The following is a 72,089-nucleotide window of genomic DNA, read 5'->3' on the forward strand; positions in this document are numbered from 1 at the left end:
GACAGTTTTCTGGCTGGCTGGGGCACTGCTCTCTGCCTGCCCTACAGTCGGACTGTCTGAGGCCTGATATAACTGATCTGCCATCTTGTCCCCCGTGCTGGCCAGCACCTCTTGGGTTGCTTCCAAGATCACCTGGGAGATTATCTGGAAGGCAGCCTGCTCAATCTCCCATTCTTATCCAAGCTCTCCTTTTTGCCTACTTCTGCCGCCATGTCTCTGTCCCAGGTACTGTCATCTTGGACCTCAGATGCCTGCATCTCCTCATCCTTTGCCAGCTCTGCGTGAGCCAACTTGCCAGATTTTCCAACTGCAGACTCTTCTCTCAGAGGGGAGAAGGGGCCACCGCTCCCCTTCTCTCCTCCGCCTCCCGAGGGGGCCAGGCTGAGGGCCTTGCTATTCTCCAATTCTGAGACACACTCCTGGGACAACAAGCCTTCTTCAAGCACGTTTTCCCCCAACATTGCATCACCAGTCCCCTTGGCTCCTCTCTCTTGCCTTCTCCTCAGGGCTATGTTTCTCTGCAGTACAGACAGACTGGCTGGGCCAGCCCCTCCCTGGCGATTTACTGAACACCACCTCTTGCTTACACACCTCTATGGCTTCATGGGGGAACACCACATCCTTGGGAGATGGGAGGGGACACTCAAGAGGAACAGATCTGGCTTTGTCACCCATCAGGGCGAGTTCCACCTTTGTACTGTCATCTTTGTGGGTTCCTGGTTGAGATCTTGTGTTCATGGGGTTAGGGAGGCAGCCTGAGGACTCTGATCTGCAACAGGTTGGGTGTGTGTGCAGCAAGGTTGGGGGCTCCACAGAAGGCTTGCTTGCAGTGGACTGTTCCTTTTCTAGTGGCTGTGTGACATTGCGGGGTGTGGATGCAACTCCAGGACAGGCTTCTTGTATGGGGAGCGATTTCTTGATGTCAGGGCTGGCCCTCAGCACCACAGCACCAGCGTCCATCTTTTTATCATTGCTGCTGACCTGCTCTTTTTTACGAGAGAAAAACCACCACCAGCCGAGGAATGCCAACATTCCAGGCAATGCCAAGGGAAAGAGTGAATGGAAATGGATTGCCATCCTGGAGGCCTGAAGTAGTTATGCCAGTTTCTCTGCGACCGTCAGGGTGTGGAGCCCTGGTGCTGCCACCACCCCCCAGCCCCCGCCTGGCCCCATGGCCCAGCCCTGCAGCTCTGTGCTCGGGCTGCTCCCCCACATGCTTGCCCAGGCCAGTGGAACACAGAGACATTTATAAATTTTTTTTAAAAAAAAGAAAAAATTCAGCTATCATAAAATCCTGATCAGATCTAACAGAATTTGGATGATCTATGGACCAGACTCTGGGTAGCACTGTCCTGTAACCCCAGGCCTTTGCATCAGAGCAGCTTTCCTCTAGTTTCCTGCAAAAGCACTTTTGCACTTTCTCCAGCATCTTTTCCACCCTCATATAAGCAGGGTGCTTGCTCTCCCTACAGTTGAAATCTTGTTGCACTTTCCTTTCCACCTCCCACTCCATGCCTCTTTTCCCCCCTTTAAGCCAGAACTCCTCTGACCAGTTTTCCATATTTTCTTGCCTGATATCTGTCCTCCCATTCTCCAAGTAGACTTTGTCCCACAGTGGTGCCAAGGTTGTCCTTATCAAGTTCACAGCAACTTCCATGTTGCTCAACTTTTTTGGCAGCTTTTGCCGGTGGCGATGACTCTTCCTTCTTCACAAGCTCTCTCCTGACTTCAGGGCAGCACCCTCCTGGTTTTCCTCCTGTCTCACTAGGAGCTCCTGGATCTCCATTGCTGGTCCATCATCTCTCCTACACCTGAAGGCTGGAGGACCCAGGGCTCAGTCTTCTAGTGCTTCCCCTTCTCTCTATCAGTGTTCACTCCTTGGAAAATGTTTCTTGTGCTTTCACTGCCATCCAAGCTAATGACTCCCAACTTTCTTTCTCCTGCCCACATCTGTGCTTTGAACTCCAGGCTCCTGAATCTAGCTGTACTGTCAAGTACAGAGATGTCATCTCTCCACTTGGATATCCGAGTCCATGATCTTATCATAAGTACAGTAAATTCCTGTTGTCTCCCCAAATTTTCTCCTCCTGACTTTTCTCATCTCAACAAATGATAATTCCTTTTTTTTTTTAACAGCTACTCAATCTAAAAATCTTGGAGTCATTCTTGACTTTTTCCTCATATTTGATTCATTCACAAATTCTGTTGTTTCCACCTTACCAGTATATCCTCTTTCTGTCCCTTCTTTACAACTCTTTTCTGACTGGCATGGGTTGTTGTCATAGCTCCTACTTAGTCCCTCTGGTTCTCCTTGCCCACCTTCAGTTTGTTTTGCACATAGCAGCTGGATGATTCTATTAGAGTGAGACTGAAGTGGCACCCCCTTTCTCCACAGAAAACTCTGACTTGGGATTCTAAAGAAATCTTCACTATGGTTGATTTTAGGACTGTCAGCAAAAGAGTCTCTGCAAAAGAGTTCAGTGTAGATAAACTTCCTATTTCATATCGTTCTATCTTACTTGGCCGAGAAGATACCAGCATTCCAGCTGCTGGACACCCCCTTACTAGTTTTTCACAAACATATCCAGTTAGTAGTTTGTATAAATGTGCAACAAGGCCTCTGGCCTTGAGATGGGCTTCACAGATGTCTACATTTTTAAGATATGTTACCAATTGGGCTCCATGGAAACAGCTGGCAGGGGGAGGAAAGAGGGGAGAAGAAGCTTTCCCTCCTCCGGTGTTGTCCTTGAAGGGTTAACTAGCCCAAAACAGTGAAAGAAAAAGCTGCTTTTATGTGAACTTCTGCAGACTGTGAACTTCTGAGCCCTTCCCCTTACAATGCTGGGTATGAAACTCTGAAACTACTTGAACTCGGGGTTCAGGGGATTGATTGATTACAGCAAAAGCTGTGCCCTCTGAACCTGGTTGTAGCCAAATAAAACTGTTTCCTGCTATCTTTGGTGCCTTGCCTCATCTGTTCCTACAATAAGACCAAATCCTTTCCTTTGCTGTGAATCCACTATGGGCTCCCATTCCATTCAGAATGGACATTTCTCACCATAGAAGTGAGGTTCTGTACCTCTGGTTCCCTGCAAGTTCCATCCTCACCCCTACTCTACTCACTCACTCAGCTGCAGTCATGATAGCCTCATAGTTGTATCTGGAACCCACCAGACACACATCTACATACCAGGAATGCTGTCCTCCTAAATATCCATGTGGTTTTCTTCCCCCACCCCACCCCCCTTTTAAAATCACTCTCCTACAAGGAAGCAATTTCTGGAAATGGTCTCTAAAATTTTAGTCTCTCTTGTGTGCTCTTTTTTTTTAAGAATTTAACTTTTATTTTATTTATTTGTTTTTATGTGGTGCCGAAGATCAAATCCAGTGCCTCACACATGCTAGACAAGTGCTCTACACCAGCCCTCCTCTCTATACTATCAATCTCACATCCCTATTTCCCCTTGCTCCCCCATTTATCTTTTCGTTGTCTTCATTAATTATCTATTCCTGCATATGAAATCACTACAAGATTTAGGGACTTCAAAGAGCAAACATTTATCATCTCATATCTTTGTGGTAAGTTAGGAATTTCTGAGCAGCTTGGTAATGTACTTTTGGATTGGGCCTCTTATAGGTCGCAGTGACATTTTCAAACTGTCATCCAGGTCTGCATACATCTGAAGGTGGGACTGGAGCTAGAGGATCTGCTTTCAAGATCAATCCCTCATTGGCTATTGGCAGGAGGTCTCAATTCCTTACCTCTACAGATCTGCTTGAGTTTCCTTACAACATGGTGGCTGGCTTCCCTAGTGTGAGTGATTCAAGAAAAAAGCAAGGTGAAAACCACAACAGTTTCTATGATCTGACCTCAGTCACCACTATTCCTGCAGCTTGTTACATCCGTTAGCCTTTTCACTGAGGAGGAGACAACAGGGGCACAAATAACAGAAAGCCAGAATCATTGGGATTGGCTAACACACTGTCTAATCCGTGAGTGTGTGTGTGTGTGTGTGTGTGTGTGTGTTACTAGGGACTGAACCCAGGATTTGCACATGCTAGGCAAATTTCTAACTTACCACAAAACTAAGCTATACTCCCAGCATCTTTAAAATTTTATTTTGAGACAGTCTCACAACGTTGCCCAAACTAACTGGAATTTATAAGTCTCCTGCCTTTGCTTCCTTTGTGTCTGGGGTTACAGGCACTCTAACTAGTGCCCAGTTCTAACCTACTCTTTTACTTAACTTGTGCATTGTCTGCCTCCTTGACTAGAATGATTCTTTGTAAGCTCTATGAAGGAGAGATCTCCTTTATTTACTGCTGCATTTCCAGCTCCTAAAACAGTGCCAGGCACAGAGTAGGAGCTCAATATATGTTTGTTAAATGAGTCTCAGAAAATCAATCTGACATCATTGTAGAGATTGGTTGGGGACAGAAAGCCTGGGTTAGTGGCAGGTGAGCTAAGAAGGAAGTCAAAGTGGTGGTTCAGACAAAAAAAGATTTGAACTTGAACTCTAGCAGTGGGGAGGGGACGAATAAGAGGGATCGGGTGATAAATCTGTAGCCCTTGGTATCAGGGCATGGAGTTGAAACAACAAGCATGACCTTGGAATCTCCAATTTTTTGGCTTGGCAGTGTGACAGATGGAGGTGCCATGGTAGAGATGGGGATACAGAGTGACTGAAAGGGGAAAATATATAGTCAGATGTTGGTGTAGGTAACATCAGAGGGAGAAAGCCAGGGCACCTTTGGTTTGGAGGGTACCAGAGAGAGCTTGGAAATTGTCAGCATCTCAGGGTTGTAGAAGATAGGAGGAGCTAGGGTTTTTGTTTGATTTTTTTAAACAACTTTATTGATGAATAGATACAATAAAATTCACATTTTGAGTGTATAGTTGGATATATTTTAGAAAATATATCTCTGTAACTATTATCACTACCAGTCAAGACAGAGAATTCTTTTTTTTTTTTTTTTTTGGTGTGTGTGTGGGGGTGTGGTGATGAGGGTTAAACCCAGAGCTTCACACATGCTAGGCAAGAGCTTTATCACTGAGATACACCCCCAACCCTTTAAAATCTTTTATTTTGATACAGGTTCTCATTAAATTGCCCAGGCTGCCCTGGAATTTGTGATTCTCTTGCCTCAGCTTCCCAAGTTTCTGGGATTAAAAGCATACATCACCACTCCTAGCTTGAATTTGTCTATTCTTGATAGTTCATGTAAATATAGTCTTATAATATTTGTTCTTTTGTGCCTGACTTATTTCATGTAGCATTTCAAGGATCTTTTTTTTTGTTGCAACCTATATGATATCTCCATTCCTTTTGATGACAATATTCCATTGTATGTATAAGTCACATTTTGTTAAATGCTTTTACTCTCAAGGATGCAAGGTTGGTTCAATATATGAAAATCAAAAAATGTGATATATCACATCAATAGATTTAAAGACAAGAATCATATGATTATCTCAATAGATGCCGAAAAAGTATTTGAAAAAATACAGCATCTCTTCATGTTCAAAACACTTGAAAACTAGGAATAGTAGAATCATATCTCAAGATTGTAAAAGCTATCTATTCTAAGCCCAAGGCCAACATCATTCTAAACAGAGAAAAATTGAAAGCATTCCCTCTAAAAGCTGGAACAAGACAGGCATGCCCTCTGTCACCATTTCTATTCAACACAGACCTTGAAACTCTAGTCAGAGCAATCAGACAGATGAGAGAAATTAAAGAGATTATGTATAGAAAAGAAGAATTCAAACTTCTGCGACAAGCGACTAAGTCAGTCAGGATCACTCCAGGTAAATTGGGTTGGTGCCAAATAATCACACAGAGACAGAGAAAATATTTTTTCTTGGGGTTCAGTGATGGTTCCTTGTCCCCAGGGAAGCAAGAGAGGCAGAGAAAAAGCGAGAGAGAGCACACCTGAAACCATCCTATTGAGGGGAGCTGTTCGATAGAACATTCCATCCAAAAAAGGTAAGGGGTAGTATTACAAAAGAACAAGAAAGTAGCCCAGTCCCATTGGGTAACGCTCACTCCCATTGCTTCACTCCCCTGCTGAGTGGAGATGGGGATCCACCTGCTTCCACATGCAGCAGAAGCCAGTCTCCACGTTTCCATCACTCAAAGCCAGGGGGCGCTCAGCTCCTATGTAGCAGCTCCAGGCATCAAATTAGTCCTATTTGCTAATGACGATTGTATATTTAGAAGATCCAAAAAATTCACCAGAAAATTTCTACAATTAATAAATGAATTCAGCAAAATATCAGGATATAAAATTAACACCCATAAATCAAATGCATTTATACACACACACACACACACACACACACACACACACAATGAATCTATTGAAAGAGAAATGAGGAAAACTACCCCAATCAAAATAGCCTCAAAAAAGATAAAATACTTGGGAATCAACCTAACAAAAGAGGTGAAAGACCTCTACAATGAAAATTACAGAACACTAAAGAAAGAAATTGAAGATCTTAGAAAATGGAAAGATCTACCATGCTCTTGGATTGGCAGAATTAATGTTGTTAAAATGGCCATACTACTACCAAAACTGTTACATGGATTTAATGCAATTCCTATTAAAATTCCAATGACATTCTTCATAGAATTAGAAAAACAAGTGGTGAAATTCATTTGAAAAAATACGAGACCCAGAATAGCCAAAGTAATCCTTAGCAAGAAAAGTGAAGCAGAAAACATCACAGCATCGAACCTTAAACTATGGTACAGAGCAATAGTAACAAAAACAGCATGATATTGACACCAAAATAGGCATGTAGATCAATGGTACAAAATAGAAGACACACCCAGCAGCTCAGGAGGCTGAGGTAGAGGATCACAAGTTCAATGCCAGCCTCAGCAAAAGTGAGACACTAAACAACTCAGTGAGACGTTGTCTCTAAATAAAATAAAAAATAGGGCTGGGGATGTGGCTAAGTGGTCAAGTTCCTCTGAGTTCAATCCCTGGTACTCCTCCCCCCCCAAAAAAAATTAGAAGACACAAAGACAAACCTACACAAATACAGTTATCTCATATGAGACAAAGGTGTCAAAAACATACATTGGAGAAAGATAGCTTCTTCAAGAAATGGTGCTGGGAAAACTGGAAATCCATATGCAGCAAAATGAAATTAAACCCTTACCTCTCACCATGTACAAAACTCAACTCAAAATGGATCAAGGACCTAGGAATTAGACCAGAGACCCTGCACCTAACAGAAAAAAAAAGTAAGCCCAAATCTTCATCATGTATGATTATATCCCGACTTCCTTAACAAGATTCCTAAAGCACAATAAGTAAAATTAAGAATCAATAAGTGGGATGGATTTAAACTAAAATTTTCTTCTCAGCAAAAGAAACAATCAATAATGTTAAAAGAGAAGACAGAGTGGGAGGAGACCTTTACCACATGCACATCAGATAGAGCAGTAATCTCTAGGATATATAAAGAACTCAAAAAACTTAACACCAAAAAAAAAAAAATCAGCCCAATCAATAAATGGGCTAAGGAACTGAACAGACTCTTCTTAGAAGATATACAAGCAATCAACAAATATATGAAAAAATGTTCAACATCTCTAGCAATTAGAGAAATGCAACTCAAACTAAGATTTCATCTCACTCCAGTCAGAATGGCAGTTATCAAGATTACAAGCAGGGTTGGGGATGTGGCTCAAGCGGTGGCACGCTTGCCTGGCATGTGTGCGGCTCGGGTTTGATCCTCAGCACCACATACAAACAAAGATGCTGTGTCTGCCGAAAACTAAAAAAAATAAAATACAAGCAAGAGGGGCTGGGGCTGGGGCTCAGCGGTAGCACACTTGCCTGGGATGTGAGGTTAGATTCTCAGCACTGCATGTAAATAAATAAAATAGAGGTATATCAACAACTAAAAAATATATTTAGAAAGAATACAAGCAATAATATGTGTGGGCGAGGATGTGGGGGGGAAAGTTGGGACTGCAAAGTGGTGCTACCACTTTGCAAAACAGTATGGAGACTGCTTACAAAAATTAGAATGGAACAACTATTTGACCCAGCAATCCCATTCCTCGGTTTATACCCCAAATTAGCATACTATAGTGACACAGCCATATCAATGTTTATAGCAGCTCAATTCACAATAGTTAGATTGTGGAAACAACCTTGATGCCCATCAATAATGAGTGGATAAATAAACTGTGGTATATATACACAATGGAAGATTGTATACACAGGGTTTCATTGCTCAGCATTAAAAGAGAATAAAATATGGCATTTGCAGGTAAATGAATAAAGTTGGAGAATATCATGCTAAGAGAAGTAAGCCAATCCCAAAAAACCAAAGGCCAAATGTTTTCTTTGATTAGTGAATGCTGATCCATGATGGGGGGTCGGGGACATGGAAAGAATGGAGGAACTTTGGATTGGACAAAGGGGAGGGTGGGGAGGGGTGCAGGTATGTGGTGGGAAAGATGGTGGAATGAGATGAACAACATTACCCTAGGTACATATATGGTTGCATGAATGGTGCATATCAGAGAATTGAAATGTCGCACTCTACTTGTGTACAATGATTTGAAATGCATTCTGCTGTCATGTATAACTTAGTAGAACAAATAAAATAAATAAATAAAATGCTTTTACTGCATTAGTTGTAATGATTGTGTGGTTTTCTTCCTTCATCGCCTTAATATAGGGTATTCCTTTCCTTTTGTATGTAGAACCATCCCTCATTTCCTACTTGGTCATGTGCCTAATCCTTTAAATGTACCATTGAATTTGGTTTGCTAGTAGTTTGTTGACTTTTGTGTGTCTATATTTATAAAGGATATTGGTCTAAAGATTTCTTATAGTATGTCTGATTTAAATATTCAGAGTAATGCTAGCGTTAGAGAATATGTTAAAAAGTGTTCCCTCTTAATATTTTTTTGAAAAGTTTGAGAAAGATTGGTGGCAATTCTTCTTTAAGTGTTTTGTAGAATTCACCATTGAAGCCATCTGGTCATGGGCTTTTCTTTTCTTTTCCTTTTTCTTCCTGCCTTTCTTCTTTCCAGTTTTTCTTTTTGTGGTACTGGTATCGAACCCCGGGTTTCATGCATTTTTAGGTGAGAGCTCTACCACTGTGCTACACTACCAACCTATGGCTTTTGTTTTTTTGGGGGGATATTTCTGATTAATGATTAATGATTTTTGATCACCAGCAGACCTTCCCCCTCCCCCCCCAAAAAAAAGGAAAAAAGAAAGAAATTGAAACTTATTTTAAAATTCCTTTTGCCTAAAATTTTTTTCTCCCAGGTAAATGTTAGAACTTAGTGTTTTAATAAGTCAGTTGTGAAACAGTGTCTACTTAAGTCTTCTTCATTTTTTAAATAGTTTTTCAGTTGTAGGTGAACACCTTTATTTATTTTGTTTTTATGTGGTGCTGAGCATCGAACCCAGTGCCTCCCACATTCTAGGCAAGTGCTGAGCACCACTGAACTACATCCCCCAGCCCCATAGTCTTCTTTATTTAAAAAAAGGTGCCTTGGGAGCTGGGCATGGTGGCACATCCTTGTAATCCCAGCAATTTTGGAGGCTGAGGCAGGAGGATCACAAGTTCAAATCCAGCCTCAGCAAAAGTGAGGTGCTAAGCAACTCAGTGATGCCCTGTCTCTAAATAAAAAAGAAAATAGGGCTAAGGATGTGACTCAGGTTGAGTATCCCTGAGTTAAATCCTGGTTCTCAAAAAAAATAATAATAAATAAATAAAATAAATAGAACAAAAGAAAGTTGTCTTGGATTGTTTCCATTTAACTCTTTAAAAATTTTTTTTTATTTTTTTAGTTGTCAGAGGACCTTTAATTAATTTATTTATTTATTTATATGAGGTGCTGAGAATCAAACCCCACGCTCACATGTGCTAGTCAAGCACTCTACCACTGAGCTATAGCCCCATCACCTTACATTTAACTCTTTAAATTAATTTATTAATATTCAAATCTGATTATCCATATAGGTAGGAATTTTTCAGGTGATTTCTTTTTCATATATTTTTATCTTGTATACTTATCCTGTCCTGAATTATTCTCATTAATTGTAAAACTTTGCTAGTAGGTATTTGCAGGTTTTTCTACTATCAAAATGTCAGGTTGTGGGCTGGGGTTGTGGCTTAGTGGTAGAGCGCTCACCTCGCATGTGCAAGGCCCTAGGTTCGATCCTCAGCACCACATAAAAATAAATAAATAAATAAAGGTATTATGTACAATTACAATTTTTTATTTTATAAAAAAGTAAATTAGGGGCTGGGGATGTGGCTCAAGCGGTAGCGCGCTCGCCTGGCATGCGTGCAGCCCGGGTTCGATCCTCAGCACCACATACCAACAAAGATGTTGTGTCCGCCGAGAACTAAAAAATAAATATTAAAAATTCTCTCTCTTTCTCCTCACTCTCTCTTAAAAAAAATTTTTAAAAAAAAGTAAATTAAAAAAAGTATATCAGGTTGTAACCCAGCATGGTGATGCACACCTGTGATCCCAGCAACTCAGGAGGCTGAGGCAGGAGGATCTCAAATTCAAAGTCAACCTCAGCAACTTAGTGAGGCACTTAGCAACTCAGTGAAATCCTACATAAAATATTTAAAACACGGCTAGAGATGTGGCTCAGTGGTTAAGAACCCCTGGGTTCAATTCCTGTTACCAAAACCACAAAAACAACACCAGGTTGTAAAATATTATTACAAATAAAATAATGACATCCTTAAAAGTTTCAAGTGATTATCTATGGAACAATTCTAAAACCTTAGGTATTTAGGTAGGTTCATCTCTTGTTGCTGGAATTACATTTTAGTTTATACTTGTGGGTTTAACTACATAGGATGAGAGATAGGTATGGCATTTGTTCACACCTTCTCTACTTAATCTGGGAGAGGTTATATTCCTAGCTAGTGAGATGGCTGCTCTATTGTGGTTTGGATTGTCTGGACATCTGCAAGAGCTACTGCAACATGGAGGTAACTGCTACCCTGGTCTGATCTCAGGCTTTCTCGAGTTTGTTTGTTTGGTGATACTGGGGATTGAGTCAAGGAGTACTCTGCCACTGAGCTACATCCCCAGCCCCTTATATTTTTCATTTTAAGACAAGAGCTTACTAAATTGCCCAAGCTGGCCTTAAATCTATAATCCTCCTGGCTCAGGCTCCTGAGTCGCTGGGATTACGGGTGTCCACCACTGAGCTTGGCTGATCTCAAGCTTTCTCTATCAAAGTGGTAGTCCTTGAAAAAGAGCACTTTGGTGAGGATGCCTTGTGATAATGAAACTCATAGCCATGATACTAGGCCCATCCCCATGGCTTCTGCTGCCCTTTGCCCTGTGTAGTGTTTGTTGATCTTCTTTGGTGAGAAGACACCATTTGTGGTGAGATGGGCACTGTTACTTAGAAGGTCTCCATCTCTGGTGAAAAGGATACCTAAGCTCATGGCCTCTGCCATGTCAACTTCTTCTCCTCCTCCTTCTCTTCCTCCTCTTTCTTTTCTGAGGTAGGGCTAGGCAAGAATTCTACCACTGAGCTACAACCCTGGTCTAGGTCCTGGCATTTCTACCTGTAGTGAGATGAGATGGGCACCACTGCCCATAGGTTCTTACCTATGGTAAAGAGAGTTCTACCACCTTGGTCACTTCTGTCTGGGGGGATCTCTACTGTCTCCACTTTTGTGAAAGAAGGCATGTCCGCCTGTACTGAATGATGCTGTTGGCCTTATATTATTCAGTGTCTGCCTCTTTTTTCCCACTCACCCTATTCCAACAATTCAGAGTCAGAATTAGAAGCCAAGACTGGAACCCCATCTCAAAAAAACTATACATATAATTATATAATGCATACATATTATATGATTACATAAAGTATGTGTACATATATAATTACATATGCATATTAGAGAAACCATCAGAAAAGCAGTACAATGAGATACACTCAAAAATACTATACATAAAATCACAATGGAATTGTAAAACTTGTTCAAGTTACCCTCATGAAGGCAGTAAAAAGGCATAGAGAGATGATAGACACAGACAACAAAGAGGAAACAAAAACGGCAGAGTTGGGCTCTAACAATCATATCAAATATAAATCATCTAGACTCACTAATTAAAAGACAGAGATTGCAGAGTGGATGAAAAACATGGCTCAACTATATACTGTCTACGTGAAACTCTGAATAGATAAGCAAGTTGTATGAAAAGTTCAGAAAAAGTCAATTCATAGATAAAGAAAGTAGTTTAGTGACTTTGTAGGGCTGAAATATTTCAGGGAAATGAGTGACTGCTAATAGGTAGGGTATTTGTATTAGATAGCTTTGAGTTACAATAAAATACTTGTAAAAAGAAAAGTTTATTTAGCTCACAGAAGTGGAGATTCAAAGTCCAAACAGCATAATACAAATTTGGTCAGGGTGGCTACTTGATTGCATTACCTCATGGCACAGATGGTAATGGAGGGAATGCATGTCAGAGTGAGTAGTCATATCTTGAGCCAGGGAGCAGAGAAAAAACAAGCAGGGTCTTGCATTTCCTTTGAAGGACATGCCCCAATAATCTAAGATCCTCTCACTAGGCACCATCTCCCAGTTCCCATTGCCTCAGGATAGCACCATCCAGTGGATCAAGGCTTTAATTATAGTGGACCCTTGGAGGCCATTCAAATCAAAAAGAGTGAAACCATAGCAGGTTTCTGGTTGAGCTTATGAAAATGTTCTAAAATCAATGCAATAATGGTTGCACAATTCTATGAATGGACTAAAAGTAACTGTTCATTTTAAAGAAATGAATTGTATGGCATATGTATTATATCTCAAGTTGTAACAAAAAATTTTAAACCTGTGTATGGATGCTTATAGCAGCTTTATTTATATTTACTTTTTGTGGTACCAGGTATTGAACTCAGGGGTGCCCTACCCCTGAGCTACATACTCATCCATATATATATATTTTTTTTTTTTTTTAAATTTGAGACAGGGTCTCACTAAGTTGCTAAAGCTGGCCTTGAACTTTCACTCTTTCTGTAGCAAATTTATTTTTATGTAGTGCTGAGGATTGAAGCCAGTGTCTCACACCTATGAGGCAAGTGTTCTACCACTGAGTTACAACCCCAGCCCTGAAATGTTTGAATTTTTAAATTGAATGTTTACTTACTTATTTTGGAATCTGTCTGATGAAGTTCTTAGACTATTTATATGAAATATGATTTGAGTGAATCAATAGTTCTGTGCTCTTTTTACCACTAGTTTATCATGCCCAAACTTAACACACTTCTCATTCGATATGAACCATGAAAGCCAAGGATTTTATTCTATTATGAACAACAACAGAATCATATTTATTCTAACTGTTGGGAGTCTTAGGCAGTATTGCAGAATTATAAAAGAATCAGTGTTTCCTATGTTTAGTAATAAAAGCAATTATAGTTTAAAATTGAACAAAATAATGATATTGTGCCCATGTATAACTAAAAATATTTTTTAAAAATACAAATATTTCATGGGCTGGGCATGTGATCAGTGATAGGGTGCTTGCTAGCATATGTGAGGCGCTGGGTTCAATTCTTAGCATAGATATAAATAAATACAGTCTATTGACAATTAAACATTTTTTTTAAAAAAATACAAACATCTCAATGTATTAATTAAATTAAAAATGCAGAAAGTGTGATGTCACCACACAGGTGCATTTTCCAGGATTCATTCTGAAATTCAGGGTAACATATATATAATAATAATATTTTAGTTAAGTTATGGCGTTTGATTAAAGTTATACTTCTGGGAAAAGATCACATAGAACATGCTTTTTAAATTTTTTTTTAGTTATACATGGACACAATATCTTTATTTTGTTTATTTTTATGTGGTGCTGAGATAGAACCCAGTGCCTCACATGGGCAAGGCAAGCACTCTGCCACTGAGCCACAATCCCAGCTCTAGAACATGCTTTTTTGAGGAGGATGTATTAGAAAAACTACAATAACTAATATCGTCTTAACATTTCTAAAATCACATAAAATCATCATCTCTGATTGCCATTACAATAAATTTTCATACTAATATATTACTGTCTGCTCACTAGTAATCAAAATGCATAAAATGGACTCAAAACAAAGATTCCAAATCAATTATTTTTCATAAGTGAAACATTTCTGAGATTTTAAGATTTTTGTCTTGAGCTTACAATGCTGGCTACATAAAATAAATAGAAAATTTTTCTGAGAGGAAGCTCAATAATCAGGCTGTATTACATTTAAATATTGAACACTGGCTATATATAGAAGGGAAAATATTCAACAACACTTCATGTTACAGAGCTCACTCTCTTTTTCTTTTTTAATTTTTTTGAAAGTTGTAGATGGACAGCATGCCTTTATTGTATTTGTTTATTATTTGGTGCTGAGGCTTGAACCCAGTGCCTCACATGTGCAAGGCAAGTGCTTTGCCACTGAGCTACAGCCCCAGCCCGAGTTCTCTCTTTTGATATGGTATTCATGAGCATTACATTCTGACATTTAAAATTAACAGGAGTAGAGGGCTGGGACTAAGGCCGGGCACGTGTTAGGCACTGTGTTCTATTCTCAGCATTGCATATAAATAAAAAAGAAAAGAAAAGAAAGGTCTATCAACAACTATATATAGGGGCTGGGGATGTGGCTCAAGCGGTATCTCGCTTGCCTGGCATGCGTGAGGCCCCGGTTAGATCCTCGCACCACATACAAAGATGTTGTGTCCGCCGAAAACTAAAAAATAAACATTAAAAATTCTCTCTCTCTTTAAAAAAAACCATATATATATATATATATATATATATATATATATATATATATATATATATAATATATTTAACAGGAATAGTGAAATTCTTTTATCTTTTGGTTCCCAAGGACAAACAATGCAGTTTCAATGCCTCTGGTTTTAGTTCCTCTTGGATGACATTCATTAGCAGAGAAATCTCTGATGCTTCAGCTGAAGTTTGGCAGCCCAAGAAGTGCACCAGTTGCTCCAAAGTATCTTTGGAGCTTTCAGTTGACCTTTGGACCAATAATTCAGTGCATAGACCAAAAGTTTCATTTAAGAGTAATGACACATAAAAAATTTCTCACAGAGACAACTCTGTTTATTTTCTCATTAACATGTCACTAGTTTATAGTTACCTTTGAAGTGAACTTCTAAATACTGACTCCTGAACCAATGCTGACCACAAGCAGTGAATAGGGATCATCCAGGTTAAAAGGCATCTTTTGGCATTGCTTAGGTTCTGAGGTATTAGCAAAATAATAGCACTCTGTCCATTGAAACTGACAGAATCTATATACAGCAAACCATTTACAAGGTAGTCAAGATCATCCGGTTTGTGCAGGTGGAGGTTTCCAATTGTGCAAAATCTTCTTCAAACTTGTAAAGCACCACATTTTAGAATTGTCTCTCTCTATATATATATATTTCTTAAAGTCTTATAGTTTTTTTAAAGTAATTTTTTTCATGCCTTTAATTTTCCATTGGTCTGTTATTTTAGTTCCAACTGGTATGTGAATTCCATTTCTACCATAGTGATTATATGAGTCAGAAGTGATTAAGCATTTGCCAGGTGTCAGGCACTGAGCTGAGCTCTTGGTGGTTTCAATCACTGGCTCTCATCATAATGCATGGATGAACATGGGCACCATCAACTCTCATCCCATGTTTTTCTCCTACTTCTTCATCTCAATGTTCTGTTATTGCTTTATGGGGTGTTTTTCTTTGTGTGTCTTTATGCAAGTCAAAGTATGCTCAATCTCCTTTTTTTGACCAGAATGATATTTGTTTATTTTTTCACAATTCTGATACCCTGCAACAGAATTTCCAGAATCGGTTGGCCTTTTAGAGAGCCATGTATGGCAAATAGTATTTACCCAGAAGAAAACCCTGACTTAGGAAAATATTCATGAATGTGATGGATTCAAGGAGTTTAGATTGCAATCAAATATTGCTGCTCAGAACAAATTTTCTTCAGGGAAAACAGTTCATAAAAATAACTGCAGTGATAATAGCTTTCACATAACCTAGATCTAAGCAATTTCCAGAGGATCTACACAAATGAAAAGGCTTATCATGTGACAAGTATGGGAATACTGTAGCTTGACTTCAGATCTCACTGAACACCAGAGTGTGCATACTGAAGATAATTCAGACCTTATTAGACATCAGAAATTTGATACTAGGGGAAAGCTCTTCAACTGTGAAAATCATGTGAAATCTTTCAGCAAAGGAACACACCATATACAGAGAAAAATGCTGAGTGTAGTGAATATGGGAAAGTCTTCAGCCAAAGTACATGCCTCACACAGCATCGGAGGATTCAGATGGGAGAGAAACCCTATGAACTTCATCTTTGTGGGAAAGCCTTCAGCCAAAGTTCACATCTTTCTCTACATCAGAAAATTCATACTGGGGAAAAACCCTATGAGTGTAATCAATGTGGCAAAGCATTTGTTCAAAGAATTCAACTCAGTCTACATCTAAGAACACATTTTGGAAAGAAACTTTATGAAAGTACCGAATGTGGTACTTTCATCCCTAATGCAACATAAGAGGATTCACACTGGAGAAAATGCTTTCAATGTAAAGAATGTGAGAAAGCTCTTACCCAGAAGATTCAGGTTTCTTTATATCTGAGAACACATACTAGAGAGAAGCCATATGAAGGTACTGAGAATGGCAAAGCTATAGTCATCAATCATCCCTTATTCAACATTCAAGAATGCATACTGGAGAAAAGCCGTTTCAATATAATGAATGTGGGAAAGCTTTTTGATGGAATACACACCTTACTCAATATCAGGGAATTTATATGGGAAAAAAGCCCTATAAATGCAAAATATGTAACAAATCATTCAGTGGAATAACATGCCTCAATCAATATCAGATAATTCATACTGAAGAAAAACCCTACAAGTGTAATCAGTGTGGGAAAGCCTTTGGTCAGAGTGCATATCTGATTCAACACCACAGGATGCACACTGAAAAAAAAAACCCTTTCAATGTAGGGAATGGGGAAAGGCCTTTACTATAAATGTATACCTTGCTCAACCCCAAAGGATTCATAAGAGAAAGAAGATTTAATAACAAGCCAAGCACAAAGCAATTCAGATTGGAGAGTTATTGAACAAGTACATGGAAAATATGAAAATATGTCAACAGAAACACAGGTGTTCTTCAACATCAACAAATTAATAAAAAAGAGAAATCCTATAAATAAAATTGTGGGAAATATTTCATTTTCAGTATGCTCATGAAGGAAACTATGAAAGCAATAGGTCATGTTTTATAATGGATAATATTATCTATGTTTCTTAAAAGAAATAATATAATATTATCACTTGCCAAAAGTTAAAAAAAAACACTGAGGGGGGAAAGTTATAAGTAATATATTTTTTAAAACATAAATTTTTAAATAAAAATTAATTCTTTTATATTTCAATTTGAGTTTCTAGAAATATTATATAAATCATGTGTTAAATAATGTAAATTAGGAGAGATCCAACATGGCAGCGGGTGCAGAGAGATCAAATCTCTGACCTCTTCAGCTGTGCGGGCATAGGGAGTCGTAAACTGTCTAAATGCTGTTTGCTCAGGATCACTAGGCAATGCAGAGCTGACGTGGATCTGGGGCGAACAGTCCGGGCCTCTCAGAACACACACCGAGCTGGGATCGGCTGCATTCAAGCTCCAGCTCTCGTTAGCCTGCTTCTTGAAGCCAAACCGCTATGACTCAGCACTAACGACCCCGCCGAAACAACTGGTCGGCCCTTCTGATCCTACAGAAGTAAGTGCCAACTGAGCCTGCATAGGCAGTGGCCACAGGATTGAAACGGGGCTTGGGAGAGACAGACAGGATCCACCCGTTGCATTGGTCACCAGGCAAAGGGAACGAACTGTCACCATTTGCATGGGATACCACCATGGCAGAGAACTGATGTCACCAAAACTCAGTGGAGGAGATAAATTCATTGAAACCAGCGGCAACAGGTGTGTAATCCCCTAGCCTTCCCTCTCCACACATCGGGGAAACCTTAAAAGCCCCTCCCCCCTCCCAGCTCTCCCGTGAGCGAGATAGCCAGACCAAGGGAATCAGGAGTGGCTTGGGACTCGCGGCGCAGAACCCCCAGCTACCGCTCCCACCAGTGCTGACAACTGAAGTCCCTTGCACCAGCTACCGGGGGCGTGGCTACCGGAGGGCAAGCAAATTCGCTGGGGGTTCTCAGCCCCAAGCTGTACAAACTTAGGGTCCGAGGGAATGGCAAACAGGGAGAGTGTGCCCAGGCGTTCATGAAAACAGGGCTCCCAGGAGCAGCAGACCTGGCGTGTAGCCAGTATTGTGGTGAGCGTCACCCGTGAGCAGGGCCTGGCTTGAGGAAAAGAGGGGAAGTGTCTAGACACAAGACAAGGCCCTAGGCACCCAGGATTGGAGACCCACCCAGGATTGGAGACCCGCCCAGTTTGGGAGGAAGAGCTGCTGCACAGTGATTGGTTCCCGCCTATTGAGAGGAGAAGCTTGGCCCAGTGGGCACAGCTCCACCTACTGGAAGAGAAGTTAATCAAACTCTAAGACTGCATTTATTAAATTTTTTTAAATTTGTTTTTTTTTTTCATTTTCATTTTTTGTTTTTTTTAAATATTTTTTTAATTTTTTGAATTTATTTTAATTTTTAATTATTTTATTTATTTATTTATTTATGTTTTTTAAATTTGAATTTTCATTTTATTATTATTATTTGTCTTTTCATTTCTTTTCAATTCTCTTATTCTCCCTTCCTTGAATTCTATCTGCTTACTCTCATTCTCTTTAGTGACTTCTTCCCATCCCTTCTAATACCTTTTCTCCCAAGCATCAAATAAATTTATAGGAGTAAACAGTAACTCAGCAGTCAAACAGAACAAGAAGTAACATGAGCAGTATGAAAAAGCAAGGAAGAAAAGGAGTACAAACAATGCAGGACAGCCTAAATATTCAGGAGGACCTAGAGCCATCAGAAAAAATGGTCATATAAGGAACTCAAGGAATACCTTAGACAGATGGAATGGAACCTTAAAGAGGATACGAGACAGCAAATTCAAACAGTGAAAGAATACATTGAAAATGAATTACATAAACAGATAAAAGAAGAAGTTAAGCATCTTTATCAGGAGATAGACATTATAAAAAATAAAACAATAATTCTAGAAATGAAAGAAACTATAAACCAAATTAAAAACTCAAATGAGAGTATCACTAACAGAGTGGAGCAAGTAGAAGCCAGAACGTCAGATAATGAAGACAAAATATATCATCTTGAAAAGAGTCTAGCCAACTCAGAAAGGCTGGTTAAAAATCACGAGGAAAACATCCAAGAGATATGGGATAACATAAAAAAAAACAAATTTAAGAGTCATCGGGATAGAGGAAGGCACAGAGATTCAAACCAAGGGAATGAGTAACCTGCTGAATGAAATAATTACAGAAAACTTTCCAGAAATAAAAAAGGAAACGAATATACAAATTGTAGATGCATACAGGATACTGAGCACACAAAATCACAGTAGACCAACGCCAAGACACATTGTTATGAAGATATCTAATATACAAAACAAAGAGAAAATATTAAAAGCTACAAGAGAAAGGAGGCAGATTACATTCAGGGGTAAACCAATAAGGTGAACAACGGATTTTTTATCACAGACGCTGAAAGCGAGAAGATCCTGGAACAACATATTTCAAACACTGAAAGACAATGGATGCCAACCAAGAATTCTGTATCCAGCAAAATTAAGCTTCAGGTACGACAACAAAATAAAAATCTTTCATGATAAACAAAAGCTAAAAGAATTTGCAGCCAGAAAACCAGCATTGCAAAGCGTCTTGAGCAAAACACTACACGAGGAAGAAATGAAAAACAATAACCAAAACCATCAGTGGGAAGTGCCTCGGTAAAGACAGAGGATGGGGGGAAAGCTAATCATGGAGAAACAAACTAAATTAGAAAAAAAAAGATAAATAATCAAACATGAAAGGAAGTACAAACCATATATCAATAGTAACTCTAAACGTTAATGGCTTAAACTCTCCAATAAAGCGACATAGGCTGGTAACATGGATTAAAAAAACAAATCCAACAATATGCTGCCTCCAGGAGAAACATCTGATTGGAAAAGACATACACAGGCTGAAGGTGAAAGGTTGGGAAAAAATATACCACACATACGGTCCTCGTAAGCAAGCAGGGGTGGCCATCCTCATATCGAATAAAATCGACTTCAAGACTAAGTTAATCAAAAGGGATAAGGAAGGACATTATATACTGTTAAAAGGAACCATTCACCAACAAGATATAACAATTATCAATATTTATGCACCAAATAAGGGTGCTGCTACGTTCATAAACTCGCCTCAAGTTCAAGAATCAAATAGACCACAACACAATAATTATGGGTGACTTCAACACACCTCTCTCACCATTGGACAGATCTCCAAACAAAAGTTGAATAAAGAAACTATAGAACTCAATATCACAATCAATAACCTAGACTTAACTGACATATATAGAATATATCAACCATCATCAAGTGGATATACTTTTTTCTCAGTAGCACATGGATCCTTCTCAAAAACAGACCATATATTATGCCATAGGGCAACCCTCAGTAAATATAAAGGGGTGGAGATAATACCATGCATTTTATCTGATCATAACGGAATGAAACTGGAAATCAATGATAAAAGAAGGACGGAAAAATCCTACATCACATGGAAAATGAACAATATGTTACTGAATGATCAATGGGTTACAGAAGACATAAAGGAGGAAATCAAAAAATTCTTAGAGATAAATGAAAATACAGACACAACATATTGGAATCTATGGGACACAATGAAAGCAGTTTTAAGAGGGAAATTCATCGCCTGGAGGTCATTCCTCAATAAAAGAAAAAACCAACAAATAAATGAGCTCACACTTCATCTCAAAGCCCTAGAAAAGGAAGAGCAAAACAACAGCAAATGTAGCAGAAGGCAAGAAATAATTAAAATCAGAGCAGAAATCAATGAAATTGAAACAAAAGAAACTATTGAAAAAATTGACAAAACTAAAAGTTGGTTCTTGAAAAAATAAATAAGATCGACAGACCCTTAGCCATGCTAACGAAGAGAAGAAGAGAGAGAACTCAAATTACTAACATACGGGATGAAAAAGGCAATATCACAACAGATGCTACAGAAATACAGAAGACAATTAGAAATTATTTTGAAAACCTATATTCCAATAAAATAGAAGATAGTGAAGACATCGATAAATTTCTTAAGTCATATGATTTGCCCAGACTGAGTCAGGAGGATACACACAATTTGAACAGACCAATATCAATGGATGAAACAGAAGAAGCAATCAAAAGACTACCAACCAAGAAAAGCCCAGGACCGGATGGGTATACAGCGGAGTTTTACAAAACCTTTAAAGAAGAATTAATACCAATACTTTTCAAGTTATTTCAGGAAACAGAAAAAGAGGGAGCTCTTCCAAATTCATTCTATGAGGCCAACATCACCCTGATTCCGAAACCAGAAAAAGACACCTCAAAGAAAGAAAACTACAGACCAATATCTCTGATGAACCTAGATGCAAAAATCCTCAATAAAATTCTGGGGAATCGGATACAAAGGCACATCAAAAAAATTGTGCACCATGATCAAGTGGGATTCATCCCTGGGATGCAAGGATGGTTCAATATACAGAAATCAATAAATGTTATTCACCACATCAATAGACTCAAAGATAAGAACCATATGATTATCTCGATAGACGCAGAAAAAGCATTCAACAAAGTACAGTATCCCTTTATGTTCAAAACATTAGAAAAACTAGGGATAACAGGAACTTACCTCGACATTGTAAAAGCTATCTATGCTAAGCCTCAGGCTAGCATCATTCTGAATGGACAAAAATTGAAGGCATTCCCTCTAAAATCTGGAATAAGACAGGGATGCCCTCTATCACCACTTCTATTCAATATAGTTCTCAAAACACTGGCCAGAGCAATTAGACAGATGAAAGAAATTAAAGGCATAAAAATAGGAAAAGAAGAACTTAAATTATCACTATTTGCGGATGACATGATTCTATACCTAGAAGACCCAAAAGGGTCTACAAAAAAACTACTAGAACTAATAAATGAATTCAGCAAAGTGGCAGGATATAAAATCAACACGCATAAATCAAAGGCATTTCTGTATATCAGCGACAAAACTTCTGAAACGGAAATGAGGAAAAACACTCCATTCACAATATCCTCAAAAAAAATAAAATACTTGGGAATCAACCTAACAAAAGAGGTGAAAGATTTATACAATGAAAACTACAGAACCCTAAAGAGAGAAGTAGAAGAAGATCTTAGAAGATGGAAAAATATACACTGTTCATGGATAGGCAGAACTAACATCATCAAAATGGCGATATTACCAAAAGTTCTCTATAGGTTTAATGCAATGCCAATCAAAATCCCAACAGCATTTCTTGTAGAAATAGATAAAGCAATCATGAAATTCATATGGAAAAATAAAAGACCCAGAATAGCAAAAGCAATTCTAAGCAGGAAGTGTGAATCAGGCGGTATAGCGATACCAGATTTCAAACTATATTACAGAGCAATAGTAACAAAAACAGCATGGTACTGGTACCAAAACAGGAGGGTGGACCAATGGTACAGAATAGAGGACACAGAGACTAATCCACAAAGTTACAACTATCTTATATTTGATAAAGGGGCTAAAAGCATGCAATGGAGGAAGGATAGCATCTTCAACAAATGGTGTTGGGAAAACTGGAAATCCATATGCAACAAAATGAAACTGAATCCCCTCCTCTCGCCATGCACAAAAGTTAACTCAAAATGGATCAAGGAGCTTGATATCAAATCAAGAGACTCTGCGTCTGATAGAAGAAAAAGTTGGCTCTGATCTACATATTGTGGGGTCGGGCTCCAAATTCCTTAATAGGACACCCATAGCACAAGAGTTAATAACAAGAATCAACAAATGGGACTTACTTAAACTAAAAAGTTTTTTTCTCAGCAAGAGAAACAATAAGAGAGGTAAATAGGGAGCCTACATCCTGGGAACAAATTTTTACTCCTCACACTTCAGATAGAGCCCTAATATCCAGAGTATACAAAGAACTCAAAAATTAGACAATAAGATAACAAATAACCCGATAAACAAATGGGCCAAGGACCTGAACAGACACTTCACAGAGGAGGACATACAATCAATCAACAAGTACGTGAAAAAATGCTCACCATCTCTAGCAGTCAGAGAAATGCAAATCAAAACCACCTTAAGATATCATCTCACTCCAGTAAGATTGGCAGCCATTATGAAGTCAAACAACAACAAGTGCTGGCAAGGAGGTGGGGAAAAGGGTACTCTTGTACATTGCTGGTGGGACTGCAAATTGGTGCGGCCAATTTGGAAAGCAGTATGGAGATTCCTGGAAAGCTGGGAATGGAACCACCATTTGACCCAGCTATTGCCCTTCTCGGACTATTCCCTGAAGACCTTAAAAGAGCATGCTACAGGGATACTGCCACATCGATGTTCATAGCAGCACAATTCACAATAGCTAGACTGTGGAACCAACCCAGATGCCCTTCAATAGATGAATGGATAAAAAAAAATGTGGCATTTATACACCATGGAGTATTACGCAGCACTAAAAAATGACAAAATCATGGAATTTGCAGGGAAATGGATGCCACTAGAGCAGATTATGCTTAGTGAAGCTAGCCAATCCCTAAAAAACAAATACCAAATGTCTTCTTTGATATAATGAGAGCAACTAAGAACAGAGCAGGGAGGAAGAGCAGGAAGAAAAGATTAACATTAAACAGTGACATGAGATGGGAGGGAAAGGAAGAGAAAAGGGAAATTGCATGGAAATGAAGGGAGACCCTCATTGCTATACAAAATTACATATAAGAGGTTGTGAGGGAAATGGGAAAATAAACAAGGAGAGAAATGAATTACAGTAGATGGGGTAGAGAGAGAAGATGTGCGGGAAGGGGAGGGGGGATAGTAGAGGATAGGAAAGGTAGCATAATACAACAGTTACTAATAGGGCATTATGTAAAATTGTGGATGTGTAACCGACGTGATTCTGCAATCTGCATTTGGGGTAAAAATTGAATCTAATGTATGAAATATGATATGTCAAGAGCTTTGTAATGTTGTGAACAACCAATAAAAAAAAATAAATGCAGAAAGTAACCAAAAAAAATAATAATGTAAATTATTTACAGATAAAGAGAGAGAATCACATTTCAAATCTGGTCCCCCATTTTATAAAGACGTAGCTTTAAGTACCATAGCTCAGCAGTCAACAAACTATGGCTAGGACTTCATAACAAAATACAATAGTGCCGCATTCCGGCTGCACCAAAATAACCTGGGGGTGACGAACAACTTGTGTAGATTGATACAGCAGAAGTAGGACCCGTTTATTGTAGGACAGGAGGGGTATTTATACATTCCACACAGTTTATCTAATTAACATAAACTAGATTCAGCAGTCAACCAATAAGGAATCTCCACACTTAATGGCTCGCTGTCGTTACTTCACAAACCACTCCCTCTGGCAAAATGCCAGGCGCCATCCAGACTTGTTTACAGACTCTAACATTTCCCCCTTGTGTTTAATTTAAATAACGACCATAGTGGTTTTTACACAAACACCATAAATAATCTGCTATAAGCAGAAGGGGAGGATACAAAATGCCACAATACCAAGCCAATTGATAGCTCCATGCAAGAAGCCCTTGAAAAAATTATACCAGCAATGACACCGTTTGCAAAGATACCAAGTTACAATTTGTTGTAGATTACAGTTTGTTGTCTCAGTCCAGGTAAAGCAGTGTCTCAATAGATTAACTCACAGTCCAGGTAAATCACAGTCCAGGTAAGTTCTGCAGGCAGCTAGCTTAAATCACAGTCCAGGTAAGTTCTGCAGGCAGCTAGCTTGATCCGAAGTCTCATCCGGTTCTCAGCAACACTGGAAATTCTTCCACTTTTGTTTTCACCAGCACTGGGATGAAGGCAGGAACTCCTCCGGATGCTGGCTAAATAAAATCCTGTCGTATTCCAGCAGGCACTAAGAAAACAACCTTCTGAACAATTTAATACATTATCTCAAGGTTTTTTACATTTTAAATAAGCCTTAATAGTGCTTATTACTCATTAGCTTCCAGGTATGGGAGAACCATTGTAGTTACTGGCCTTGGAAATGATCAAACTTCAGGGACGCCATGTGCGTCCTCCGCCCGGCTGCAGCAACCTCAGGCAGCCCCAGATGGGGAGTGTCCGGGACTCAAACTGCCATTGAGCATAGGGAGCAAGAGCCTGTTAGACCGTGCCTACGGGTCAGGTCTGGATTTGGGCTCCGGCAGTGGCATCCCATTCCCGGGGACCGGGGAAGAGCTGGCTGCCGTTGCTTGGAAAGTCCTTGCTGCGCTGTGACCGGCTTGTATACGCGGCAGCCTCCATGCAGCTTCATGCACCCTCTGATAATGAAAAATATTTAGTAGTAGCCTTTTGCAATTCCTTTCTTGATAATCCTTCTTCCTCTGAACTTTTTTCTTCTTTCTGACTAGAGTTCCTGGGCTTCTATCAACACATGTCCTAACTATTCTTGGTTCCACTGGGGTGCCTCTTTCCCTTAGTAATTTACTTCTCACCCCTTCCATATTTTCATCACAAAGACAATACAATACACTTAGACAAAACAAGACACAAACATATTGTATCAATCTTCTCCATTTTCTCAAAATGGCCATTTTTCCTCTCTCCCTATCTGCCTAGGGACGAGCAGATTTGCTCCCGTCCTATCTAGAGCCGGGCAGCTTTTCCTCGTCAACTTACCCCCGAGTGTCCCAGGGCTCCCCGAACGGGCCACCAAATGCCGCAGTCTGGCTGGGCACAAATCACGAGCCACTGAAGCAGGAACAAACTTCATTTTTGAACTGCAAGAAAACACTTCACACATGCTCCCGGAGAATTCTCTTGAACGCCAAGCGGCTCGTCCAGGAACCCGCAGCCGGAAATATCTCTCCCGGAAATCCCTCCTCCTGCACTTCCCCAACCAATGGGAATTCTTGGGGAAATCCCCAGGAATCCCCATGAGAACTCCAAAGTAGCGCCCGAGGGGATAGTAATGCCTCACCTGTCAACCAATACTGTTGGCAAAATGCCAGGGGCCATACAGACTCGGCCGTGGCTCTCAGCACAATAGTCTGGGTAGCTTAAACCACTAAGTTTAGTTTTTCACAGTTCTAGAGGCTGTAAATTCAAGATCAAAGTGCTGACAGAATTGTTTTCCTGAGGCCTCTCTCCTTGGCTTGAAGATGGCTGTCTTCTCTCTATGTCCTCCTGTGACCTTTCCTTTGAGTGAATACACCCCTTGTATCTCTTCCTCTTTTTATTATGGTAGCCAGTTCAATCAGAGTAGGTCCACATCTTTCTCTGTCCTTATTTAACCTTAACTACCTTACAAGGTAGGCCCTATTTTCAATTTGTAATGCCACAGGAGTTAGAACTTCAACATTTGAGTTTGGAGAAAAAAGAAGTCAGTCACAACAGGTTTGTCAAGCCTACAATAATATAAAACCTTACAGAAGTTTTTTGAACCCTGTGGATATATATAATCAACTATAATATATCAACATTCTACATGGTATACTGATTTCTAAAATATATAAAACTGTGAAATTACTACCACATAGTCAGAGTGTATTGACATACAGAGAAATTATCTGTTGTGTAATGGATGAATTATTTTGCAAAAACTGATGAATGGAAACTTTTTTTCCCCTGGAAATGGAAAGCCACAACATCATTTGAAGATAATTCTATGGCTTCTCTAATGAGTAATTATTTTGAAGCAAACAGTATTTTGATCACCTGCTATTCATGCTGTCCTTGAGGGAGGAATAGTACAAGATAACTGAACACACGGCATCTGACACTGGCCAGACAATCAACAGAAGTTTATTAGTGGTGCACAGCCCAAAGTTATGTGTGTGTTTGACTCAGAGGGCAAAGGCAGAGTGTGAGGGAGGCAGGCTTTGTAATAGCAATAGCATAAGAATTCTTCCAGTTCCACTGAGAGGATGTGATTGGCTTTTTCATACAAAAGGCAGGTGAAGCCCTTTAGGTTGAGGACTAGATAGATACATTTGGTCCATTCAGTAAGGAAAGCCCAATGCCCAGTGGTGTAGTGGGGCCCAGGGACAGGGGAATTCCCGAATAGGCATTTAAGGGCCTTTGAAGCTCAGAGGCTCAAAAATATAAAATCAGCCTTACAATTTTAGTTCTTACAATACGCATAATAGGCATAAGGAACTAGATCTGGCAGGGAAAGATTCTCTGTTAGTGCTAATCAGAATAGCATTAATGAAGTGCAGACTATAGCTAACTTTCCTTATACTGTCTGCAAACTTACCTTGCAGGTAGCAAATCCTCATTATACCTGCCTTTACACATAGTCACTTATAAACTAAATAATAAAACCCTTAACACCCTTGATCAAATAATGGCCATCTTATTGAATTTTGTGTATAGACAACAATGGAACAGTTTGATGTAAAGAAAATTCTATGTGCTGGGCTGTGGATATAGCTCAGTTGGTAAAGTGCTTTGCCTCCCATGGGCAAGGCCCTGGGTTCAATCCCCAGCACCACAAAAAAAAAAGAAAGAAAAAAAATTCTGTGTGTGCCAATTGGTTTTGATTTGGAGTAACCTAATGGAGCGCTATGTGTTGACTAACTGGCTTGTTTATCTAGGAAGTAGCCATCATTTTCCTCTCACCTAGTGCTTACAATTTATGAACTTTCCTTTTAGTTTTTTTTTAATGGCATTCCCAGTCAGCCACTAGGCTCTGAGAATGTATAAAACACTGAGATGGCTTATGCACCATTTTCTGTGCTTTGCCTACAGGTTAGGAAGCTGAAGAGGCTCAGAAAATCCAGTGCCGAATGCATCTTGGGTGTTAGCACGGTGGGTGTCTCTTGTGAATCCAACTCCAGCTGAGTGCACATGGCCTGACAGAAGCCAAAGCCCAGCTTAACTGGACAGAGCACTCTGCACTGTTTAGCTCAGAGGGCCAAAGTGTACACCTGTGGGCTTAATAGCATGGGCTTAGGCTTCCATGCAGTAGACATTCTGCCATGAACTCAGTAAGTAAAACGTTAAGGAATATTTAGAAGTAAAATTATTAGATTATGAGAGCTGTAACCTAATCCAGTCCATCCCACTTTGATGGACAAGCTGTTTGTTGGTAACTGTAAGCAAGTAGGATGTGGCTGGAGGAGGTAGGTCACTCGGGGCATGTCCTGGAAGAGGTTGTTCTTAATGTAGCCTTTCTCTGTGTTTCCTGATCCCACCATAGGTAAGCAGTTTTTCTCTGCTGGGTCCTTTCCCCTGACAAGTTGCTGCCTCATCTTGGGCACTGAGCAATGGAGTCAGCTGTTTATGGAGTGAAACCTCTGAAACCATGAGCCCCAAATAAACTTTTCCTCCCTACATTGTTCTTGTCAGGCATTTTGGTTACAGCAACATAAAAGCTAACCTTACAAGAAGAAAATTGTGGAAATTTATAACCCCACTATTTTCATTATTTAAGAATCAAATCCAGGTACAGCTGTTCTATATCCATCATGGCTCAAGTTCCAGCAGAGAGGAACTTGGCCACACCAAAACCAACCAGAAATAAGGGATAATGATCCATCCTTGTCAACACTATTTTAATTTGTGTGTTTGTGGGGGTGCGTACTGGGGATAGAACCCAGGGTCTAACATATGGAAGGCAAGTGCTCCACCACTGAGCTAGACTTCCAGCCCTTTTTATTTTATAACTTGCTCAGGCTGGCCTCACACATGCAATACTCCTCAGCCTTCAGAATCGCCGGAATTACAGGCATGCATCACTGTGCCTTGCAATGATTTAAATTTTTTCTGCCCTCTTTAATTTTAATACAATATTTTAATAAGCATAAATTTTACTTATGATGAAGCCCAAATTATCATTTTTTAAAAAAATATTTTGTTAGTTGTAGATGGACACAATACCTTTATTTTATTTATTTATTTTTATGTGGTGCTGAGGATTGAACCGTGTCTCATACATGGTAGGCAAATGCTCTACCACTCAGCCACAACCCCAGCCCTTATCAGTTTTTTTTTTAAATAGTGCCTTTTGAGAATGTGCTTTCTCTCAGGCTGTGAAAATACTGTTTTCTTTGAGAAGCCTTATGGTTCTAGTGTTTATATTAATGTTTATAATCCATCCATGTTTATATTAATGTTTATAATCCAAATTAATTTGGGGGGTATGTTGTGAAATAAAGGAATAAAAGTTCTTTTTATTTTTCTTGTTGACTATACACTCCTTTTATCATGGATATCCATTGGCACCTTTGTGATATATTAACTTATTACATATCTGTGGGTCTTTTTCTAGACTCCATTTTGTTCTATTGGTCTATTTTATGCCAATACCATACTGCTAATTATGGTAGCTTTATAGCAAGTCTTAAATTAGATAGTATAACTCTTTCCACTTTATTCTTCCTCCACATTTTCCCAACTATTTTTGGTCCTTTGTTTTGCTATAAAACTTAAGAATGAACTTCAATTTTTATCCATAAATTATTATTTTATCAAATCATTTCCTATATCTATTGAGAATGTTTATCTCATTTGTTCTACTAATTAGACTAGTTACTTTGATTTGCAAATATTAAACTAACTTTGTGTTGCTTGAATGAACTTCATTTGGTTGTGATATATTATCCCATTAGCTACTGGGCCCCTTCCAGCATCATCAATCTAAAGACTAAGCCTCCAATACATGAAAACTTGGGGGACACACTCAAGCCATAGGAAGTTAAATTCACTTTTTAGTAATGAATTTTACTTGCTAATAAATGCATTTATGTTCTTTTTATATACATTATATGTATATATTTTAGTTGTAGATGAACACAACAGTATCTTTATTTGTTTTTATGTGGTGCTGAGGATTGAATCCAGTGCCTCACACATGTGAGGCAAGCATTTACCACTGAGCTACAGCCCAGCCCTGCATTTATTGTCAGATCAGGTGAGGCAGGCAGCCACCAAAGGAGGCAGATTTAAAAGGGCCGCCAAACGAGACTTTATTGAGATATCACTCCTGAGCAGAACTCGATCAGACCCACAGAGTGGACAGGGGAAGGGTCTGAGGAGCAACCGCGTGGAAGCTCAACTGACTGGACTTTTATGGGGCTTACAGCAGGAAGGGAAGGGCTTGGGACAGGAAAAGGTGTTTTGAGGGTCCCTTGTCCCCTTGGAGTTGGTCAGGGGAGTTGGCTGAACTCCAGGATTGGCCAGGGGGTCCTGCTGATTGACAGGCGTGGTTCAGAAGATCTCGCTGATTGACAGGCATTTCTGTCAGCACCTGATTGATGTTCCTTTCCCTTGTGGGCTGCTTTTCTAAGTTGCCATTAAGTTGCCACCACCAACCTAACATTCCAGCCTTTTTGGTGATACAGGGCCGCGAATTTCGTCTAGCTACTTCCTGCTTGTTTAGGGGCGTTGCGGGGAGGGAGTGGCTTGGGTGTAGGTTCAGTGGGGAGGTGACTGTAGAGGTGTAGGAGCATCTGGTTGTAGGTCACTCTGGCAATTTCACTCACGTGCTTTCAAGCGAACCTGAAGAGGCAGGGAGCAATCATTAATAGAAGTCCTATTACTAATATAGGAGTGAGAATGGGAGTCAGTCACGCAATGAGGGTTGAATTTAGCTAGCCTGGCCAAGGGTCGTTCGATGATTGCTGTTTAAGCCTTTCACCCAAACGACTGAGGGTGTCAACATTCTCTTCGACCAATCCAGTTTCATTGATATAGTAGCAGCATTCTTCTTTCAGGAACAGACAGGTTCCTCCTTTGTCTGTCATCAGAAGATCTAGAGCTCGACGGTTCTGCAATGAGACTTGGGCAAGAGATGTTATTTGTCTTTGTAGGGAAGCGAGAGAAGCGGCTGATGCCTCTACTGCTTCCCGAAGTTGTTGTTCAAGCTTCTGAGTAGCGGTTACTGCATAATCAAGTCCTCCTGCCCCAAGTTCAGAGGCAGCAAGGGAGGAGGCCAGGAAGAGTCCAACTACTACTGGTAGAAAGATGGCCCTTCTTGTCCTGGAAAGGGAGGTAGTAACAAGCCATGTTCATTCAGCCTCACTGTACAAGTTAATTGGGGGACCAAGATGGAAGGAGCACAAAAAGCAAATGGCATGTTGAGGCTTAGATATTTTGTTAGGGTACCATTGCACCAGAAAAAGAACCCAGGTGGAGCAAAGGTTAAGGAAGAAATTCGAACAATCTGGTCACAGGGTGCTGAACCTGAGGAAGTATAGCAGCAAGAGAAATTCCCTGATGAGTTACAAAAAAGAGGTACTTCCTCAAAGGCTGGAGAGGGAGGTCCTTGGGGTCTAGATGAGGTATTGAGCGGAAAATCAATGGGAATCACAGTTAATGGAGTACGATCCAAACCTGCGCAGAAAAACAATCTGAAATGTTATTCACTTTGGACAAATTGAGAAGCTGAAGGCCCTGATGTATTAGGGCCATCCATGAGAAAGGGTCAGCTTTAGGATGGGCAACTGCATCCAGCTGGTGTTGGAGTTCCTTCCCTTGTTCCTGGATGGTTATGTGATTTTGAGGGAACCCTTTTATATAAGTTCTCCATATTCTGATAGAGGCTGAGGGATGCCTGGCAAAACCCCATGAATAAAATTTACCATCAACACTAGAAGCCCATTTTGGGTTCCATGGGTCCCAAATAGTTAATTTGGTGTATGCTCGATTCTCATAGCAAGGCTTATCTAGAAAGCGTTTTTTGCATGAATTATAAGGGCACCTGCCATAGGTGTCAGGCCAGCGCTTACAAGATTCCTCAGTTTGGTCTGATATGAAATGTAGCATTGCTAAACATAAGTGGGATGAGGCGGCTCAGTTGAATCCAGTAACAAGGGTGACCGCCCGGTTACAGCCAGTGAAAGGGCAATCGCCTTGGCCCATAAACTGAGAGCGGGTGGTGCCATCTTGTTGCCATGTCGCTTGGATGTAGAAGCGCCATTTGTGGGTTGGGATAGAAGCTTGAGAGAGATTAATGATTAGTAACAGGAGAGGGTTGGCAAGAAACTTTGAGTTTGGTGGGCCCCAGCATGGTGGAAGTATGACTGTCTGGGGTCCCTGTCCAGCAAGGTTCCAACGACTGAGGATGCAGCTGTCAAAGTGAGACTGCGTCACTCAGTTGAAGAGAGTCCAATTTAGTTCCTGGTTGTGTTGGGACAGAGATAATGGATGGCATAGGAAGACACCGGTCTGCATGTTCCCTTAGGAGTTTGTATAGAAGTGTGAGATTAGGCAGGTAGGACACAAGGGGAGGAGGAGTGATTGGAAAGCTTTGGTTGATTAAGAAAGGGCACCCATGGAGTAGCTCAAAGGGGGCTAAGGCCTGAGGGGACTCTAGGAGTTGCCTGAATTCAGGTGAGGGCCAATGGCAAAAGATTGGGCCAGGACAGTCTGAGTTCAATAGCAAGTTTGGTGAGATGGTCCTTGAGAATGCCATTAGTCCTGTCAACCCTACCTGAGGATTGGGGTCGGTGGGGGATGTGGAGCCTCCAGGTGATGTTGAGGCCTTTGGAGACTAGCTGAAGAACCTGCGAAATGCAGGCTGGACCGTTGTCTGACTGGATGAAGGCAGGAAGTCCGAACTTGGGAATGATCTGCTCAATGAAGATGGAGGCGACAGTGTCAGCAGTTTCCCTGGAGGTAGGGAAGGCTTCTATCCAACTGTGAGAGAGTGCTATCCCCAAGTCACAAGAAGTTAAATCCTGTATCAAGGCCTGACCAAAGAGGTAGGGACTGCCCCTGAAGCTTCGGGGTAGGACTGTCCATGTCAGCTGTTGAGACCTAAAGGAGGTAGGGTCTTCCCATGTGAAGGGAAAGAGGTAATAAGAGCCAAGATGCAGAGGCACTGTAAAGAAGGCAGCTTTAAGATCCAGGACAGTAAAGTGAGTGGTCAAAGGGGGAATATGAGAAACAAGAGTGTGAGGGTTGGGAACCACCAGATAGATGGGAATAACTGCCTCATAAATTAGGCGGAGGTCCTAGACTAAGTGATAGGCTCCTGAGGGTTTGCGTACCAGCAATATGGGAGTGTTGTGGGGGGAGTCTTGAGGATGCGAAGGAAACTTAGTTTAGTGTTTCAGCTGGATATGAACTGGCTTGTGGTGGAATGATATGACCGGCGTAGAGATGTCCCAGACCTGGGGATCAACTAGATCAGGGGGCAATGGCACAGTAGGTTTCGGCACCAAGATGTCAGATCAGGCAGGGTGAGCAGCCACCAAAGAAGGCAGATTTAAAAGGGCCACCAAATGAAGCTTTATTGAGATCTCACTCCCGGGAGAAACTTGATCAGACCCACAGAGTGGACAGGGGAAGGGTCTGAGGAGAAACCGCATGGAAGCTCAACTGACTGGACTTTTATGGGGCTTACAGCAGGAAGGGAAGGGCTTGGGACAGGAAAAGGTGTTTTGAGGGTCCCTTGTCCCCTTGGAGTTGGTCAGGGGAGTTGGCTGAACTCCAGGATTGGCCAGGGGGTCCTGCTGATTGACAGGCATGGTTCAGGAGATCTCGCTGATTGACAGGCATTTCTTTCTTTTTTTTTTATTTAAATAGTATATTTATTTACACTAACCACATAGATATGTTAGAATTAAAAACATTAAATTTAAATACCAGAGGCATACATATTTTGCAACTTCAAAGTTCTTATCCTTTTTATTAAATTAATGTACACTACTAGAGCTAAATTGTGTCTAAAAGATAATTGTGGGAAAATTATGTGAGCTTTAAATCACATTTGCTTCCAAAGATAACTTTTACAAATTTGTAATTTTAAATAAAGATCTTAATACACCCAACTCAGTTTCTTAATTTAGTCAATAAATACTTTAACTTGAATACTGTGTATGAGGGAAAACAATGATCTGCTGTCAATGAACACATAATAGCAAGCCAAGAAAGACAATGAAAAAACATTTTTGATAAAATACTTAAAAATGTTTTTTGGATACTTCCTCTCATCAGAAAGGAAGAGAAGAACCAGCAGAGAGAGATATTGTCCTATAACTTTTTCTTATAAGGGACTTAATGTGAAAAGCCACGCAAACTAAGCAGCATAAAAAATATAGCGTCTTTAAAAGAATATTAATGAAAACTTACAGTTATTCATACTTGTTAACTTTTTAATTCTTTAAATATCCTACAATTGTTTTGAAAATATAACTATCCTGTCCTACCAGTCCTCTCCCCACTCATGGAGAAATTTTTATCTACTTTATCACATCAGTTTCTTTCTTTTTTTTTTTTTTTTTTTGATCTTGACATATCATACATTTGATTCAAATAGGGTATGAATTCTCATTTTTCCACGTGTACAGATTGCAGGATCACATTAGTTATACATCCATGTGTATACATACAGCAATAATAGTGTCAGTTCTGCTGCTCTCCCTATCCCCCCCTCCCTTCCCCTCCCATCACCTCTCTCTACCCAATCTACTGTAACACTTTTCTCTCTCTCTTTTTTCCCTTCCCCCTCACATCATCGCATATGTATTTTGTGTAACAATAAGGGTCTCCTTCCATCTTCCGTGCAATTCCCCTTCTCCCTCCCATTCCCTCCCATCTCTCTTCCTTGTTTAGTGGTAATCTTCTTCTCATGATCTTCCTCCCTACTCTGTTTTGAGTCACCTCCCTTAAATCAGAGAAGACATTCGGCATTTGTTTTTTAGGGATTGGCTAACTTTGCTTAGCATAATCTGCTCTAATGCCATCCATTTCCCTGCAAATGCCATGATCTTGTTATTTTTTAGTGCTGCATAATATTTCATTGTGTATAAATGCCGCATTTTTTAATCCATTCATCTATTAAAGGGCATCTAGGTTGGTTCCACAGTCTAGCTATTATGAATTTTGCTGCTATGAACATTGATGAAGCTGTGTCCCTGTAGTATGCTCTTTTTAGGTCTTTTGGGTATAGTCCAAGAAGGGGAATAGCTGGGTCAAATGGTAGTTCCATCCCCAGCTTTCCAAGAAATCTCCATACTGCCCTTCAAATTGGCTGCACCAATTTGCAGTCCCACCAGCAATGTACAAGTGTACCTTTTCCCCCATATCCTCACCAGCACTTGTTATTGTTTGACTTCATAATGGCTGCCATTCTTACTGGAGTGAGATGGTATCTTAGAGTGGTTTTAATTTGCATTTCTATGATTGCTAGAGATGTTGAGCATTTTTAAATTGAAGGCAGTCCCTCTAAAATCTGGAATAAGACAGGGATGCCCTCTCTCACCACTTCTATTCAACATAGTTCTCGAAACACTGGCCAGAGCAATTAGGCAGACGATAGAAATTAAAGGCATAAAAATAGGAAAAGAAGAACTTAAATTAGCACTATTTTCAGATGACATGATCCTATACCTAGAAGACCAAAATGTTCTACCAAGAAACTTCTAGAACTAGTAAATGAATTCAGCAAAGTGGCAGGATATAAAATCAACATAAATCAAAGGCATTCCTGTATATCAGTGACAAACCCTCTGAAATGGAAATGAGGACAACTACCCCATTCACAATATCCTCAAAAAAATAAAATAAAATACTTGGGAATCAACCTAACAAAAGAGGTGAAAGACCTTTACAACAAAAACTACAGAACCCTAAAGAGAGAAATAGAAGAAGACCTTAGAAGATGGAAAGATATATCTTGTTCATGGATAGGCAGAATTAATATCATTAAAATGGCCATATTACCAAAAGTACTCTATAGGTTTAATGCAATGCCAATCAAATTCCTAATGGCATTCCTCGTAGAAATAGAAAAAGCAATCATGAAATTCATCTGGAGAAATAAAAGACCCAGAATAGCTAAAGCAATTCTAAGCAGGAAGAGTGAAACAGGTGGTACAATGATACCAGATTTTAAACTATACTACAGAGCAATAGTAACAAAAATAGCATGGTACTGGTACCAAAACAGGCGGGTGGACCAATGGTACAGAATAGAGGACACAGAGACCAATCCACAAAATTACAACCATCTTATATTTGATAAAGGTGCTAAAAGCATGCAATGGAGAAAGGATAGCATCTTCAACAAATGGTGCTGGGATAACTGGAAATCCATATGCAACAAAATGAAATTGAATCCCTTTCTCTCGCCATGCACAAAAGTTAACTCAAAATGGATCAAGGAGCTTGATATCAAATCAGAGACTCTGTGTCTGATAGAAGAAAAAGTTGGCTCCGATCTACATATTGTGGGGTCGGGCTCCAAATTCCTTAATAGGATACCTATAGCACAAGAGTTAAAATCAAGAATCAACAAATGGGACATATTCAAACTAAAAAGTTTTTTCTCAGCAAGAGAAATAATAAGTGAGGTAAAAATTTGTTCCTACATCCTGGGAACAAATTTTTACCCCTCACACATCAGATAGAGCTCTAATCTCCAGAGTATACAAGGAACTCAAAAAGTTAAACAACAAAAAAACAAATAACCCAATTAACAAATGGGCCAGGGACCTGAACAGACACTTCTCAGAGGAGGATATACAATTAATCAACAATTGACAGGCATTTCTGCCGGCACCTGATTGATGTTCCTTTCAGCTCCGTCTGCTTTGTTCTAAGTCACCACCAAGTCGCCACCACTGACCTAATATTTATGTTCTTAGATCTGTGTTCTATAATTTTCTTTCCTTGAAATGTCCTTTGCTGTATTGGCATCAGAGTTAGTCAAGCCTCAGGAAATGAGCTAGGCAGTGTTCCTCATCTTTTATTTTTAAATTTAATTAACTTATAAAACAATCTCTGTTTTTTACATAGTTTGTCTAGTCCATTCACTTTAATTTAATTGTTGAAATTATTGGCTCCAAGTCTACATATTTTTTTTTACTTTTATCTCTTTTTTCTCTGTCCCATATCTTTTTTTTTTTTTTTTTACCATTTTGCTTCACCTTTCATACTATATTTGGGATAAATCAGTGGTCTTTAGTATTCACTTTTTCCCCACATTTGCTGGGTTTTTTATTCTAATTTGTTATACATGATGGCAGAATGAAATTTATTTCATATTATATATAGAGAGTACAATTTTTCAAGACACTGATTGTACACAAAGTATTTTGTCAGACTCATTCCACCATCATTCCTGTCCCTTTTTCCTCTCCTTTCCCCTCCCTCCCTTTTGCCCTATCTAAAGTTCCTCCATTCCTCCCACGCTCCCCAGCCAATCGCCATTATGAGTCAAGTTCCTCATATCAAAGAAAACATTCAGCTTTTGTTTTGGGGGGATTGGCTTACTTCACTTACCACTAAATTCTCCAACTTCATCCATTTATCTGCAAATGCCATGATTTTATTCTCTTTTAATGCTGAGTTATTTTCCATTATGTGTATATATCAAAGTTTCCCTGTCCATTCATCTACTGAAGGGCATCTAAGTTGGCTCCATAATTTGCCTATTGTGAATTGTGCTGCTACAAACATTGATATGGCTGTGTCCCTGTAGTATGCTGTTTTTATGTCTTTTGGATATAAACCAGGGAGTGAGAGAGCTAGGTCAAATAATGGTTTCATTCCAAGTTTTCCAAGGAATATTTGAACTGATTTCCAGAATGGCTGCACCAATTTGCAGTCCCACCAGCAATGTATGAGTGTGCCTTTTTCCCTACATCCTTGCCAACACTTATTGTTGTTTGTATTCTTGATAGCTGCCATTCTGACTGTAGTGAGATGAAATCTTAGTTTTGATTTGCATTTCTCTAATTGCTAGAGAAGCTGAACATTTTTTCATATGTTTGTTGATTGATGGTATATCCCAAGTGTCTGTCCAGTTCCTTGGCCCATTTATTGATTAGGTCTTTTTTGATTTTTGAATGCTTTATATATCCTAGAGATTAGTACTCTATCTGATGTGCTTGTGGTAAAGATTTGCTCCCATTCTGTAGGCTCTCTATTCACCTCACTGATTGTTTCTTTTGCTGAGAAGAAGCTTTTTAGTTTGAATCCATCCCACTTATTGATTCTTCACTACAGGAATTTTATTAAGAAAGTTGGGGCCTAATCCAACATGATTGGGCTTACTTTTTCTTCCAAGGTCTCTGGTTTAATTCCTAGGTTCTTGATCCACTTTGAGTTGAGTTTTGTGCATGGTGAGAAATAGACTTAATTTCATTTTGTTACATATGGATTTCCAGTTTTCCCAGTACCATTTGAAGAGGCTATCTTTTCTCCAATGTACATTTTTGGTGCCCTATCTAATATAAGATAACTGAACTTATATGGGTTAGATTCTGGGTCCCCTATTCTGTACCATTGGTCTACATTCTATTTTGGTGCCGATACCATGCTGTTTTGTTACTATTGCTCTGTAGTATAGTTTTAGGTCTGGAATAGCCATACCACCAGCTTCACTCTTTTTGCTAAAGATTGCTTTGACTATTTTGAGTCTCTTATTTTTCCAGATGAATTTCATGATTGCTTTTTCTATTTCTATAAGGAATGCCATTGAGATTTTGATTTGATTGCACTATAATATGCATTTTTAATTTATCACAGTAAAACTTAAATTAGTAATACATTATTTTACATAAAGAGAAGTTACATTACAGTATAATTCCATTTATTTTAATTTCACCTATTATGAACTCTATATTTTTGCCCTAGGGGCTAGGGGTGTGGCTCAGTGATAGAACACTTGCTAAGCATGTACAAAACTCTGGGTTCAGTGCCCAGTACAGAAAAAAAGAATATATATATATATATATATATATATATATATATATATATATATGGTGTAGATGGACACAACACAATGCCTTTATTTTTATATGGTGCTGAGGATCAAACCCAGTGCCTCATGCATGCAAGGCAAGTGCTCAACCACTAAGCTACAACCCCAACCCCAAGAATATATTTTTGCCCTAAGCAGTTTATAAATCTTTAAAAGAAGTTTATAAAAGTAGTATTTTATGTGCACACAAATTTACTCATCAATCATCATCTATATTATTAATTGGGATCATTTACTTTAGCCTAAAGAGCTCCCCATACTCCTTCAAATAAATTGTTTTTTATTTTCTGAAACTGTGTGTGTGCTTGCCTTTTATGTATAAATAATTTCATTGGATAAAACATTCTCAGTTGACATTTTTTTCTTCACACTTTTAGATTATATTCTGTTATCTTCTTGTTGCCATTGTTTCTGATGAGAGGTTAGCCAAGATTTTTTCTATTGTTACCATGAATGAAATGTGTTTTTGTTGTTGATGCTTTTTATATTTTGTTTTCAAATAAGTATGACCCTCTTTTTTTTTTATCCTTTCTGGAGTTCACTGAGTTTCTTGGATCTCAGAGTTGATGTGTTTCTTCAATTTTGAAAACAAGATGTGGCCAATCTCTCTTTAAATGATCCTCCTGTTCCATTCTTTTCTGTTTCTAGAACTTCGATGACATATATGGTAGACCAGTGATGCTCAAAATATTCTTTTGGGAACTTCAGGGACACCTTTAGAATATCTATAGGATTTTTTTTATAAGAATACTCTTGTAAGTGTCTGATGGAGTTTTCCAATAACTACATAATATTTGATATTAGTACAGAGTGAATGATAAAACCAATATGAGAATCCAACTATCCTCTGTTACATTAAAGAGATTTTGAAAACTTGAAAAATAGCATTTCTCACTAAGGATTTTGTGTCAAGGTGATATATATATATATATATATATATATATATATATATATATATATATATATACACTATATCTCCATGTTACGGGTTGTAGGCTCCCCCCTCAAATATAATATGTTGAATTCCTAACATCAGCCTGTTAGTGTGTAATCTTACTTGGTGATAGAATCTTTATAAAAGACACTAGAGGTCTTAGTAGGTCAAAATAATGTTATTAGGGTAGACTCTAATTCAATATGACTCATATCCTTATAAAAAGGAAAAATTTGGAGAAAGACACACACGCACATTTAGAAAGTGGTGTGAAAATGTAGGCAGAAATTGACAATGATGCTTCTAAAGCCAAGAGCCAAGAAAGATTGCCTAATCACCACATCTATGAGAGGGTCATGGAACAGATTCTTCCTCATCACCCTTGAAAGAAACCAACCCTTCTCTTACCTGCTGTGTTAAACTATGTGATATTGTCCCACTAATCTGCAATTTTTAAATTTCTTTCATTTTTATTCTCACTTCTACTGACCCATTTATATCAACAATTTTTTTTCAAGTTGGTTCTTTATATGTATCGATTTCTCTTCTGAGATTCCCCTTGCACTCTCCTGTTTATCTTTTCTTATTCATAATAGTAGTGTCAAACACTTTGTTAATTTCATCATTTGAGTAATCTGTGAATTTGCTCAGTTTTTTAATCTTGTATGAGTCATATTTCTCTGCCTTTTGCATGTTCTATTGGTCACTGTAAATGTTGATGCTTTGAAAAGATTCTGAACTCTGTTATCTTCCTCTAAAGAGTCTTGAGCAATATTCACGTAGACGGTTAAATTGCTCACCTTAATCCTGTGGAAGCATCATTATAGGCTTTTAAAAATAAGTCTATTTTAGTTTTTCCTTTAGTCCTGAGGTATGGCCCTCTGTCTTGGGCTATAATCTTTACCCCTTAGGAATGAACATTGGTGGTTCCAATGGAAAGTGTATTTAACAAGTCCAGGGGCTGGGGATGTGGCTCAAGTGGTAGCGCGCTCGCCTGGCATGCTTGCGGCCTGGGTTCGATCCTCAGCACCACATACCAACAAAGATGTTGTGTCCTCCGAGAACTAAAAAATAAATATTAAAAATTCTCTCTCTCTCTCTCCCCCCCTCTCTCACTCTCTCTTTAAAAAAAAAAAAACAAGTCCATTGGTCAGATTTGAATGTCAAGTTCTATTTAAATCTCTACTCTTCTTTTTTTAAGGTCCAATCAATGCTTTCCCTTGGGTTCCTTGGAGTCTTGTACAATTAGGAGCCACACAGGATTTTAGTAGCTTCTGGATTTTCCCTCTCAATTTAGAATGACTCCGGAAGCTCTAAACTGATCTCTGTATCTTCAACCTATTCAGATTATTGCTTTTTGCTTGAGATCTATTCCCTGTGCAAATTTGTAATAATTCTTTCTCATCCTCTGCCCCCTCCCCTTCTTCCTTTCCAACCCCTTCCTCCTTCTTTTTCACTGAGGATTGAACCCAAGTGGGGGGCTTTATTACTGAGCTACACCCAGTCCTTTTTATTGTTTTGAGACAGGGTCTCTCTAAGCCTACATAAGTTGGTCTACATAAGTTGCTAAGATTGCCCTCAAACGATGACCAGCTCAAGCCTGGAATTATTACTGGCAAAAATTAATTTATTTGCTGACACAAGTTAATTTGCAATTATTGAAAGAAGTATTGAGAAGATTTTTATAGGTTGAGAATCCATATATTTAATGTAATAAGACAAGACATCATTTTGGGAGGCCATGCTTGCACGTGATTGAGTTACCTCCCAGGATGGACGAAAGATGCTCTTTGTGTTAAGAGCTTCCCCCACCCTTCTTGGGTCAAGGGCTTGTCTATATGGAGGTGTGCCTGACCACAGCCCCTGAAGACCCAATCATCTCACCTGACCTTGGGACATTGCCTCCTTAATCTTCATTGAATGGGATTTTCCCCAGAATTTTTTTGTTCCCCAATAAAAGTCCACTCCCTGGCATTTTCTCTCTCTCTCTCACTAGCCTCTTCAGTAAACCTCGCTACTTTAATGGGTAGCTAGAGGCTGGAGGTATGAGAAGCCAGAAGCTGTCCTGGAACTGGTTTAAAGGTAATTAGAGTCTGTCTCTTTAATTTAACTCCCTTAGGATATCCCACATATAAAGTTTGTGCTGGTCATGGGCTAAAATCATTATTATATTTTGGTCTTTAAAATCTTCCATTTACAGATCAGGCATATGCCTGTAATCCCAGCACAAGTTTGAGGCCAGACTTAGTGAGACCCTGTCTCAAAATAAAAAGTAGAAAGGAACCAGGCTGTAGTTCAGTGGTAGAGCACTTGTGGGTTCAATCCCTAGTACCAAAAAATAAAATAAAATAAGTACATAAATAAATAAAATCTTAAATCTAGAAAAATGTTTTAAGTTTAGAATGGCATAAGGCCCATATTTCTGTGGAGCTTCACATAGCTCTGCTAGTCAGCCCTCTAACTTTTACATGGATGGGGAACTCTTGAGTCAGAATGTGACTTGGGATTTCTCTTTATCTTTCTGAGAACTTTAGGCTGAACTTAAATATCAAATATTGATTTAAGTGCCTTGCCCAGCACTGTACATCCTCACCTATATTGGACATAAACGTTGTCACACAGAACAAACGCAGGCAATCAGTCATAGAAGATACTATGAACCATTCACAATCACATATAGATGAACATACGGAGAGGCATTTGCAGAAATATACACCTATACCTTCATTCAGATCTGTGTGACCATGGTGAGACACTTACCGTACACATGAACACATGTGGAGAGCAGTGACAGAAAACGGGAGAGCAGTGTCTGAAATTGGGGTCTCTGATTACCTCATGGCTGTGGCATGTTCAATGCCTGGGAAAGTTTCTGTGCAAAGGCACATGATGTGATAATGCCCTCCATGAGGAGGCTCTGTGCTAAAGTCTTATCAGCCTCAACCTTAATCGCAGGCACACAGCTCCTGGGAATAGAGGAACTTTCTTGCTAGACAACCACAATGTTTCACCAGTTCCATTACTCCTGAAACTTCCAACCTAACAGTAACTTTAATCAATGGACTTTCTTGAGAGCTACACAAATATCCTAATACTGCACATTGCAACTGTGGAATATAACTGCGGAATAAGCTGCATAATGTTGCTAACTCTGTAACTTCCATGAATACAAAGAATAATGTTTACATAGTCTTTAATCTGATAATGAGACATATATAAAGATTGCTGGTGTAATTCTTTAAACCTACTTCTCCATCAGATAGCAGCACTCCATCTGACCTCAGCTGTTATCTTCAAAATCTGCATCTTTGAGTCTTCATTTTTCTTATCCTCTTTTGCCTCTTGCTGGAACCTACTAGATTGTCTGTGCTAGTCTTGGGAAACACATATGTGTGAAGACTCTGGCTAAACCATTAAATCAAATTAGACTCATAAGCAAGCACACAGGTGCACACATTACCCTCCCATGTGCAGAGGATGCCACACACATCCCAGAATTGTGAAACAAGCCACAGGCAGCCTCACAGACTCACCTATGCATAAGCACATGTGTATACTATTTCTCAGAAGCACACTTAGATGGTGAGACAGATAAAAAAAATGTGAGGTAAAAGCCATATAGTCATAAATGAACTTAATGGTTATACATAAATATATAAACACATTGACCTGTAAGATCCAGAGACACAAACATACAATTTCACATTATGTGGCCAACAGTCATATGCCAACACACACACAAATCAGACTTGTGAGACTCAATCCCATACACATGTAGGTTCACATATATCAAAAACCCCACAGTACCAGCCAACACACAGAGTCACAATCAGACTTGTGATGAACAAATGTGCAGTTTTACTCTCCTGTCCTGGGGTTGAACACAGTGCTATTGGACACTGTTATGCACTCAACAGGAGAGGTCTGGGTATAGTTATGCCAAAATGGGCAATGGACAGAGTGCTTAAGTTGGGGTCAAGGTGGGAGTTTGATGGGTTTTGAGTCTGTACCTCCCCAACCCCAACCCATACAGATTCTCACTAGAAATCTGGTAATAATCTGGAGTTATTCAGCCTCTCCCTGGCTGTGTGGCTCAGGACAAGTTACCCCAACTACCTCTTCAACAGTTTCTTCTCTCTTAAAGTAGGTAATAACAGCTAACAAACTTATTGAGAATTCTGCCAGAATTCAGTTCTTGGAAGTGTAACCAGGAAGGAAAGACTTACTGCTTGTGGAGCACCATTAAAACTCAGGAGAGAGGGCTGGGATTGTGGCTCAGTGGTAGAGCACTTGCCTAGTATGTGTGAGGCACTGAGTTCGATCATCAGCACCACATAAAAATAAATCAATAAAATAAATGTCTATCAACAACTAAAAAAAAAAAAAAAAAAACTCAGGAGAGAACCAGGGGCCATGGTGCATGCCTCTAATCCCAGCAACTCCAGAGGCTGAGGCAAGAGGATTGCAAGTTCAAAGCCAGCCTCAGCAAATTAGCCAGGCCCTAAGCAACTTAGTGAGACCTTGTCTTAAAAAAATTAAAAAGGGCTGGGGATGTGGCTCAGCAATTAAGTGCCCCTGGGTTCAATCCCCGTTACCAAAAAGAAAAATCAAACAATAACAAAAACCCCAACAACTCAGAAGTCAGGCTGAGGAAGAAAAGTAAGTTTAATTCAAAGCTGGCTCTGAAGAAGAGAAAGGAGACATTTTTCCTCATATCTCTTTCTTTAGAAACTTAGGAGACAAAAAGCTTTTGTGTAAGAGAGGCACAGTGGGACAAAAGGCAGGAAATATACATATGTAGATTTAGCTTGGCTGTGTTAATCAGAAACATGTTCCAGTCTCAAGTTTCCCAGTGCCCATCCTGTGGGGGGCGGGGGGGCAGCCTCTCAGCCTCCATTTGGAAGTTAAAACAATTTGGAGCTTTGAATTTAATTTCAAAGGCGGGGGTGGGAGTGGGGGTTGGTCTGCTTCAGAAATATGTCTTGCTTATGGCTGTGAAAGACCCCAGCCCCATAACCTAAGGCCCGATTATAAAAAGTAGAAAGTATGCAGTAAACAGGTGAGCTCACCACATGACCTGTTAGAAAGGGCACCCTGACCACATCACAGGACATGCTTGAGCAAACTGGGATCATAAGCAGGAACAGGGAGGAAACACAATGTAAACCTGTGAGATTGATGAGTTTTTCGGGAACCTATAGTGAAAAACAAGTTTATCATAGTGAAAAACAAGTTTACCCTTTAAGTGACCTGTACGTTGGATTCAAAGGGACCAATGAGACACCTGTTACTGTGCTAGGCGGGAAACAACTCCTTTTTCCCTATAAAAGATCTGTACCCCAAAGCCCGGTGTGCCAGTTCACCAAAGCTTCGGCTGAGGTTTTGCTGTGCACCCGCAGGCGCCTGTGTATTAATAAACTTGCCTCTTGCTTTTGCAGCCAGTGTGACGCTAGTTCTTTTGGACGGGGGATTTGAGGGTCTGGGGGTCTTTTCAGCTGTTACTATTATTAACCTTATCCTTGGGTCCCCACCCAGATTCTCCTTCAACTGCACCAGAGGGTAGACTGTGCTTAGAGCCATCTGGCCTAATAACAGGGTCTGAGATTCTCCCAAATCTGAGGGCAGGCCTCAGGGGTCTGGCTGCAGGAGGAACACCGGGGACAGCCCTGAGAAATCCCTCGAGAGCTGACCCACCACCTTCAGTATCCGTAGGGTCAGAGGCCTGGGCCTTTCTTACAGATGGATGTGGGCAGTAGTCCAATCTCCTCCACCTGGAGACGTGGAAGAAATCACAATTCCCGTCTTCTCGGGCACCAACCACTATCTACTCCTGCAATTAGATATTTACACATCCGCGCTCTACTGCCCCCCTTAGAGCTGTACAGCGCCTTTCACTGCTAGCGCTCTACAAGTACGGAACGCTCGGGGGTCGCCCCATAAATTCATTTCCCATAAAGCTGTGCTACAACGCCCGACCGGGCTGGGTCTCCTAGGCAGTTCGGATACCCGGAGCCCTCTGGGAAATGGAGTCACCGCCTGTGCGCCGCAAAGGCTCTTGGGAGATGTAGTTCGCATCCGTTCTGCGCAGGCGCAATTTCCCGTGGTGGTCGCTGGGCTGCTCTTTGTGGCTGTCTCTGTCCTTTTGTAGGAGGCCGGTCTGCTCTTTCGCCCGTCCGTGCGACAGTTCATCGGTCTCTCCCTCCGTCTCCAGGTCCATCTGTCAACCGTGTTCCGTGACCCTGGCTCTTGGCGGCCGAGCCCGAGGCCTGGGTCTGGTCCCCGAGCGAGTCCCGAACGCGAATTCTCCTGGAGGAGTGTGTGACGGGGTGACAGGGCGTACGTGTGATGGAGCCTGAGTGTGAGCCCAGCTTAGATGTGGGTGTGTCTGTGGGCTGGTGTGCTGGAGCGCGAGCCCAGCGTGGGGTGCAGTGTGTTTGCTGAGCTTGTCTGAGCCCAAGTTCAGCCCGGGCGCGGAATGTTGCCGCTGTGAGCACGTTTGCGCCCCAGCGAGGCTTCCCTGCAGGGCCGCTGTCCCTGAGCCCTGGGACCCTCCACTCTGGACCTAACCTGGGATCCGGGAGGCTACAGAACTGCCCACCACTCTCCCGGGGAATGCTGCGGAGGGCCGCTATGGAGACTCTGGCCCTGAAACCAGAGGAGACAGGTACAGCTTTGCTCTTTTAGACTGTGGGTTTATGGATTTTTCACTTGAGGAAACTGACACTCAGAGAGGTCAGGCTATTTTCCAACAAATCCCAGCAAATCAGTCCCCCTGCTTCTTCATCGTGGGCTACCATTTGTTCTCACTCTCCAGCATGCTGATGGAAGGAAAAGAATGCCAGTGTTTTCCTCCTTAATTAAAGTATCTGGGATGCTGAGGAAGAATTAACCCAGAAGCTGTATTAATTAAATTGTGCCAGATATTGGGGCTTGCTCCCCACAGGACCTAGCTGGGTGGTTCCTGCCTTCTCTCTGATTCCTGCCTATGCCAGGGCTGTGTGAACTTTAGCTCAGCCATGAGGCTGGTGGCTGGACAGAATAGCCCCCTTTGACTCATTTCTTCAACCCCAGCTCTTTCCACTCAGGACCCTGCTCTTTCCCCCAAAGAAAATCCAGAGGATAAATCAGATTGGAGTCTCCTAGCAGCCAGATCTGAGGTGAGTAGTGTCTTTTCTTTCTTATTTATGAAAAGGGTTGGCCCATTATTTTTCTTTCTCTGCATCTTCAGTCAGCCATGGACCTCCCCTACTCCCCACAAGGGATCTACTGTCCAGTCTTCAGGAAGCTCTAGATAGTGAGAACAGGTCCATTTGAAGAAACTCCAGATGACTCCCCAGGTGTACACAAGATGAAGTCTCATGAATGTTCCTTCCAGCTTAATTCAGTCCAATGAGTGGGAATGCCCAGGTACTGTTCTGGGAGCTCTGAGTAGTGGTTTTAATGAAGCCCTGAACAAATTGATGACAGCCCACATGAAATCACTTTGATCTCTTCACATATGAGTTAGGGCTTTTTGCAAGTCTGGGGAATGGTTGGGGAGTTTGCTGTGAAGGAATCAGACATGGACAGGTGGAAGCACTGGGGTAAGAGTGGTGATAGCAGGCTCATTCCTGTGTGCTTTTCTGTGCACCAGGCCCCTGGCATGAGGCTTTCAGGGAAAAATCTGGAGGTTTAGAGAATCCATGGGCTCAATTACGAATTGGTCTTGAGGCTACTTCTTTAGCCAAGTAGGGCCCAGATCCTTCCTTTTACAGCTTTTGGACTTTTCACCTCATTTTGTTCTGCCACCAAAACCACTCCTATCCCTGTGATAGAATTTACAGGGGTGCATGGGACAGTGTAAAGTCTGCAGGATTGATGGTCCTTTGATATCTTTTTAAAATTTTGTGATTCTGTTAATCTTCCACTTTAAAAGAGTTAAGATCTGATGATAAAAAGATAGAACACTGATTTTACAGAAAGCTATAAAACAAGCTGGGCCAGGCGTGGTAGCACATGCCTATAACCCCAACGACTTAGGAGACTAAAGCAAGAGGATTGCAAGTTTGAGGCCAACCTTGGCAACTTAGGAAGACTCTGTCTCAAAAAAGGACTGAGGGGCTGGGGTTGTGGCTTAGTGGTAGAGCACTTGCCTAGCACGTGTGAGGCCCTGGGTTCGATCCTCAGCACCACATAAAAATAAATAAATAAAATAAAGATATTGTGCCCAACTACAACTAAAAAATAAATAAATAATTAAAAATAAATAAAAGGACTGAGATGTAGCCCAATGGTAGAGGGCCCCTAGATTCAATCCCCAGTACTGCAAAATAAATAAGTATTGTGAGACAAGTCTAGAGTCTGGGAAGTGTTAGAATGCTGTTAGTTCTATGAGATACTCAAGAGACATGACAGTCAAGTGCAGTGCATGATCCTTGATTGGGCATAGATTTTTAAAAAAATTGATAAAAGTTTGAAAAAAGGACATTTGAAAATGGACTGTATCTTAGAAATGATCTTTGCTCTGAAATCTACTTTAATATTAATATAACTGCCTTAGTTTTCTTTGAATTAGCATTTGCAGGTTTTTATCTACCCTTTCATTTTCAACCTATTTTTGTCTTTGTATTTAAAATGGGTTTCTCTAGCTGGCATGTAGTTGGGTCTTACTCTTCCCCTTCCCTCAGTCCAGGGATTGAACGTGCTAGGCAAATGCTTTACCATTGAACTACCTCTCTAAGCCAGGTGTCATGTTTTTTATCCAATTTGACAATCTCCACCTCTTAGTTACTGTAAGTAATTTTTAGACCATTTACATTTAATATAATAATTAGTATGGTTGGATTTCTATCTGCCATTATACTATTTACTTTTTATGTATTGTATCTGTTTTGCTTCTCTATTTTTTCCCCTTCTTTGGAGGTAAACCTATTTTAGTATTATTATAATATTGGTTTTCTTAGATTTCTTAAATATTTCTATGATTCATCATGGGAGGCAATGAAAACACCAGGCATCAGTTTGATTCTTTCAAGGATCAAAGCACATGCATAAGGCCCTGGGCTCAATACCTAGCACTGTAAGCACACACACAATAAAACCACTGCTATCCAGATATGGTAGCACATGCCTGTAATACCAGCTTCTCAGGAGGTTGAAGCAGGAAGATCACAAATTCAAGGCCAAAGTTTGAGATTCTTAATCATGGAAAGCATAGCTCTCACTCAGGACATATTAGAGCAGCCATGTTCAGATTTCAGGGTATGTTGTGTTATTAGAGCACCACAGTGTCTATTCAACCTAACCTAGTTCAGAATGCAGAGTAGGAGGTGCATGCCAATTCTGAGCTCCCCACATACCCCAGGGTTTTAGCCCATCCATGGTCAGTATCTGTAACATAACTTTCCATGATTAGCAGAAGGTCAGCTGAGGTTAACACTATAATTATGAGGTCCTTAGTCAATCTGTGGTTTTCTTGGAATCATGAACACAGAATCTTTCTTCCTGGATGAGTGAGAAAATATGTCATTTCAGGAATCAGTGACTTTCAAGGACGTGGCTGTGGACTTTACTCAGGAGGAATGGGGTCAGTTGGACTCCCCTCAGAGGGCCCTATACAGGGATGTGATGCTGGAGAACTACCAGAACCTTCTTGCCCTTGGTAAGATGGCTCCCTGGGCATATGCTCTTGGTCTTCTTCCATGTGGTAGATGTTACCAAGAATCTCTTCAGCACCAGTGCTGGTACTGGACATGGCATGACTTGGAAAACTGGCCTCTGCCTCAGGACACCTGGTCACAGGTTAAGCCACTCCAGAAGTCCCCAGAGTGTGGTATGGTAGCCAATGGCATCCTTGCTTAGAATTGGGACTGGCCCTGGGGCAAGGATCGTGGAGGAGATGGAGAACTGCTTAGGGGAAAAAGGATAGGACTTTTAACCCATCAGCCCTGGAGCATTCCTCAGGTGAGAACGGAGGATGTAATGTGGGGTCTTCAGAGTCATGCACTGCCACTTGGGTCCCCTGAGGCCCCCCACCACTTTGGGGCCTAGAGAACTTAATGTTTCTTGGAGATGTTACACCCTTTGCAGTCTCTTGTCCTGATTCATGAATCGTTTTGTGAGGTTGGCTCAGTTTGAGAGCCATAGTACATCTAGCCCTGACAATTTCTTCTCTATAAGCAGGGTCTCCGGTTTGCAAGCCAGATGTCATTTCCCATCTGGAACGAGGTGAGGAGCCATGGCAAGTGCACAGCAAAGTCACTGGAAGGACTTGTTCAGGTGAGCAGATAACAAAGGTAGAAGAGAGCTGGTCCTTCCCCATGCCTTTTCTAGAACCTCCCACCACCTTCCTCCCTCCATTTTTTTCTTCCACAAGCATTGGCACTGACTGTGTGCCAGGAAACTCCTCTTAGCTCTGTCTTTGTAAAGGCTTCCATTGGTCACCTAGGCATGGGTGTCTGCTGAGGTTTCGCCCTTTCCTCCATGTCCCCTCCTCTACTTCCAATCAATAGCAAAGAGAATTTTAGCTTCTAAAATATATTTCTGCTTCCTGTTCATCCTCAGAGCCACAATGCTAGTCTGAAATTGCCATTATTCTTTCTGTTAATCACATGATTTCCTGCTGATCAACTTCTGCTCCAACCTCTTTACACAGCACCAGGTCCATCATCATAATGCATCTTTATGCTAGGCATGGTGGCATACACCTGTAGTCCCAGTGACTCAAGAGGCTGAGGCAGGAGGATCCAAGTTTGAGGCCAGCCTCAGCAAATTAGTGATGCCCCCAGTAATTTAGTGAGACTCTGTTTTAGTCAGCTTTATCGCTGCTGCAACTAAAAGACCCAACCAGCACAACTGCAGAAGAGAAAAAGGTGTATTTGGGGGTTCATGGTTTCAGAAGTCTAAGCCCATGAACAGCCAACTCCAATCCTCTGGGCTTAAGGTGAGGCAGAACATCAAGGCAGAGGGAAGCAGCTTACGTGGTGATCAGGAAGCAGAGAGAGACTCCACACACCAGATACAAATATATATCCAGAGCTGTGCCCCAATTCCCCCCTTCTCCAGCCACATCTACCTCAGTTACCACTCAGTTAATCCCTATAAGGGGATTAAATCACTGATTGGATTAAGACTCTTACAACCCAATCATTTCTCCTCTGAATCTTCTTGCATTATCTCACATGAAAGCTTTTGGGGGACACCTCCTTTCCAAACCATAACGGACCCTGTCTCAAAATAAAAAATAAAAATGGCTTGAATGTATCTCAGTGGTAAAGCATTCCTGGGTTCAATCCCCAGAACCAAAAATAAGAAGATGCACTGGGTATATCATATTGTCCTCTGTGTAGAAAGTCTTCCTTGCCCAGAACCCTATGTGTCAGGTATCTCATCATCCAGCACCTGTCCTTGTTGCCAGAGCCACCTCTTGGCCTTCCCTCCTCCTCCTGTTTTATTCTCTTTTTCCTCTTAGATGCACTGTTACCTTGATGATAGGTTCTTCTCCTTTTCCTTTACCTGGCTGCCTACTGTCCATCCTTGCTGAGCCAGTTCTGCCTGCCCAGCTCCTCTGAACAGTTTTAGGGCCCCACACTGCACTACAATGCAGCTGTACCCACTGTGCTACACTGTTCTACTTGAAGCTATTGGGGAAGATAGAAATAAAATCTTGTACTAGTCCAGAACACTTCTCTATAGATATAGAAGGGGAAAAAAACTTCATTATTGAATGAGTGTTTAATCCAATGCAGTGCCTCTCACACATATCAGTTGTCTTTGTCTTAGGAAAACTGTTGACTTTTTATATCTTGTTGACAAGCAGGAAATTACCTCCCACAGAGACAGGGAGACAGGATGCCACCCTCTTCCTCCATGTTCAGATTTCACAGTGACTCCAAGAAAGATGTGTTCCAGGATATAGAGCTGGCAAGAGACTTACTGTACTTCTAAAAAGATGTACATGCATCTTAGAAATAGACAAAGTATTTACATTCCCAAGTTTCTAAAGGAAATGCTAAAGAGAGGTGGGGAAGAGGGAATCCTTTTTCCCTTTTGGCATCAGGGAAATTTTAATTATTTTCAGACTCCTAAGTACACCCACCTCCTGACCTGACACATAATAGTCAATTAGTGGACTTTTCAATGATTGAATCATATCCTGATTCTTAGACTCCCTGAGCTTTGCCTCTTTCTCAGCCCCCTGGTACTCATTTGAAGCTACCCTTTTTGGGACTCCCTTGGCTTCTCACTTGGCTGGTTCTTCATGCTCTCTAGCAGCTTCTTCCCATTTCCTCCTCCTCTTCCCTTTTTTTGTGTCTTGTTCAAGTAATTCATTCTGGAGGCTCTCTTTTGTCCCTCAAGCTCTTTGATTCTTTTGGTTTCTACTTCCTTTCCTGGGCTTTTCTGCATCTCCAGGTCAGCTCTTCAGTATACTCACAGAAAATTCCTTTTTCAATCTCTGACAGAGTGGGAGCCTATGCCAGAGATGAAGGAGGAATCTTCTCAACAGCAGAACCTTTTCCAAAAAAACCCATCCCTGAAGCCCATCGTGGAGCAGTTGAAGAGGACCAGCCTTCACAGCACCAGTCCAAGTGGGGCACGGGCCTGGGTAACCCAGGAAGATACTCTTTGTAGAAATGAGGCTGCCCTGTGGAAGGGAGTGCTTACCAATCATGGGGACATCTCCACGGAGGAGAGCAACTGGGGGCATAATGAATCCAAGGAGGGTTTTCCCCTTGGGTGCACCCGCTTCACCCAGCAAAATGCCCCTACAGAAGAACACTCTCCTGCCAGGTGCACCAAGGACATTCATTCAGCTGAAGGTATAGCTAAAGACCATCGGAGGACATGCACAGGGAAAAAGTCTTTCAGGTCAAGTGAGTGTGGGAAAAACCCACCAGCAAACAGACCACAGGGGGCTCAGGCTGGTCTTTTCATGTGCAACGAGTGTGGGAAAACCTTCCCACAGAGTGCATCTCTCACGATACACCAGCGCTGGCACAGCCGTGAGAAGGCTTACAAATGCAATGAGTGTGGCAAGGCCTTCACGTGGAGCACCAACCTCATTGAGCACCAGCGGATCCACACAGGTGAGAAACCCTTCTTCTGCAGTGAGTGTGGGAAAGCCTTCAGCTGCCACTCGTCCCTCAATGTACACCACCGCATCCACACAGGAGAGAGGCCTTATAAGTGCAGCACCTGTGAGAAGGCCTTCAGCTGCAGCTCACTGCTCAATATGCACCTGAGAGTGCACACTGGGGAGAAGCCCTACAAGTGTGGTGAGTGTGGCAAGGCCTTCAACCAGCGGACACACCTGACCCGGCACCACCGCATCCACACTGGTGAGAAGCCCTACAAATGTAATGTGTGCGGCAAAGCCTTCACTTGCCACTCGTCCCTCACTGTGCATGAGAAAATCCACAACGGGGATAAACCGTTCAAATGCAATGAATGTGAGAAGGCCTTCAATAACCGTTCACGCCTCACTCTCCATCAAAGAATACACACAGGAGAGAAGCCATTCAAGTGCACTGATTGTGGGAAAGGCTTCAGCTGCCATTCATACCTTATTGTGCACCAGAGGATCCACAGTGGGGAGAAGCCCTTCAAATGCAATGAGTGTGGGAAAGCCTTCAGCTCCCACTCTTACCTCATTGTACACCAGAGGATACACACTGGAGAGAAGCCCTTTGATTGCAGCAAGTGCTGGAAAGCCTTCAGCTGCCACTCATCCCTCATTGTGCACCAGAGGATCCACACTGGAGAGAAGCCCTATAAATGTCATGAGTGTGGCAAAGCATTCAGCCAGAACCATTGTCTTATTAAACATCAGAAGGTTCATTCTGGAGAGAAATCCTTTAAATGTAATGAATGTGGTGAAATGTTTAACTGGAGCTCACACCTCCTAGAACACCAGAGACTGCATGATGATGAGAAGCCCTTTGCCATCAAGTTCAACAGACATTTGCTGAGCACCTACTATGTGCCCGGCAGTCTTCTGGGTGCAGAGGACACTGGGGTGGGTGATGTGGACCAAATAAATGCACTGGATGTGGCAAAACTGTTATGTGTGGTGCAGCCTCCACCCGGCAGGAATTTTCCCCTAGGGAGCAAACATGGTGATTAAGGTGAGGTGCTCTTGGTCACAGAAGCCACTTCCTGAGTTACCTAACAAGGAAGGTACTGTCACTTCTTCAGGGCTCCTAGAGCCAGATTGTTTGTTCCTCCAGATATAAAAACCTTACCCATCACCCCCGAGCAGATTCATAAGCCAGGAAGGGATACACTTTCCAAGAAGAAACATGGGGCCATTCAAGGATGTGCCATCATCCTGTTTTCCTTGATAGGTCTGGAGGTCATTCACAAGGGAGATCTTTCCTGCCAATAAGAAGACATATCAACTTGGAGTCCTTGGATTGGCTCCTGACATAATTTCCATCAGGAATTTCCTCTGTAACCTGTTATATTCATACTAATCATAATAAAACAGAAGAATTACAAACACTATTACTTCCATGTGAACATTATTGTGTTTTAGGAAGGGAAAATAACCTTGGATGGTAGGGATTTGGAAAAAGGCAAATTTTCTGGACTTATGTGAGTAGCTGTCCTGTGGAGTTATCTGTTAGGGACAGCTCAGTGTCCATTTAATAGGTGATATATTTCTCAGTTCTTTTCAAAACAAAGATTTCAGTCAGGAGACATAGAAAAAGCATAAAGGGTTTATTTAGGGAAATGAAAGTATGCTAACATTCCTGGGGTATCCCAAGAGAAGAATGGTGTGGAGTTTTCCACCTGGTTATTATTTTATATTTGGTCTGGAAACCTCCCCCATGTGTTGTATACTTGGGGTGGTTATCCTGGTTTCTCTATCCCATAGCTTAACGCCTCGGTACTCTGTGCTGCTCCAAAGTTGGAAAGTCCCTTAGGTTGGTTTCACCCATTTCTCTTTAGTTTTAAGAAGACAATATCTGAGGAGGTGGTTTATAGGTAGGGTTTTTTGTCTCCTAGGTGGAGTAGTTTTTTTTGTCACTCAAAATGAATAAGCCTTATTTTTCTTCCCCCAATGTTAGAGTCCAGCTCCGGCAGGGGGTCTCAGGATGGTGAGGAGTCTCGAAAGCAGGTGGAGAAACAACACAGACACAAAAGTGAAGATGCTGAATCCCAATCTTTAGAACTCGTGCCGTGGTTTTGGAAAGTGGTTAACTTGAAAAGAGAGGCTACTAATTTTAATCAAACAAGAGTAAGAGCACAAACCACTGTGCACAGGAACAAGAACAAGTTGCCCAGTACTAAGCACTAGTCTGTCTTCTTAATATTAATTTTTTTCTCTAGATTTTAATTTAATTTCTCAAAAACTTCCTAGACTGTTTTTCCTACAGGAGGTTTCTCATTAAACATTAACAATTTACATTCCACAGGTAAATCATTGCATTTAGAGCAAACAGATTTATTCTTTTTTTTTAAATTTTTTTTAATATTTATTTTTTAGTTCTCGGCGGATACATCATCTTTGTTTGTATGTGGTGCTGAGGATCGAACCCGGGCCACACGCATGCCAGGCAAGCGCGCTACCGCTTGAGCCACATCCCCAGCCCCAGATTTATTCTTTAGAAGTAGTTGCATTAATTAGGAAAGTCATGTTTTTTCCTTCATACTTAATGGTCATATGAGAAGTCACAACTATACTTATTAAAGGAATACAAAAACAAACCAGCCCATTCCCAGAAACATACTGCACTCCTCCAGAGGATGGATGTCTTGCGCCATCCACCTCAGTAGGGCCTTGCCATTGCCTGAGTCAGGGGAGGGGCACAGCACCTCAACCCCCTGCTCATGTCTAACTACTTATTCTAACATCCCTACAGCATTCTCTACACAGCCCCATATCACTGTAGCCAGGTCCTGACATGTCAACATCATGCCTAGGCATTTAGTCCCCAGTGGAAAATTAGGAGCACCCAGGCAGATGCCCAATGTGTCTGAGGAAGATAGTACATGGGGACAGATGTAGGTAGAAGCTTGCCTTCGGTGTGGTGGAGTGCTGGGTGGGCCAGGCATTCAGGCTGTGGAAGCTGCCCTGCAGGATCTCTTCTTGCAAAATTTAGCTTGAGTTAGAGGAGAAGCCCTTCTGTAGGGCCCAAGGGGGCCATTGGCTCCATGGCTGACTCACATGGGGCTATTGTACAATCCTGGGTAATAGAAGCCCTTCCCTAGCTCAGTGGTATAGTGACTCTGGCTTCAGTCCCCAGAACCATACAAAATAAATTAATTAATTTCTAAAAATTTAAAAAGAAAGAAGTCCTGAAGCTGGGGATACTCAATGGTAGAGTTCAGTGGTGAAGTATGTCTGGGTTCAACCCCCAGTACTGCAAAAACAGTGGGCTGGGAATGTAGCTCAGTGGTAGAGAGCACTTGCCTGGGTTCCTTCTCAACACAAGAAAAAAAAATCAATATAGGAAAAAGGCCTATGAGTCAAAGTACTGAGGAAATCAAGCATAAATTTCCAGGTATCTCCACCCAGTGGAGTTACAGAGAGATGTGCTTAATTCCCTCAGTACTAATATAAGAAAACATATGCAAAGTCTGCCAACTAGAGAATCCCACCCCAGCTTAGGTTCCTGGGGTCCCTAGGGAGTGTTGGCCATATAGGCATGCAGAGTGGAAACCTAGGGACTATCATCTTATCAGGTTATAACTGTAAAACCAAAGTTTAAGATGAAACTCAGTTGTCTGCTCCTGTTGACACGTGGGGTCTGTGTAAGCTGCATCCTCTGCAGCCAAGAAAGCCCATTGTAGTGTTAGCAGCTAAACAGCAGGGGATACCTGCCAGTGTCAGTTCCAAGGATTGCAGCCAGCCAAGCTGGATTTTTCTCCACTACTAACAAGTAGCATGTTGCATTTCTTAATGATTGGCCATTGGTGTTCTGCCAATTTCTTTTTGAGTTTTTGTCTCAGAAATTTGAAAAATGAAACAATGGGCAACAGAAAGCAAGAGAGAAGGGAGTAGGATCATGTTAAAAGATGAAAAGAGAACTCTCACAAGGTAACTGATTACAGGTTGCCACTTAAGTGTACTACTCTCAGAGGTTATATAGCTACTGGGTAGGAACACTGACCAATATCTATGCTACTCAGGGTTAGGAAAGTACCAATGCTATTGGTCAAAATATATGCTAATCAGTTCTTGGAAAAGTACCCACTCAATTGGTGAAAATCTATGCTAAACAGGTATTGGGAATGCTATTGGTTTGGCCATGACCTTCCAATTAGCTGTACTCTTCACCCCTTGAGTTTGAACTTGTAGCCTTCATGCAGATTCACCTTCACTTCTGTTTTTACCAATGCTCCAGAACAAAGTTTTGGCTGGAATGTTTGGAATATTTCTGGAGATTAACCTCATGGAATGGCCTTTTCATTAAGACAAAAAACTTTAATTGGAGTCCCATTACCTATCCTGTCTCCCGCCCCCCCCCCCCCCCCCCCCCCGCACCCACCCCACCCCGGCTCTGAAGAAGTGTCCTTAACTTCACTTGGGGGAAAGGAGCAATGACAGCTCAGGCTATTTAAGGCTGAAAATGGGAATTGAAAAGGGATGGCAGTCAAGGGCTGGGGATGTGGCTCAAGCGGTAGCGTGCTCGCCTGTATGCGAGCACCACATACAAACAAAGATGTTGTGTCCGCTGAGAACTAAAAAATAAATATTATAAATTCTCTCTCTCTCTCTCTCTCTCTCTCTCTCTCTCTCTCTCTCTCTCTCCTCTCTCACTCTCTCTTTTAAAAAAAAAAAAAGGGGGATGGCAGTCAAGATCCTTCCACAGAGGCCTATTTAAGGGGCCCCAGTAGAAGTGGGGCATCTTGTACATCAGGGCAGTCAAGTCATGGTTGGAAAGGGGTATATATCCCCCAAAGATAAACTTAAAATAACCCTTTTTACTCTAAACTTTTTAAATTTGGATTCATCGGGACTTAGTGCTGCGGAAAGACATTTGTACCCAAAAAATGTACATAAGCCTAAGGTACTTTGGAAAGATATTCTAACAGGACAATGGAAAGGCCCGGATCCAGTGATAGTCTGGAATCGGGGCGCTGTCTGTGTTTTCCCACAGGATGAACAGCAACCGATTTGGATTCCAGAGAGATTAACTAAAACAATTTCTACAGAAAAAGAAGATGATTTGACTCAAATCCATAACAGCTGACATCCAGAGCTCCAGCTTGGCTATTCTTACATCTGCGACAGTGATTAACCAAGGTGTTTTTTTTTTTCTCAATATCTATTTTATTATTGCATTTTTCCCACATCATAAAGTTCTATTTTAATTTTGAGCTCATACAAACCTAGGTTAATGTTTTTCTGATCAGTTTTATTTTTTGACTGTGTTTTATTTTTTTGACTGTGGAGTTTTTAAACATTGCAATGGAGATTTCACCTAGGTATAGTTACAAGGCCTTTATTTACTATTGTCTTATGTGTTGTATGGTGTGTGCACACTTCTGTTTTGTGTTGTATGTCTGTATGTGTGTATGTCCATATTTCTTATATGAGGAGCGCTCATGAAAAAATGGATCCGAATTTTTTCTTTATTCACGTGATTTATATGGTTTAATTTAAATTAGGTAAACAGCTGTTAAGGATTGTTTTTAAAGGAGTTTAACAGATCTGTTTGTTTACTTTCACCTTTCCTTTTCATTATATTTAATAATTCTGTTCAGGATAATGTCTCTTTAGCATCATTGCCAGAATTTCCATCTCCATCCCAATTCCGGTGAAGACTGAGATAAAACCAAACTACAGCTTCTATGATAGCTATCACAGTAAACTGTATAAACTGATGCATCAATGAATATAACTCAACAAGTAATGCTCAATCAAGGACTTGATTTACTTTGGGAGGAAATGGACATATTGATAGACTCCTCCAATTTGAACTGCTTGCAGAACTTGCCTGGACTATATATCAGTTGCATACATTGTGAAATATCATCTGGTGCACCGAATTGTGGTACTGCTGGCATATCTTTGCTGATGGTGTCACCAGTGATGCAATTTCCTTGCCAGCTCACCCCATGCTTATTGTGGTAATACTGGCATATCTTTGCTGATGGTGTCACCAGTGACGCAATTTTTCCAAAGGAGCCATCAATTGGCTTGGTGTCGTGGCATTTCTGTATCCTCCTCCCTTCTACTAGTGATGGTCTAAAATTTGGGGGCCAACAGAGGTGAGGCAAAGAACCTCACCCCCCCACTGGCACCAAGGCTAAATTTGGGGGCCAACAGAGGTGAGGCAAGAACCTCACCCCCCCACTGGTGCATAGGCCTATCCACAAGCATGGCTGAATGCTGGACCGGTAGTCAGTGACGGGTTGATCTGATTAGTGGATTCAACCTAAGACAGGAAGCTGACGCCTAAATGTCAGTTCTCCCATGACGGGTAAGAACCATATGTTAAATTGGACAACCTACCAGGCACGGTCCCTAGCCACATTGCTTGTTGCTTAATTAAACAGAAAGGGGCAGATGCTAGGAGCCACAAGCAAATATACGATGTATGGCACCTTTGGTTGTAAAGTGACGCCAGCTAGCCACTGAGATATGATTATGTTAAGATTTACATTCATATGGAAATTGGACTCCCGCTGTTTACCCTGGCCTGCTACGGGACTCATGTTACGGGACTCGTGGAGAGTTCCCATTGGTTGGGGAAGGATAGTAGGAGGAAATTCCGGGGGAGGGCCGGGGGACCCCCGGTTCCGGGAAACGCACGGTTCCGGGAGACGCCCGCGTGGGAGGACCGGGTTTGGCTTGCCGGCGCCTACAGAGTCTTGGCGGCTTTTTCAAAATAAAGTTTTGTTCCTGCTTGAGTGGCTCGTGATTCTGTGCCCAGCCAAGACTGCGGCAATGGTGGCAGTTGGCAGGTGACTGAATGAGGCATATAAAGGGCAGGGATTGTGTTAAGACAACATTAAACAAGAGTACAAAGCATTATTTTCTGTAAACAGTGCACAAAAGCAATCAGTATTATCAGTCCATGAAAACAGTGACTCATTAGACCTTGGGGGGTGGGGGTCTAACATGCTATTGATTTATAAGGTCATTTAAGACTTTGGAAACATTAGCAGAGTTATTAGAAACATATACATAATATTTACTTTCTATAACATCTTAGGTATCCTCTTGAGTTATAGCTTTTTTATTAGTGTTACTTGCTTGGAAGGGGGATCCTCTTTAGCTGTGTCATATAGGAATTTCTTAGACAAGTTGGTTAGGGCTTCCATGTCACCTTACATCTTTTAGAGGGATAAATATTGAGGATAAATAATCATACCAGTGAAAAAGAGATTGAGTTTACTTATGTAAGAGGTTAGGAAGATGTATAGGTAGGACTTGAATTGACTTAGAACAAACTTTTAACTATAGCAGAGTCTTTTGTGATAGTTATCAGGCACTCATGTGTAAGAACCCTCCCTATATAACCTCCCAGTTTTTGCTTACTTTTGAGAAAACATTATAAGTTATATTAAAATAGGCATTGGAGGAGAGAAGGTGGTAGAATAGAGAAAGAACACACACTTTCTTTTTTTTTTAAGAGAGAGGAAAGGGGGAGAGAGAGAGAGAGAGAGAGAGAGAATTTATTTATTTATTTTAGTTCTCCGCGGACACAACATCTCTGTTGGTATGTGGTGCAGAGGATGGAACCCGGGCCTCACGCATGCCAGGCGAGCGCGCTACCGCTTGAGCCACATCCCCAACCCAAGAACACACACTTTCACAGCAGTTCCTCAACACCAGACTCACAAAGCAGGAATAATATTCCTCAGCAAAGTGAGTAACAAAGGGAATTCGCTGAAACTTAATCCTGGGCTGTAAAAGAAACTATAAAAACACAGAGGTGCAGAAAGAATATAAGAAATAATACAGGGCTGGGGATGTGGCTCAAGCGGTAGCGCGCTCGCCTGGCATGCGTGAGGCCCGGTTGGATCCTCAGCACCACGTACAAAGATGTTGTGTCCGCCAAAAAACTAAAAAAAAAGAAAAAAAGAAATAATACATTAGAGATGCACCAGCCTGACTAGCAGCCACAGCTGTGACCACTCTAGGGAGAGGGGAGCATAGCAGAGAGTTTTAAAAATTGGGGGGGGGTGAGCTTGGGAGAACTTGTGGATTGATTTTAATGAACATGGAGTCAGTGGGGAAAGAGGAGTTCATAAAACCAACCAAAAATTGCTCAGATCTCTAGGGTGGAAAGTTTCATGGAAACTGAGATCCCTGGCCCAGAAAACAACCAGACTCATCTTGGAAACTATCTGTAAGTGCAAGATCACATAAAGGAATCTGCCAGCAGTCTCATTCTACAACCTGCAGAGTGCACCTGAACCAGAGTTACTAAAATAACCACAATGAAAATTATACTTGACTCAGAGACCCTAATACCAAGGGAAGAAAAATCCCTTTGTTCCTGGCCCCATAAAAGCTATTGAGAAGACACTTACAACAGCCACCCAAGAGCTTCAGCATTATAAATGTGATAATTCACATTCATAGCAGAGAAGGTAAAACCTGTGGAGACTCAGTCCCTATGCTTTAGAAGTGAATTTTACTGGAGGCCTCAGAGATCCAGATGTCCAGCAGAGATGGCAGCTCCCCAGAAATAGGAGGAATGGGTCAAATCACAAATACTCACCATCAGAGTTCCAAAAGTCACCCAAGACTAAACCCCAAATACTGGAACCTCATATTTATAACTCTGCATCAACCCCACTACAAGATTACACAACTCAGTGTATCCCATCCTGTCCTGGAAGACTGGAAATTGAGATATACTACACCTAGGTGACAGCTAGGTAGGAACAAAAAGACATCAGACTTAACAACCCTCAGCCCTTGACCCAAGGATTACAGAGCCAAAAATAAATATAAAGAATGAAAATCCATTCCTGCCAAGTTTTGACCACCACAGTAGAAACAAGTCTTTATTTCTCATCAAGTTTTTTTCCCTCTTTTAAAATTTGTTCTTATTTTTTCTCTCCTCCTTATTCCCATTGTAAAAATGTCTCCCCCTCCCCCTCCCCCTCCCCCTCCCCCTCCCCCTCCCCCTCCCCCTCCCCCTCCCCCTCCCCCTCCCCTCCCCTCCCCTCCCCCTCCCCTCCCCTCCCCCTCCTCCTCCCCTCCTCCCCCTCCTCCTCCCCTCCTCCCCCTCCTCCCCCCTCCTCCCCCCCTCCCCCTCCCCCTCCCCCTCCCTCCCCCTCCCCCTCCTCCCCCTCCTCCCCCTCCTCCCCCTCCTCCCCTCCTCCCCCCTCCCCCTCCTCCCCCCTCCCCCCTCTCCCCCCCCTCCCCCCTCCTCCTCCTCCCCCCTCCTCCCCCTCCTCCCCCTCCTCCCCCTCCCCTCCTCCCCCTCCTCTCCCCCTCCTCCCCCCTCCCTCTCCCCCTTCTCCTCCTCTCCCCCTTCTCCTCCTCTCCCCCTTCTCCTCCTCTCCCCCTCCTCCTCCTCTCCCCCTCCCCCTCCTCTCCCCCTCCCCCTCCTCTCCCCCTCCCCCTCCTCTCCCCCTCCCCCTCCTCTCCCCCTCCCCCTCCTCCCCCCTCCTCCCCCTCCTCCCCCCTCCTCCCCCTCCTCCCCCCTCCTCCCCCTCCTCCCCCCCTCCCCCTCCTCTCCCCCTCCCCCTCCTCTCCCCCTCCCCCTCCTCCCCCCTCCTCCCCCTCCTCCCCCCTCCTCCCCCTCCTCCCCCCTCCTCCCCCTCCTCCCCTCCTCCTCCCCCCCTCCTCCTCCCCCCTCCCCCTCCCCCTCCCCTCCCCCCTCCTCCCCCTCCCCCCTCCTCCCCCTCCCCCCCTCCTCCCCTCCCCCTCCCCTCCCCCTCCCCCTCCCCTCCCCTCCCCTCCCCCTCCCCCTCCTCCCCCTCCCCCTCCTCCCCCTCCCCCTCCCCTCCCCTCCCCCTCCCCTCCCCCTCCCCTCCCCCTCCCCCTCCCCTCCCCCTCCCCTCTTCCCCCTCCCCCTCCCCTCCTCCCCCTCCCCTCCCCCCTCCCCCTCCTCCTCCTCCCCCCTCCTCCTCCTCCCCCCTCCTCCTCCTCCCCCCTCCTCCTCCTCCTCCCCCCCTCCTCCTCCTCCTCCCCCCTCCTCCTCCTCCTCCTCCCCCTTCTGTTTTTTTTTTAAACAAGGGACTGAACCCAAGGGCATCTAAACTACTGAGCCACATTCCAAGTCCTTTTTATTTTTTATTTTGAGACAGTATTTCACTAAGTTGCTTAGGACCTCACTACTTTTCTGAGGCTAAGGCTAGTCTCAAACTCTTAATCCTCCTGCCTCAGCCTCCCGAGTGGCTGGGATTACAGGCATGTGCCACCATTCCGAGGTTATAATCTAGTCTTGATTTGGTTTAGGTGGAGTATAATGATGTGAGAGTTTGAGCTGTTTTTATCTTACATGTGCAGGTTTTTTCATATGTTGGCTCCTGTCCCTCCTATCTCCCCTTCTTCATTCCCTTCCCCCACTAACAGCCAAATTTTCATGTTCCTTCATCCTCTTTCTTCCTTCATCCTCTTTCTTTTATTCATTACTTTCTGTTAATTTTTTAAAGAGAGAGAGAGAGAATTTTTTAATATTTATTTTTTAGTTTTTGGCGGACACAACATCTTTGTTTGTATGTGGTGCTGAGGATCGAACCTGGGCCGCACGCATGCCAGGGGAGCGCGCTACCGCTTGAGCCATATCCCCAGCCCTCTGTTAATTTTTTATTCCTTACTTATAGTCAACATCTGCTACCTATCTTCTGCCTCTTCTCTGATCACTTTTTAATTATTTCAAACTTTCTTTTGCCTTCCTACTCTATTTTCTCTTATTTAAAAAACAGTAATCCCATACAGATTAAAAAAACAGTAACCCTTTTGACTTTAAAAAAACACATAAAACAGTATTTTAAAAAAAAAAAAAAACAGTAACCCCACTAAATAAAAGAACTATGTAGTTTATGTAATTCCTATCCCCATCATGTTGTTATTATTAACGCAGGGTGTGACATAATAAATACCTTCTGTCGAAGGCCTGATCTAGTTCAGTTTTTTATTGTTGGTACTGATGCTAAATGCTACCCCTGCCATTTCTATAGGTTGAAATTAACATTTTTAAATGTCAAAATGGGCACCAGACATTTCTCTTAAGGTTATGCATATGTTGTTGACATTAGTGTTATCCCTGGCTCCCCCTTCCTGTAAGAGGGGCTGGAAAGTGATTGGGACACTTCAAGGTCAGATAGTAGAATCCTGTCTTAAGAAATAGTCACAACTGGGTCTGGGGCTGTAGCTCATTGGTAGAGTGCCTGCCTCGCACGTGTGAGGCACTGGGTTCAATCCTCAGCACCACATAAAATTAAATAAAGATATTGTGTCCAACTACAACTAAAAAAAATATTTAAAAGAAAGGAAATAGTCACAACTCAGTAAAGCAGCAGTAAATCTCACCCCACATATAATCTAATCCCTTAATATTACTTTAACTGAACCTTAATATTACTTTAACTCATAGAATTGGAGAGACAAAAAACACAAACCAACAACGAGGCCCCAAGGAGGAACAACCAGAAAGGGACCTCAGATCCCATTCCTTAACATCTACTCATATATCAAAAACAGAAGCTGGTGCATGCCTATAATCCCAGCAGCTCAGGAGGCTGAGGCAGGAGGATCACAAGTCCAAAGCAAGCCTCAGCAACTTAGTGAGGCCCTGAGCAATTTATTGAGATCCTGTCTCAAATTTTAAAAAAATAAATAAATAAACAAAATAGGCCGGGTTGAGTAGTTGAGTACCCCAATACCAAAATAAAAAATAAAAATAAAAAACAAATAAGAAAGAAGTCTCAGAACAAAAAATTAATTATTATATGCAAAAGGACATGCAAATAAAAGAGAAAGGGGAATCCGTCTCAATTGATGCGCAAGTCCTCTAAAAACATGAGGAAATAGGCAAATAAATTCCCCTCAAAATTTACAGTCCCCTAACAAAGGATCCCACAGATATGGAAGGCAAAAAATTTCCAGAGAAAGATTATAAAAAACTGATTTTTAAAATGTTCAATGAACTAAAGTTCTAAGGAATGGATTAAGGGAACAAATACAAGAGATGAAAGACTATTTCAATAAAGAAATAGAAATATTAAAAAGAAAGCAATCAACTCCCGTAATTAAAAGACACAATGAATCAAATTAAATTTTTATTTGAGCCAGATGTGGTGGCACATCTCTGTAATCCCAGTAACTTGGGAGGCTGAGGCAGGAGGATGGAAAGTTCAAGGCCAGCCTCAGCAATTTAGCGAGTTACTAAGCAACTTAGCAAGACCCTGTCTCAAAACAAAAAAAATAAAAATAAAAATAAAAAGTACTGAGAATATAGCTCAGTGGTAAAGGCTTAAGTTAAATCCCCAGTACCAAAGAAATAATTTCATTTGAAAACATCACCAACAGATTAGATTCCATAGAAAATAGAACTTCATCCCTTGAAGACAGAACCTTCAAAAATATAAATAATATTGATAAATGCTTAGCCAAACTGCCCAAAAGAAAAAAAGAAAAGACCCAAATCAACAAAATTAGAAATGAAAAAGCAGATACTACCACAGACATTTCTGAAATCCAGAGGGTCATTAGAAATTATTTTGAAAATTTGTACTCCAATAAACTACAAAATCTAGAAGACAATGACAAAGTGATAGACACATATGACCTAGACAAATTGAACCAGGATATAGAAAACCTAAAGAGACTAGCATCAAGTAATGAAATTTAAACAGCAATTCAAAGCTTACCAACAAAGAAAAACTCAGGACCAGATGGATTCTTAGCTGAGTTATATCAGACCTTTAAGGAAGAACTAACACCAGTCTTTCTCAAATTATTCCATGAAATTTAAAGTGAAGGAACACTCCAAATACATTCAATGAAGCTAATATAACACTGATATCCAAACCAGACAAACATGCATCAAGGAAAGAAAACAACAGATTAATATCCCTAATGAACATAGATGCAAAAATTCTTAATAAAACATAAGTAAAACACATTCAAAAATATATCAAGAATATAATACACCATGGGGGCTGGGGTTGTGGCTCAGTGGCAGAGTGCTTGCCTAGCATGTGTGAGGCATTGGGTTCAATCCCCAGCACCACATAAAAATAAATAAATAAAATAAATGTATTTTTAAAAGTAAAAAAAAATTTAAAATATAATACACCATGATCAAGTGGGCTTCATCCCAGGTATGCAAGATTGGTTTAACATACACAAATGGTGGAACACACCTGTAATCCCAGCAATTCAGGCAACTGGGGCAGGAGAGTCACAAATTTAAAGCCAGCTTCAGAACTTAGCAAGGCCCTGAGCAACTTGGTAATACCCTGTCTCAAAATAAAAAAATAAAAATGTTTGAAGATGTGACTCAGTGTTAGTTAAGTGCCCCTGGATTCTATCCCTGTACATAAATAAATAAACAAACAAATAGATAGATAAATGTAATTCACCTCTTAAAAGAATTAAGAGCAAGAATCACATGATTATTCCAATAGTTACAGAAAGAACCTTTGATAAAACCTAGCACCCATTCATATTTAAAATACTAGAGGGGCTGGGGATGTGGCTCAAGTGGTAGCATGCTAGCATGCGTGAAGCACTGGGTTCAATTCTCAGTACCACATAAAAAAACAAAAAGATATTGTGTCCACCTAAAACTAAAAAAATATATATATTAAAAAATAAAATACTAGAGAAGCTAGAGATAGAAATAACTTAATTCAACATTATAAACACTATCTATGACAATCCCAAAGCCAACATCATACTGAATGGAGAATGATTGAAAGCATTTCCTTTAAAATCAGGAACAAGAGGATCATCTCTATTCATCATCTTTTAGTGAGACACTAACCAGAGCAATCATGCAAGAGAAGGAAATTAAAGGGATCCAAATAGGAAAAGAAGAAGTCAAACTATCTGTTTGCTGATGATATGATACCATATCTAGAATACCTCCCCCATCAAAAAAAAAAAAAAAAAAACTCCACCAAAAGACTTTTAGAACTGATAAATGAATTCAGCAAAGTAGTAGAATATAAGAGAAACACCTACAAATCAATAGCTTTCCTATATTCCAAGAATAATTCTGCTGAGGAAAACATTAGAAAAACCATCCCATTCACAATAACCCAAAAACATACTTGGGAATTAATCTAATCAAGGAGGTGAAAGATCTCTACAATGAAAATTAAAGAACACAGAAGAAAGAAATTGAAGAAGACATTAGAAGATGAGAAGACTTCCCATGTTCTTGAATAGGCAGAATTAATATCGTCAAAATTAATATTGTCAAAATTGTCAAAGCAATATACTGATTCAATGCGTTTCCCATCAAAATGAAATTATTCATAAAACTAAGAAAAACAATCTATAAATTCATTTGGAAGAATAAGAGACCCAGAATAACCAAAGCAATACTGAGCAAAAAGAGGAACGCAGGGGGCATCCCAATGCCTGATCTGAAATTGTACTACAGAGCTACAGTAGCAAAAATGGCATGACGTGAAAATAGGCATGAAGACACAGAGACAACTCCTTATATTTTCAGCCATCTAATAGTTGACAAAGTTGCCAAAAAATTTTTGGGGAAAAGACAGCCTTTTAAACAAGTGGTTCCAGGAAAACTGGATAGCCACATGTAGAAGAATGATTTCTATCTAGATCTCTTCTCTCTCTAGATTTCTCTCTAGATCTCTCTCACCCCACACAAAAGTCAAATCAAAATGAATTAAAAAACTTGGGAATTAGACCAGAAAACTTGCAACTGCTAGAAGAAAACATAGGTTCAAAACTCCATCAATTAGGTGCAGGCACTGATTTCCTCAACAAGACCCCTAAAACTCAAGAAATAAAACCAAGAATCAATAAGTGGGATGTCATTAAACTAAAAAGCTTCTGCACAGCAAAGGAAAGAAGAATGTGAAGAGAGAACCTACAGGGTGGGAGAAAATCTTTGTCAGCTGCTTCTACAGGATGTCTGAATCTCTCTAGGGTCTCTGGTAAAATCTACTCTTAGGACATCAGGACAAAAATCTCCACAGGTTTCAGCTTCACCACTACAAATATGTAGTACCAGGTATCTGCCTTAGAGTGCAGATGTTCCTGTGTAGTTCATGTAGTACCAGCAATAATGGGAACTTTCTCCCTTGGGATTCAGAGCTTGAATAGTTCAGGTAAAATATTCTTTCTTTCCAGGTTCTTGTCTCACAAATTCAAAGAATGAAATCCACAGAGGGCTGGGGTGGTGGCTCAGAGGTAGAGTGCTCGCCTACCATGTGTGAGGCATTGGGTTCGATCCTCGGCACCACATAAAGTAAAATAAAGACATTGTGTCCACCTATAATTAAACAATAAATATTTTTTAAAAAAAGAAATCCACAGATGACAAAAGAAGGCAAGTGTGAAAGGAGTAGGATTTAAGTGAGGAGGATAAAAAAGGGATTGAACTCCTATAAGGCAAGTGGTGATCTGATAGCAGGTTGCCAGTTAAATGTACCAGTCTAGGAACTTATATAGCTACAGGGTAGGGACATTGATTAATATCTAGGCTAATCAGGTCTTGGAAGAGTATCAGTGCTATTGGTCAAAAATCTATGTGAACTGGAGACTATCATACTAAGTGAAAAAAAACCAATACCAAAAAAACCAAAGGCCAAATGTTCTCTCTGATATGCAGATACTAACACACAATAAGGGGGGTAGGGAAGAGAAAAATAGAAGTTCACTGGATTAGACAAAGGGGAATGAAGGGGAGGGATGGGGGATGGGACTAGGAAAGACAGTAGAATGAATTGGACATGACTTTCCTATATTCATATATGAGTGCCGGATCAGTATAACTCCACATCATGTTCAACCACAAAAATTGGAAGTTACCCTCTATGTATGTATTATATGTCAAAATACATTCTACTGTCATGTATAACTAAAAAAGAACAAATTTTTTAAAAATTTTAAAAATCATTGCAAAACAGATATTGGAAAAGTACCAATTCTATTGGTTTGATCTGTGACCTAATTGTCTGTGCCCTTTTAGACCTTGAGTTTGAACTTTCTTGTAACCTTCATTTTGGTCTGCCCCCATTTCCATTTTTACCACTGCTCTAGGACAATGGTTTGGCCAGAATGTTTGGAATGTTTCTACATGGAGTAGTCTTTACATTAAAAAATAAATAAATAAATAGTAAATTAAAAAAAAACAACTTTATGCCAGGCACACACCTCTAATCCCAGTTGTTCAGGAGGCTGAGACAGGAGGATCTTGAGTTCAAAGCCAGCCTCAGCAACTTAGTGAGGCCCTAAGCAATTTAGTTAGACCCTATCTTTAAATAAAAAATAAGAAATAGGGTTGAGGATATGGCTCAGTAGTGATGTACTCCTGAGTTCAATCACCAGTACAGAAAAAAGCATTTTTTTTTTTTTTTTTTTTTGGTGCTAGGGATTGAACTCAGGGGCAGTTAACCACTGAGCCACATTCCCAGCCCTATTTGGTATTTTATTTAGAGATAGGGTCTCACTGAATTGCTTAGCTCCTCACTGTTGCTGAGGCCAGCTTTGAACTCATGATCCTCCTAGTCCCCTGAATCGATAGCATTACAGGCTTGCAGGACTGGGCAAGACCCTTCTTATTCAAGAGGACTATCTTGAATAGTTGGGATTAGTATTTTGAAAGGAAAGCCATGTAACATGCAGAATCATTCTCCTAAAGAGCAGGCCTTGAATGTCTCTGTAGCTGCTGCTGCCCATACCTGTCTGAACAAACATCCTTGTCCTCAGGGTAATAGGAAAAAATATTCCTGGTGACCAGAGGTACATGATTATGAAAAGTGACCCTGAACTAGTATGTGAGGAGGTTAGAAATTACCACACCATGATAACATCAAATAAAATGCTGAACAAATTATAAATCAACAATTCTTGGGCTGGAGTTGTAGCTCAGTGGTACAGCACTTACCTGGCATGTGTGAAGCACTGGGTTCAAGGACTGCATTAAAAATAAATAAATAAAATAAAGGTATTGTGTCCATATACAACTAAAAATTATTTTTAAAAACATAATTCCTAGGGCTGGGGTTGTGGCTCATTAGTAGAGCACTTGCCTAGCATGTGTGAGGCACTGGGTTGGATTCTCAGCACCATGTACAAATATATAAATAAAAGTCCATTGACAACAGAATATTTATTTATTTATTTAAATTTTTTTTGAGAATTTTAATATTTATTTTTTAGTTTTTGGCGGACACAACATCTTTGTTTGTATGTGGTGCTGAGGATCAAACCCAGGCCGCACGCATGCCAGGCGAGCGAACTGCCGCTTGAGCCACATCCCCAGCCCCGACAACAAAATATTAAAAAAAAAAAAAAAAACATAATTCCTCTTAGATCCACTGGAAAATTCAAGTCACTGGGCAAACACCTACCCCAGAGAAACAGAAAAGAGGATACAGAGAAACACAAAGTAAACCATAAGCAGAAACCTCTGTGGGAACTGGTACCAGGGTAGGATAATCTAAACTGTAGTTTTAATTGTTGGAGCCTCAGTGTAGACAAATTAAGAGCCCAAAACTCCAGTCAGCTATGATGGTACACACCTATTATTCCATCTACATAGGAGGCTGAAGTAGAATGATCTGATCACAAGTGTGGGGCCAGATTAGGCAATTTAGTAAGACCCTGTCTCAAAATAAAATTTTAAAAAGGGCTAAAGCTGTAGCCCAGTGATAGAGTATTTGCCTGACATACATGAGGCTCTGGGTTCAATCTCTGGTATGAGAAGGAAAAAAAAAAGCCCTCCAGAGGATCTAGCTTTAGAGGAAGCCAATTCTTTGTGAATTTTTACCTCCAGGAGCTCTACCAGGTTTTCACTGAGTATCAAAGACAAAAAACAACAACAACAACAACAACAACAAAAAAAACACCCTTTGTTCTTCCAGCAGAAGAAGGAGAAAAGGACTCACTTTGAAATCCACTAGAAGCAGTTTGTTCTTCATACTACCTCCCTCCAGAGAAACTATTTTATCAGGCCTAAAGTAATGAGGTTTTAATAAAGCCCAATCTCCTTTAGCCTTCTTGTCCCACCTAAAAACTGAGACACACTTGTGAAGGTCACCACCCAGCATCACAGGCTCCCTAAAAAACAGAGACATAATCATAGAACTCTAGTACACTTCTTGAATACCTTACCACCTCATCACTAAACAATGTCTGACTTTCAATAAAAAATGTATAAGACATACAAAAAGGAAAAAATAAAATAGTTTAAAATGGGACCGTTAGCACAGACAGATAATTTACCCAAAGGAGTTGAAAATTTATTTTCACACACACAAAAAAACCCTGTATAAAGATGTTTATAGCAGCTTTACTAAGAATTACCAAAACTTGGAAGGAACCAAGTCTCCTTCAGTAGGTAAATGGATAAAATTACTATAATATATCCAGACCATGGAATATTATTCAATGCTAAAATAAATGAGCTACCAAGCCATGAAAAGACACAGAGGAAACTTAAATGTATAATACCAAGTAAAAGAAGCCAATCTGAAAAGGCTACATGTCATATGATGCCAACTCTATAACTTTCTAGAAAAGGCAAACTCATGGAGACAGTACAAAGATCAGTGGTGGCCCCAGGTTGGAGGAAGGAAGAATGAACAGGTGGAATACAGTGGATATTTAGGACATAAAATTACTCTATAGAGTGTGCAACTCCATCTGGGTATGGAGCACACTCCTGAGTGTCCCTGGGTTCAATCACTAATGGAGAAAGAGGAGGAAGGGAGGGAGGGAGGGACATCAGGAGTAAACCCTAATATAAACAGTGGACTCCAGGTGATAATGATGTGTCAAAGTAATTTCATCTATGTAACAAACTGTACTGTTCTTGTGTGGAGATGTTGGTAGTTGGAAAAGCTATGCATGTAGTGGTAGTGTAAGGGTCCGGCGAAACGTCGGAGAAGGAGAGACCACACGAGACTAGCTCCATGCAATGGCAAGGGGGATTTATTAGGGATCCGTTCCAGCGCACTGGGGCTCCGTGCTCACTCAAGAAGGGAGAGCAGCCCAGAGCCCAGAGCAGAGGTCAAGCAGAGCTTAAGTACACTTTTTGGAGAGGGTGGGGGCTTTGCATACATCAGAACAAATCAT

General features: G+C 41.0%; 2 protein-coding genes across 7 annotated transcripts in view; one reads left to right on the forward strand and one right to left on the reverse strand.

Annotated features, from left to right (window-relative positions):
• Positions 1–1,207, reverse strand: part of LOC308644228 (A-kinase anchor protein 1, mitochondrial-like) — a gene marked incomplete at its 3' end in the record, with an annotated part of 2,722 nt that extends 1,515 nt beyond the window's left edge. Inside the window, 3 exon segments of the mRNA XM_081285087.1 lie at positions 1–170; positions 173–486; positions 488–1,207. The exon segment at positions 1–170 is cut by the window's left edge and continues 1,215 nt beyond it. Of these exon segments, the coding sequence (XP_081141213.1) occupies positions 1–170; positions 173–486; positions 488–1,077 (1,074 nt within the window). The 5' untranslated portion in view covers positions 1,078–1,207.
• Positions 1,208–45,410: 44,203 nt separating this feature from the next.
• ZNF74 (zinc finger protein 74) lies at positions 45,411–54,381 on the forward strand. 6 transcript variants are annotated; one of them, XM_081288094.1, is made up of 6 exons: positions 45,411–46,574; positions 46,982–47,067; positions 47,139–47,317; positions 49,424–49,550; positions 50,069–50,167; positions 52,351–54,381. In XM_081288094.1, the coding sequence occupies exons 3-6, from the start codon at positions 47,300–47,302 to the stop codon at positions 54,009–54,011; spliced, it is 1,905 nt and encodes a 634-aa protein (XP_081144220.1). In that variant the 5' UTR covers positions 45,411–46,574; positions 46,982–47,067; positions 47,139–47,299; the 3' UTR covers positions 54,012–54,381. The 6 variants fall into 6 exon arrangements, with proteins under 6 accessions (XP_081144220.1, XP_081144222.1, XP_081144221.1 ...); XM_081288096.1 differs by having other exon boundaries at positions 50,072–50,167; XM_081288095.1 differs by having other exon boundaries at positions 46,996–47,067.
• The last annotated feature ends 17,708 nt before the right edge of the window (positions 54,382–72,089 follow it).

Source organism: Spermophilus citellus (assembly GCF_964194105.1).
Source record: "Spermophilus citellus genome assembly, chromosome: 3".
NCBI classification, from domain to species: Eukaryota; Metazoa; Chordata; class Mammalia; order Rodentia; family Sciuridae; genus Spermophilus; species Spermophilus citellus.

Excerpts from the sequence above, each read along its gene's own strand:
- ZNF74 (XM_081288092.1), top strand. The coding sequence starts at position 46,523 with ATGCTGCGGAGGGCCGCTATGGAGACTCTGGCCCTGAAACCAGAGGAG. Across the intron at positions 47,068-49,423 it reads TCCTAGCAGCCAGATCTGAG|GAATCAGTGACTTTCAAGGA; the intron begins GTGAGTAGTGTC and ends ATGTCATTTCAG. Across the intron at positions 50,168-52,350 it reads CACTGGAAGGACTTGTTCAG|AGTGGGAGCCTATGCCAGAG; the intron begins GTGAGCAGATAA and ends AATCTCTGACAG.